Source organism: Rhinopithecus roxellana, chromosome 11 (genome assembly GCF_007565055.1).
Source record: "Rhinopithecus roxellana isolate Shanxi Qingling chromosome 11, ASM756505v1, whole genome shotgun sequence".
Classification (NCBI taxonomy): Eukaryota; Metazoa; Chordata; class Mammalia; order Primates; family Cercopithecidae; genus Rhinopithecus; species Rhinopithecus roxellana.
In genome coordinates, this window is record NC_044559.1 from 42,324,196 (window position 1) to 42,396,284 (window position 72,089).

The window sequence follows — 72,089 nt, forward strand, 5'->3', positions numbered from 1 at the left end:
GAAAAGAGAGGGCCATATCCATGTTACTGATGTGTTTGCAACCCAGTACGAGAGAGACACCTGTAATCAGGCCAGGTGAGGGTGATATAGTCACCTTTGTAGACTATTTAAGGATAATTCTGTGTTGGAGGAGGCAAGGGATACTAGGAGTATTGCCAAAATGTACTAATCCGGAAGAGTGGTATAGAGATAAATGGAGAGCATGCCACATCTTTGAGGGCTTGCAGTGCAAGAATGACTAGAGCACAAAACATGAACCCAAGAGGCCAGCAAGAAGCTGGAGAAGCAGGCAGGGGCAAGCATGGGAGGCCTGGAGCACTGAGCTAAACAAGGTGATGGGGCCAGGGTAGCTGTTTAACTGTAGAGGGACCAGATGGGATTAGTGCTTTAGAAAGACAACTCTGGAAGCTCAAGACGGAGGATTAGATGGGGTGGAGAAAACCACACCAGAGTCCACTGTAATAATCCAAGCCAGGAATGAGAGCCCAAAACAAGGTGGCTACAGTAGGAGGCCAAGAGAGAAGAGATGGCAAAGAGAAGTGGAATTAACACAGGTACTATAACTGATTTCTGACTTGGGCCATTGGATAACTGACAGTTCACTGAGAAAAGAGATTGATGAGAAGGTTATGATTTGAAAGGGGAAATGAGTCCTTCTTGGGCGAGTGCTTGGTATCCTTTTAGGTTGGAAGTGGTCATAGGACATCCAGAGGGAGATGTCAAGAATGAGCACACAAGATGGACAACACAATTTGAAAAAATATATCACTACATTATCATTCATATATAATGATGTTGTTATTACTCAGTAATATATATTATATATACCTGAAACTCAGAGACAGAGTCACCCTGGATGGTAGCAGTCATTCCTATTGTGACAACATGTGGGTGTGGGGGGGGGGGGGCGGCAGGGGCAGTGAGATCAGGCAGGAAAAGAAAGAAAATGAGAAGAGAAGAATATCAAGAATGGAATACCAAAATTAAAGGAAGAAAAGAAGGCAGAATGGAGATGTGAGAGTGATAAAATTGGAAGTTGAAAGAAGTAGAGGTTTTGGTAAAATAAAAGAACAAGAATTATGAGAATAGGACTGTAAGATCTACATAGTTAGGGATGTGATCAGGTCAGATGAATGAGTTTAAGTCAACAGGGTAACCAAGGCATGGAGAGAGGGGCTTTAGCCTTATAATCTCCATTATTCCCCTCACCAAATCAATAATTGGCATACATAAAAATTAACATTTATTGAGATATACAAAAACTATACTTTTGGTTTAAAAAATTATCATATTTGCATTTGCTATGTGAATACTACAGGTTGAATATCCCTTATCTGAAATGCCTGGCACCAAAAGTGTTTGGGGTTTTGGGTTTTTTCAGATTTTAGAATATTGCATTCTGCTTAGCAATTAAGCATCCCAAATCCAAAAACCCCAAATCCGAAATGCTCCAATGAGCATTTATTTTAACCACGATGTTGGCGCTCAAAACGTTTCAGTTCGGAGCATTTTGGATTTTCAGATTCAGGATTCTCGACCTGTATCTTAAAATAAATCCCTTACAACCAGGTAACAGCTTAGGGTTATCTTCTCCTACATATAAAAATGTTGTGGTTCTCCTGAGCTGAACGTTTCCATGGGAGTGGTGGTCAAAGCAAAGATGAGGTCCTTGGCAAAGTGTTCTCGAATTGAAGGAGAGAAAACATCCTTAGAGAGGAGTCAAGAGCCTGTGGACCAAGGGGTCTGATGGCCATTCACTTAGGCATGGAAGGTTCCAGAACCATGGAAGCCCCACTTGGAAGAGGGAGACGAGGAGCTAAAGGTCCAAGAAAGTAAGAAGAGAGCTTGGGAGTTCAAGAAATAGCAGACATCAAAGAAATGCATTCTTTTGCAATTCTATGCAATGACATACTGATGAGGAAGAAAAGGCAAAGAAATCAAGCGAGAGGAAGGAAAGGGAAGAGAAGGAGATGAAAGAAGAAGAGAAAAGGCAGGGGGAGAAGAAGAAGAGAAGGCAATGATAAAAAATGAGACAGAGAAATCAGCACTGAAATCTGCCGACCAGTCCCCAGGGGTCTCAGAGGTTTTGCCTCCAGTTTTCAGGTTCAAGTTTATCCCCAGGGCAGCTGAAGACCCCAAAGACGGGCTATTCCAGCTTCCAGCAAGGAGTCTGCTTCCGTGACCCACAGGCCAAGGAGCTCCAGACCTCAGGCTGTGAACTTCAGTGGTTGACTGCATGGACCACCCATGACTGTGTATCCTGTGGACCACTCCAGCATTGCCCTTCCAGCGACCTGATTGACTGGGAGAAGATCCTCCAAAGCCTGAGCCACCATAGGACTGAACTTCCTGCTTCCTTCTCTACTTCTAACTCTTCAGCTCTAGGGCTACACCTCTGTAGCTTTTCTTCATCTCAAAATCACTCATGATGGGGAAACAGGTCCTGTGTCCACAAGGAGATCACATAAGCACCTTGAGAACAAGACTTAGTCTTAGCCATTCCTGTATCCCATCCCTGTTATCACACCCACAACATAACACAGCATGAAGTTGGCTCCCACTGAAGGCCAAATGGGTTGTTTCAAAGAGGAAAAGGAAGAGGACATCTCTTGGCTAGCATGAAGAGAACATTTAGAGCAATCCTGATAATTCAACGAATCTGTTATAATTTGAAGACATTTGTGAAAATGGCAAAGAAAGGTACTAACTCCAAGGCAGAATTTCCATTCCCACTTTAAGTTCTCTGACTGCTTCCCATTGCACTTAAACAAATCCAGCCCCCACCAAAATAAAATAAATAAAATAACAATAAATCTAGCCCCCTTAACATAAGCTGCCAGGCCCTTGTCCCAACTCTCCATCATCACCTTACCCCACAATCCCCCTAGCTGGCTGAGTTATAGCCATGGGCCTTCTTTCTGTTGCTTGTTTCTGCCTTCAGGACTTGTCCGATTTCTTCTACCTGAAATATTCTTCCCTCGACTTTTGCATGGCAGACTCCTGCTCATCATTCAGATCTCAGCACAAATACCACCTCCACCTGGGGCCTTCCCAGAGCTACCTACCTGGACATACACCTGTCACTCTCTGTCCCATTTCACAGCTGTCACTCTTGCCTCCGTGACCCTGTTGTACAGTCTCCATAGCCCTTATCACTATTCCAAAGGTTTTTTTAAGTTAATGATTTTTATTCTTTTGTTTTGTTTTGTTTTTAGAGACAGGGTCTCACTCCAGCCCAGGCTGGAGTGCAATGCCACAAAGATAGCTCACTGCAGCCTCAAATTCCTGACTCCAAGGGCTCCTCCTGCCTCAGCCTCTTGAATAGCTAAAAGTAGCCGTGCACACCACCACGCCTGGGCAATTGTTTTAAAAAATAGTTTTAGACAGGATCTCCCTAAGTTATCCAGGTTGGTCTCAAACTCCTGGCCTCAAGCAATTCTCCTGCCTCAGCTTTTCAATGCCCTGGGATGAGCTTGGGGAGGCTGCACCAGCAATAGTGATGTATTGTCCAGTCTCTCCCTTGAATAGCCTGGCAGAGATGAAACAGTGATGTATTTTGTGAGTGGATGAATATATGGTTAAATGAACAACGGCTGATACAGTCACACACATAGAAATCTCAAAGCTCAAAGAGAGATGAGAAGTAAAGCTCGGGACCCTTGGCCCCCAGCTAGTGAGGTATCCTTCCCAGCCGGGCCAGGAAGACCCCGAGTTCTCAGATGCCCCCCTGCTTCTGTTCCGTATCTTCAACTCCCCTCAATGCTCGGCTCCTCCCAATCTGACTGCTACCCACCACTCCCCTGAGGGGCTCCAGGGAATTTTTTGTTTATTTTATTTTATTTTATTTTTGAGATGGAGTTTTGCTCTTGTTGCCCAGGCTGGAGTGCAGTGGCACAACCTCAGCTCATTGCAGCCTCCACCTCCTGGGTTCGAGTGATGCTCCTGCCTCTCAGCCTCTCAAGTAGCTGGGATTACAGGCACGCTCAGCTAATTTTTTTTATTTTTAGTAGAGACAGGGTTTCACCATGTTGGTCAGGCTGGTCTCAAACTCCTGACCTCAGATGATCTACCATTCCTTGGCCTCCCGAAGTGCTGCGATTATAGGCGTGAGCCAGGAAATTTCCAGATGGACAATTCCAAGGTCCATTCTCGGGCCTCCTTCTAGTTCATCTTTCTGCCGGACTTTGTGAATGCAAAGTGCCTTTCTGAAACTCTCTTCACACTGCTTTGAGGGCACTGTTCTGCACTAGTTCTTATTCTGCCTCCATCCTGAGTCCTGATTCCTCTTAGTCCTTGCCTGGAAGTCCTCGCCTCGACAGGCCCTGACCTTGATCTTCTCTACATACAACTCTCAAGTGCCCGATAGGTGTCCTTCATCTGTGTCTGAAGCTGCCACCTCCCTACAAAAGATCCTTCAGCTTGGGAAAATTCCCCAGGCTTTAGCCCCCTCCTTGTCTACTTTGAGCTTCCTTGTCCCTGCTTTTGGTCTCAATAGCCTTCAGCGGCCGAAGGAGTAAACTTCAAACTCCTTACCTTGCTGAGGAAACCCTTCTTATTCTGACATCCCCACCTGCATCATACTTGCTCTGGTCAGTTCCCTCAGCTTCACTAAATCCACCCTCTCTTCCAGCCCCTCTGCAATTCTCTCTATTCTCTGAACTTGCCTTGTGCTCTCACAGGGCCACCGCATATAGACTATCATGTGAATCACCTGCCACATACACACACATACCTAAACTTGTGCAGTGCACAACCTACACAGCCATGCATAGCACACCTGCCCTTTAGTGCTGTCTTGCCTTTTGTACATTCCTCCCTTTACCTGAAATGTCTTCAGTTCTCCTCTTTGTCCCATCTCTAAAACCCTCTCCCACTGCCTCCAGATCAAGTTATTTGCTTCCCTTTCCAGGCCCCCTCAGCTATCTGAACAACCTCAATCATCGCACATTCTACTCTAATGATCTACTTATATGTCTGTCCCACCCTTTAATCTGGGAGCAGAGGCACATCCCATTTACTTTGTTTTTAAATTCCAAGTGCCCACCCAGCACAATACCTGACACAGAAACAACACGCATGAAATGTCTGTAGAATAAACAAACCATTTTTCTAAGTAGAGTTTAGAACAAGTTTGGGCAAATGCCCCCTCATTATCATATCCAGAGAATAATTATCCCCAATCAAGTGTTTTTTTAATATAAAGGGTCTTTAAGGCAGATGCTATCACCTATACACTTTGGAAGATTCTAGAAGTTTCTCACACTTAATTATTTTTATTCCACAAATACTTACAGGTCATGTACCGTGCCCCAGGTGCTGTGTTAGAGCTGAGAAACAGCAGAGGACACAGCCACGTCCAGCCTTGTTGAGCTTGTGTTCTGGAGAAGGCTGGCGAAGGAGTTACACATGAAGCAAATAGACCAAAAATCTTCTCAGATGTAAAAGGGGAACAGGTACCAAGGAGGAAAAAAAATTCAGTCAGACAGGGGGACTGGAGCATGCCAAGACACCGGCTAGGGGAGGGAGGGAGTTTGCCATTTGAGACACAATGGCCAGGGAAGGCTTCCAAGACAAGAACACCAATGAGGCAAATACAGGATGAAATGTATCATTTTAAAACTATTTCTGAGCACCGCATGTGTACTCGGCATTGCCACATATTTTCTCTGCTCCCATGAAACAGCTTTTATCTCACCCGTAATGCCACACCCTGAGGTGTCAGACAGGCAACCATCAGGTGACCCCAGAGGATGCTAAGGAAGCCAACCAGGGGGAGGGAGGGCTGTAAGGCAGCCCCAGCTCTAGGCCTCAGTCTCCTGGTTTCTCATGGGAAGAAAGAGGACAGGACCCCCGGGACTGACAGATCCCACTGTTTTATGTTTTGAAACATTTTACTGGGGCAGACGGGGAGAGATGGAGCAGTGATGGCCCTTTAGGCACTCTGAGGTTGCCTCCTTATTTGTGAAATAAAGATTTCAGGCCGGGCACTGGGGCACATGCCTGTAATCCCAGCACTTTGGGAGGCCGAGGCGAGTCACTTGATGTCAGGAGTTCAAGACCAGCCTGACCAACATGGTGAAACCCTGTCTCTACTAAAAATACAAAAATTAGCTGGGCGTGGTAGTACACACCTGTGGTCCCAGCTACTGGGGAGGCTGAGGCAGGAGAATTGCTTGAACCCAGGAAGTGGAGGTTGTAGTGAGCCGAGATCACACCACTGCACTCCAGCCTGGTGACAGAATGAGATTCCATCTCAAAGGAAAAAAAAAAAAAAAATTCAACACCATCCCTGTCCGCCACTTCCACATCTGTCTGCCAAAGATAAAGTATATTTCAAAGGTAGGTTAAAAAAGAAGTCCCAACGTGGTCTCCTCGTTCACAAGACATGGGGGTTTCTTATCCCCCTGCTGGCCTCCACACTTTTTGCCAATTCAGTCCTCACATTTCCATTGCTCTTACACCTTAACTGGTGCCTTCCCTTCTATTGACCCATTTAGTCCTCACAGCACCCCAGGGAAGCAGGCCAATTCTAGAGATTGAAAAAGCTGAGGCCAGACAAGGGGAATATGGAGGTCATCGGTTAACCCGTGACCAAGCAGAAATTCAGTTCCAGCTTTTTCAATTCTTCTTTCCCTCCATAACTGCCTTTTCAGGTTGAATCACCCTGTCCCGTGCAAGCATGAAGATATGCATAGGGTTTCATAGTGCCCCAGAGTTTGGGTCTGTAAATAAAGTGATAAAAGCAACGCTTCCCAATTACCTTTGATAATGCTACTCTCATCAATGAGTTTGATTAAGCTAATCCTAAATTTGGATTCCATCTGACATATCCAGGCTTAATTTATCATTTTGGACAAAGGGCATTTTCAAGGCTTAAAGACTTGTCTAACACAAAGCTTAGCGCTAGTGAGTTCAAAAAATGTTTTCAGAATTCCAACTTTTTTGAATCTGATAAAACTCTAATTGAGGCAGTAATTTAGGCAGATAGGAGGCTGGCTTTTTCCCGTAAGCGATTCTGGGGCTAAGTGCTAGGGAATGATGCAAATGTGGTGAGTGGTTAATAATTAAAGGATTTAATTAACCCTCATCTGGGAACGTGTCTAGTAACTCAGTGTGTGCCCTGGCAGCTCCTAGCAAGCTGGGTGGCTGCAGGGGGAGAGGCAAGCATCAGAGGCAGAGGAACTGGTTCTTTGGGGGAAGATTTCTAGTCCATGTATAAAAAGAGACACATTTTAACTATTAATAATACACATTTGGGGCCAGGGTATCAAAGAAGATGGTAAAGACGGGGGTGTTTAATTGTTTAACATCCAGTTACTCATTGTTAGGAACCCAGCCTCTACCGCCTGTGTTCACAAATAGAGGACAAGAACAACTCTCATTCATCTCTCTGTTTCTAGACCTTAACACAGTGTAGGTGCTCCACGGATGCTCAAGACTGAAGTAGAAAAGGAATAAGTAAACCCTAAAAAGCCATTCAAAAAGCAACTCAATTATCACGTAATGCTGAGCTAAAAAACAAAACTCACTTGGGATACAAAATCTGTACCCAGTGTGATCCAGTTACATAAACAAACACAGTTGACCCCTGAACAACACAGGGGGTTAGAGGTGCCAACCCCCGTACAGTCAAACATCTGTGTATAACTTTTGACTCCCCTGAAACTTAACTACTAATAGCCTACTGTTGATTGGAAGCTTACTGATAACATAGTCAATTAAAGTTTTGTGTATGTATTATATACCGTATTCTTACAACAAATAAGCTACAGAAAATAAAATGTTATTAGAAAATCATAAGGAAGAGAAAATATATTTACTAGTCACTAAGCAAAAGTGGGTCATCATAAAAGTCTTCATCCTTGTGTCTTCACATCATATAGACTGAGAAGGAGGAAGGAGAGGTTGGTCTTTGCTGTCTCAGGGGTGGATGAGGTGGAGGTGGATGGGGGAGGCAGAAAAGGCAGGCATGCTTGGTATAACTTTTATTGAAAAAAAATCCATATGTAAGTGGACCAGCACAGTTCAAATGTGTGTTGTTCAAATTAATCGTATATGGAGAAAGAGCTTGAAAGACATATTAGTGTAGTGGTTATTTCTGGTGGGTGAGATAACTGTGTGTTTTTTTCTTTCCTGCTCCTTAATTTTCTTTACTTTCCAACTTATTAATATTTATGTAGAGGTATAAATATTAAAGAGTAGTATATTTAAAATATATTATATATATACGTATACATGTGCACGCACACACACACACACACTACTCTGAAAACCCATAGAAATAGAGTTGATGCATATCAAAGAGAAAGCAAGTGCTGCTATTTTTGATGAGATATCAGATACAAAGATGGACAAGATCTTAGGGATGATCCACTCATTTCTTTTATTCATTGATTCATTCAGTCAGTCAACAAACAACTGAGCACCTATACCTACTATGCCTGGCACTGTATTAGATGTGATCCCTGCACATATTTTATGCCATACTCTTGAAAACTTCTGCATTCATTTAATTCCTGTAACCATCCCTATGTGGTAGGTACTGTCACCATCCCAATTAACAAATGAGGAGTCTGTCCAAGGTCACGCAACTACAAAGCAGGATCCTAACCAAGGTACCTAACCCTAGAACTGGAGCTCTTAACTGTGCTGCCACCTGAGTCTCCTTGAGGCCAAGGCAGGCAGGCCCCTCCAACTGCAACCACCCTGGGCTCCAACACTCTGTCCCCATTCATCTTTCCCTTCCAGCTTTGTCTTGTCCTCAGAACCACACAAACTTAGGGGACTCATCATCCCTTGGATAACCATGTGTTCTCCTCTGGCCCTGTGTTCCAGACTAAATATTTCTGGGTCCATCAATAATCATTCATAATTTCCCAATATCCTACTCCTCTTCTCTAGGCTGCTCTACTTTATCAATGTCCTTAGAATTGGACTCCATAGCAGAGCCCCTCACTGTGGTTTGTGCATGCAACTGACCACACCCTGTGCTGATGTGTGGTCTGACCAGCACAAAAGGGTCACCTCTCTTGAGCCAGATACTGGATTTCTATGATTGCATCTCAAAAGCATGTTCCTTCTGGCTTTTATACACATTATATTTAAACAGTGCACTTGAATTCTTTAGTACATAGCATACATAGATCAAGTCTTTTGTGATAACAAATGCTAAACTAGAGAAGCAAGAAATGCCCAAATTCCAGAAGCCTGTATTCTAAAAATTCATGTATAGGCCAGTTATTTGAAATCAAAAGTTTAATGGAAACATAACAATAAATGATGATATTCATGGGTCTAATCAAGCCTACTGTAGCCCTCCCATAATTGAAATGCATTTTGTTTGAAATAATGTATAAAACATGAGCAAGGACTCATAGTTTTAAGCAAATAAAAGCCATTTAAATACAAAGAATACTCAACACTGTCTTAGCAAATGTAGAGTCATTTCCTGGCATGGTCTTATACTGTTAATTATCAGAGCAAAAATGCTGAATAAAATATGATTTTAAAAGCAAGTCCTTGAGGTTGGGAGTTCAAGACCAGCTTGACCAACATGGAGAAATCCCATCTCTACTAAAAATACAAAATTAGCCAGGCATGGTGGCGCATGCCTGTAATCCTAGCTACTCAGGAGGCTGAGGCAGGAGAATTGCTTGAACCCAGGAGGAAGAGGTTGTGGTGAGCTGAGATCGTGCCATTGCACTCCAGCCTGGGCAACAAGAGTGAAACTCCATCAAAAATAAAAAAAAGCAAGTCTTATTAACGCAGGAGCAAGAGGTGGTTACAGATTTTAGGTACAGAGGCTGGGAGGATTCTGGGAAGGTTTGATAGCAGGAGAGACCCATGATGCTAGTGAGTTGGATCTAAAGCAACTTCTAGACATGCCCCTGATCTTTTTTCTCATACAGCTGGTGGTTATATTGCTCTTGATCGAAACTCCTCTCTTTTGCTTTCTCAGAATGCCTTGCTTTTGGTTCCAGAATCTCTGTGAGTTGAGAGTCAAGAATGAGAGTTTTAGCTGGGGCATGAATGTCTGGAAACCTTAGATTCCGCCGAATTGAGGGGGTCCAAACAAAATTGTCAGGACTCTTACTCCATTCCTGGACTCTGCTTTCTCTGGATGCTTTCATTTCAGGCAGGCTCTTGACTCTTGGAGACAAAGAGACCTCCAGTATCCCTGGGCTTATATTCCAGCACCTTAATCATCCCAGCCAAAAAAGGACTTCTCTTTCCCGCAGTTCCCATACAACTTCCAGATGTGACTCTCATTGGACAAATCTGAGTCATGTGCTCATCTCTCAGTCAATCCCTAGGACCAGTGCACGGGAAACAAGCCCAGGTCCCTTGACCACCCCTGAAGCAGGTGGAAGGGGTGAGTAGGAAGGGAGCAAAACAGCGGAGAACCCATCCAAACCACCGACAGACGGATATGGAATGGGAGAGGGATGGGCCCCCAAAGTGCAAGGAGCTGCTATGACTTGTAGAGGATGAGTGGATAATGGATGAACAAAAACACCAAACATCTGCCATAGGGATGAAAGGAACTTACCTTTACTGAAGACCTACTATGTGACCAACGTGGTGCTCTACAAGGCATTGGTCATCCTCCAAGAAGAAAAGAATGATCTATGAGACCATACCTGCTGGGTAACACTTAACAAATCAGCCCACAGCTAAGAGATAAGTAAAAACTAAGGCAAGTAGATACAGACCTCCTGGGGGCAGGATTAAGAAGGAAAAGAGGCAAGGAGAATTTTCAGGAGAGACCACAGCGCTGGAGGCAGGAAAGTAAGATGTAAAAGAGATGCTTCTAGACCTGTCAATCAAGCTTGTCTGAACTCCTCACACTAAGAAGAGTAATGGCATAACAAGCCAACCTGCGGACCACCCTGGAGACACTTGAGGGACAACTGTTGAACTGTCTTTTGTCAGCGTGGTATCACTGTCTACACTTTCTTTTGTTGTTGCTGTTGTTTTTGTTGTTGTTGTTTTTTAGATGGAGTCTTGCTCTGTCGCTAGGCTGGAGTACAGTGGCGCAATCTCGGCTCACTGCAACCTCTGCATCCCAGGTTTGAGCAATTCGCCTGCCTCAGCCTCCCGAGTAGCTGAGACTACAGGCGCACGCCACCGCGCAAGGCTAATATTTTGTATTTTAGTAGAAATGGGATTTCACCATATTGGCCAGGATGGTCTCCATCTCCTGGCCTCATGATCCGCCCACCTCGGCCTCCCGAAGTGCTGGGATTGCAGGCGTGAGCCACCACACCAGGTCATCACTCTCTACACTTTCTAAAGTTTGGAAAACTACAATTCCCAGAATATTTTTGCCTGTGTGGTTCCACGTCAGAGTTTACCAATGAGATCTGCACAGTGGGCACATGCAAAGTCCACGGTGGCTTCTCAGCCAGTGCTTGGGGAATCACTCATTTTGCTGCTGCAGACTAAACTGGTTGGAGGGAGTTTCTTCAGAAATTTGTGAGAACTACAGCAGTTTCCTTGGAAGCTTTTGAGAAGTGTGTGGTCTTCAGCGTCCACTTCCATAACCTTCTGGTTGCAGTTTCCTTGTTTTCTGCGGGACTCCCCTGGCCTCGCAACTCCAGCTCCTACAATACTCCCATGAACCTTAAGTCCTAGATTCAACCCCTTCATTTCCAGAATATTTAGAGTAACTCATTTTCTTGACCAAACCCAGACTGATCCAGAATTCCCATGTAAAAAGGATTCTGCCCAGAGATCAGGATCTGAAGTCTGTAAATATCCAGCAAATGTGTGTGGTTGTCCTGGCTAAAATTTAAACTCACAAATGTACTTTTATTTTGCCCACTTTTTCCATTCCATCCCTTTGAACTTGGAGGAGTCATCAATAAATGCCTTCATTTAGAAAGTTGACTTTTAAAATTACAAATGGTGTTTCCATACTCAGGATCAGTAAGAATGGTGTCCGCTCCAAGCACCAACAGTAGTAGGATTTTCCACCATGCACACACGTGGGAAAAGATAAGTCTCCTGCTAAGTTTTTGTCTCTTAAGCTGGATTTATTTAATTCAGCTACCCAAAAGCTAAGATAGCCTATAGAACTCCAAGTGTGGACAGAAATAATTGACAGTATTTAAGATACTTGTCAATGCTTATGTTTATTAATTTTAAACTATGACCCACGCTTAAGTGCCAAGTGAGGATGGATAAAGAAATACATGAAGCAGGGCTCTTCTGGTGGGGCTTCATCATTCAGCTCTTCAGTTAACTGGAGTCTCAGCCATGATGTTCCAGGCCTCTTTGCTAAAATGCTGCAGCCTGAAAATAACTTGGTGCAGAGGCAGGAAATTCTAAAGAAATTAATAAGGTGACAACCCTGCTGTCTTGAAATTCCATCAATATTCATAGTTTGCAACATATGGTGAGAGGAGCTTGGACTTTGCAGTTAGATAGGCCTAGGTTAATATCCTAGCTTTGATATTTACTAGAAGTCTCCCCTGCATTTAAATGCGTAAGCCTCAGTTTTCACCTGTGATGATAGTATTACTAATGAAGTAGGTACAATTATCTTTACCCATAAGGGAACTTCCCACGAGCAGTGATGGCTCCAAAGCATAGAAAGATAGGATGGGACTTTACTGTTCCCTAACAAGCTACACCCTCCCACCCAAAAGCACAATCTAAGTAAAAGCTATGAGCTTGCTGTTGAAGCCAATTCAATGGTACAATTTGATGTTGAAATAAAATTAGAAACTCCTAGCCCCTTCCTAGCAGAATGCTCCCCCTCAGCCCCTCCTTTATAAGCTGCCAGTTCCCAAAAGAAAATCAGTTTGTGACCCAAGTCATCTCTCTAAAATATTTCTTTTCATGACAATGTTTTACCACAACTCTACTCTGATGCTTTCTCAGCAGGCTAATGATTTTAAATATCTAGGTTAATGTTTCCATTTGAACCATTCCAGGAGACAAACATGAGAATGACTAGGTATCAAATGAATATAGGCACTGGGAATAAAAAAAAGGCAAGTGGGCATTTTGCTCAGGATTGGGTGCTACAGTAGCCAACCTATCTATAGCAAATATCTTGTTGTTGTTTTGTTATTTATTTATTTTTCTTCAACTTTTAAGTTCTGGGGTACGTGTGCAGGGCGTGCGGGTTACATAGGTAAACATGTGCCATGGTGGTTTATAGCAAGTTTTTAAAAACCTCCCCAGCTCTGACGATCATTTGCATACTCCACAAACAGAGATTAACTGGTAAATTAGTTACCTGATAAAGAATAATTAATAAAGATTGTTGACTCTTTGCCATAATGTATCTTGGGTCATGCAGGGGACACACCAGTGAACAAGAGACACACAGTCCCCATTCCATGGCACAGTCACACCTAGAGCTGTGTTTTCAACCTCTTCTTTTCATTACTACCCCCAACAAAGAGCTTTTTAAGAATCTTTTTTCTTAACCCATGATGTACTACATACCTGTATATACTGTATATCTGCTTCAGTTTTGAATGTATATCTATGATTTACACATTAAAAGAATAAGACTTTAGGCCAGGCACAGTGGCTCACGCCTGTAAGCCCAGCAGTTTGGGAAGCCAAGGCGGGCAGATCACTTGAGGTCGGGAGTTCAAGACCAGCCTGGCCAACGTGGTGAAACCCCGCCTCTACTAAAAATATAAAAATTAGCCAGGTGTGGTTGCATGCACCTGTAATCCCAGCGACTCGGGAGGCTGAGGCACAAGAATTGCTTGAACCTGGGAGGCGGAGGTTGCAGTGAGCAGAGATCGCACCACTGCACTCCAGCCTGGGCGACAGAGCAAGACTGTCCCCCCAAAAAAAGAATAAGACTTTTTTCATCCTCTAAGAACTAATGTTTGCCCCCTTTGGGGCAATATTGCCCCCAATGCAAATACATGTCCTGCAGCATAAAGATATACCAGAACAGAACAAACCCCAGAAGCTGAAAATCCTATGAAGCCCAGTTGAGATGGATGGAGACAGAGGGAACATCAAACAAAGTTTAAAAATGAAATAATTACAATCAATCAGAAGGTCAAATGCCAACTAGGCATCCCAACTACACTGGGTGTGTGTGAATACTAAAGAAAACATAGACTCTGACCCCAACTTTGGAACAGGCTGCATCAACTCTGTTTGGAGACCTACGCAGAGACCATGTAGGCTGGTTAGGGAACAATGAAGTCCTCCATTAGAAGAAGATTGCAGGTGCAGTAGTCAGAGATGGAGCAATCACTGTGAGCTGGGGAGGGTGGAAAGCAAGGCTTTCTTAAGGAGTTGGAGCCCAAAAGACTTTTGTGAATAGATATTTGGATGCATTCCTTTGGAAAGCAATTATCTAGCAACTTCTGTGTAGGACACTGAGCTAGAACTGGGTTTCCAAAGATGATAAAGATCCTACAAAGTCCTGAGTCTGGTGGAAGAACAGATGGGCACAGGAGTAACTCTCCTCAAGGAACAAGTGCCAAGGGAGGGATGAGCCTGCATGACTGGGTAGAAGAAGCAGTGCTGGGGCCACAAGACCTCTAATACCACGCAGGTTTTCCCTGTGGAGGAAAAATGAAAAAGGAAGGCAGCTTGGATTGCAGGAGACTTAGCCTGATTATCAGTTCTAAGAAAGTATTGGGAAGCCCACAGGGCACCCTGAAGTCAGAGCTGCCCACCAGAGGCATCCCACATTTCTCAGCCTTAACATCCCTGCCAAACTCACTCTCTGGCTGGGAGCAGCCACATCAGTGTGGTGATAGATTCAGAGCACAGCAGCTAAAGCCATCAACAATTACGCCGTTTGCAGGGGGAGAACTTAGGGGTTCACATTCATGGTCAGTGCAGGTGGATTTTATGAGAAAATGTGCAAACTCAGCAGGGTTATATCAAGCACGAGGTCTGACCATTCTTGTCAACGATAAGATGTTTATTATTATTATTATCATTAACAAAATACTAGGGGGAATACCAAACATGGAGTGTGCCCATTAATTTCTCCAAGAACTGTAGAGGGATTCACCAAGGATGCATAGGTGGGATAGGGCCTTGGAGAACAGCTAAGGTTTCTTCAATGGATAAGGAGGCTTCTGGACAGACAGGATGACCTGCCTGGGAGAGGGGGTCAAGGACAGACATGATCCCCATCCGCTCACTGGTGATCCCCTGGCTGGATCAAGCAGACAAAGCCCTCCAGCAGTCTTGATTAGTTGAGGGTTACAAGGTTTCCCCTTCTCCCTGGTGCAGCTTTGCCCATGCCAATATTAAATAGAAAGCCCAGAAACAAGACAGGCATGGGCCACCCCAGCAGGCTCCCTTCAAGGAGACCTCTCCCCAGAGCCATACACATGGATGTCAAAACACCCTCAGCTGGATGTGGCTGTCCCCAGTCTGCCCGAGATTCAGTGACATGGAGCTGCCAGACCCCCACTGCAGGCTGTCCCTATTTGTAGTCATCACACCCACCAGGGTGGCAGGCTCCCCAGGCCTGGGTTTGGCCTGTCCCACCAATCTCCCCCAAGTAATGTCCAAACCCAAACTCTTCCTTAAGTGTCTTGAAATTAAGAAAGACGGAGAGCTGTACATATTTTAACCTCTTCCATGTTATACCCAAGCTTTGGAGAGATTATGAGTAAATCACAGCAGGACTGGGTGCTAGCCTAGCCTCTCCTTTGCAATCAGCTCTAAAACAAAGTCTAATCTCTCGGAAGTGCTATGCAAAGGAGGCACATTTTGCCTGCTGTCGCTGCTTTCAGTAATCATGAATGATGAAATTATAGTAGTTACCCTCCAGCAACTCCAAGCCACACACACTCAGCTTGCTCTTCCTGCCCTTACTTTTTCTCCTTTCTCCTCTGGATGGAATGCCTCCTGGGTCTACTCAACCCACTGACAACTCCTCCTTCCCCTAAAATCATCTGTCACCTTCTCCTGGAAGGCTTCCTGGATGCACAGGCTAGGCTGTGTCCTGGTCTTCTGTGCTCCCATAATTGCCTAGGCATGACTCTATCCTTCTATGCAGAGTATCGAGCAGTGATGTCACACCTTTGCAGCTCCTTGAGGAGAGGGTCTATGTGATCACCATCTGTGTGTGGCTGGCACCTGACAATTGTGGACCTGGCTGATATATACCTAGGTCATAGTTCTTAGAATAATGAAGCACCGTGGTAAGTCATGTGCTGGTGAGAGGAGCAGGGGTGGAAACTGATTACATGACATGATGTCATCTTAAGACATTTCAGGTGGGGCTTCACAATCCCTGGGCTGTGAAAGGAGACAAGAGAAAAGCTAACTTGATACAAGTAATGTCCCTACAGAGCAAAAATACAGAGAATCACCTGGGTGAACATAGACTGATGGTGTCACGGGCTTTCATCAGCCTTAGTCAGTAACTTTTAGTTCTTAGTTCCTCCCTGGGCATCACTAATAAGGCCAAGTCCTGTGCCCAGAATGTCTATGAGTGATTTTTCACCCTAGCACGTCTCTCCAAAACCATGGAGTTTTTCTTTAAGTCCTAGGCTCTAAGGAGAGAAATGAAAAACACTTGTGTGCCAGCTCATAAAAAGTTAGGTCATGAATGCCTAGAGAAAAAGTTTGCACATGGGTCTGAGACCTGGTATTTTGATGGTTTTCAGTGTAAGACTCACTTCACCAGCATTGTCGAGTTTGGAAAGTGAACTGTTGAAAGAACTTGAAATCCATTTTAAAAATTCAAGACCTTCCTGTGTTGATTTTCATCCCTACACCCATAAAGGTGCACTAGGAACGTATCCTTCAACACCACCAAACAGGATCATCCAATCAAAGAGCATGACATCTGAGATCTTCTAAGTCAGTGTTCTCATTCCTTGCATGAGGAAAGTCAGGTCTACAAATTTCATCATCTGCCAATGGCCCACAGACAGTAAGTGATGGGCTGATGCTGAGGATGGACTTGAGACCGGGTTAAATTACATCTCCCAAGAAGATACGTTCAAGTCCTAATTCCCAGTTCCTGTGAATGGGACCTTATTTGAAAGTAGTGTCTTTGCAGATATAATCAATTACAATAAGGTCGTAGTAGAGTAGGGTAGCTCCTAATCCAGTGACTAGTGTCCTCGTAAAAGGGGAGGAATTTGAACACAGAGACATACAGAGAAAATGTCATGTGAAAACAGAGACAGAGACTGGAGTTAGGCCACCAGAGGCCAAGGAGCGCTAAGGCTTGCTGGCAACAAACTGAAGCAAAGAGGTAGGCATGGAACAGACCTCCCTGTGAGCCCTGAAGAAAGAACCAACTCGGCTTACACCTTGATCTTGGTCTTCTACTCTCCTGCACTATGACAGAATACGTTTCCGTTGTTTTAAGCCACCCAGTTTGTGGTACTTCTAATATAAACCCCAAGTCTGGTTTTCTGCCTTCATGAGTTTCCAGAATTAGAACCTAAGTGTAGAAAACATTCTCGTAACCCAGGGCTATTTCTGCCACTTCAGGAAGAAGGCAGAAAATGTGACCACTTTTTACCTCAGTTCTTAGGAGCACACAAATCTAAATCAGAGAAACATCCCTTCATCAGGGTACAAGTTCAAGGGGCTCAGTTAAGATAAATGAGTGTTCAAGACGTGAGTGTTTCCATCGAGGGACTGTTGTGTAGCGGTATACACTCTGGAAGCCAAGTCACAGTGGTCGTCCTCACAAGGAGCCCAGAAAGACATACACTTGTCCAATTTCCCAACATGAATGATAAGTAGTCTCAGTGGACAGTCTAATTCTGTGAATTTCCAGAGTTACTTTGGGGTCACGTGACTTGCTACACACACACTCTTGGAATTGGTGAAAAACACAGAGTGTTCCAGAAATATCAGCATCCAGACTGCCAAGAGGATTCTAAATGGAGCTTGCAATCACTGAGGTTTGAAATAATTGTCTTCCCCCTAATCAGATAATCACTGCCACCCAAGCAGTTCCAACACCCAGGGCAGAAGAGGGGCTGGGAGGGGCATCAGGCTAGTCTCTGTCGCCTCACTCGGGATTTCCACGGATGCGAGGCATCAGAGAGAAATCCTCAGTGGTGTTTCACGTTTCCTAAAGTTTTGGTCTGAGTTCATTTTTCATCTCATAACTGTTCTGGGTGATCCAACATGCGTGAGGGTTTGTTCAGGCTGTTTAGAGTTCTTTTGTGAAACTGTCAAAACAATGACCTCATTTGGAGCCATCTGCTGGCATGCAGGATTGGCACGGAGCTCGCTGCTGACGTGTGTCGCTGGGGCAATCAATTCAAGATGGCCACTCTGGGCACGCCGTTTACGAAGTGATATCAGAGCAGATAACTGATTGCTCCATCGCTTCCTCAAGTTACTAAACATGTCAGTGCTCACACGGCCTCCACCAAAGGCTGCGTGCCAGGCATGGCAAAGGGAAGACATCATCTGCTGACCCAGAAACACAAACCCCTACATTTCCTGGAGTGGAGGGTGCTTCTCCTGCCAGGTCCCGGCCTGAACATTAACTTGCAAAGCAAAAGAAACATGATTTAATCAGAGAAAACGATTGTCTTTGGAGCAGAAAGCATGTGAGTACTATCAACATGTGGATACCAACAACAGAAGATGACCTTTATCTGATGCTGCGTGGCTGGGCCAGGGCTCTGCTAATAACAGCAGAGTCCGTGTGAAAGAATCACTCTGGGCATAATTCAGACTCAGTTTGTGATCCTCTGAAGAGAATGAATCAGGACAGTCTAGAAAGGCATGAAGCCCGTAGGTATTTCTGAATTGTGACCAAGTTTGCCTAGCACAGCGTTTTCACAGCCTGCGCAAGTAGACAGCAGGTGTGTTTTAAACGCTCATGAAAAGAAGAGCCCTTGTTTTCATTGCACGTTTTCCCTCATTTCTCTGAGAAAGAAAACAAAGCAACTCAAGGGATATGCAGGAAAATTGTTTTTGACCCAATTTGTTGTTGTTGTCAATTTGCTTTCCGAAGTGGTTAATTAGGCAAGCTCAGCAGAACTTTCCAGTTTCTGCAGGGGTGCCAGTTTCAGAGCACATCTGTAGATTTCCTCTGCTGAGGGATGAGATGGTGACACTTTTCCCAGATTTCCTTTTATGAAATCAGGGTGTGTGTTGGGGTTGGGGCTGGGGGTGAGCCTTATCTCACATGTGAAAAACAGCCACTAGACATTTCTCATGAATCTGAGCAGTTTCAGACCTCTTGTGCATGTGTTAAGTCTGATGCGAGCTTGTAATCAGAGCCAATTATTCAAAACTCAATTCAAGGGGGTATTGGTAATTTGCAAGGTCACTGTGTCATTATCAACACAGAACAAAGTAAGAGCAGGAATGCATCTCAATACATAGGACACGGTGAAGAGAAAGTTGTTAGGGCTAGAGAAGGAGCCAAATGAGATAGGGAAACCGGAGCGGGGAGCGGGGAATAACAAGTTTGCCATCTACCTGGAGGCATGACTCCTAAATTGGCCAGCATCACACTCATAGCAGGGGTCCAGACACTTTCACTGAGGGATGCATTTTGCAGACTCTCCCTTCAGCATTGACCAAGCACACACATACAAAGCAAACCTTCTAATAACAGTGATGATGATGATGATGATGATGATGATGATGATGATGATGATAATGATAATGATGTACTTGGTGGATGGACTGGGGAGATTATAAAAGGAAGCACACTAGTGAAAAATACTTTTTGACATCCACCTACCCCAACAGTAGAGTTATAAATGTTAAAAGGATCCCATCCAAAATACAACTTCAAGAAAAGTTTATTCCTAAAGAGACATCGTTGATTCAACCCCAGTAAATTGTAATCAAACTGGAAATCTATCTAGACACAAGTACCTCTCTGTCTTCAGAAAATCCAAACTGGACCACATACATTTGACATTTTTTAAAGGCTGTTTTAATTAATACCTACCCAAGAATAATACCAGAAAAGATAAACTGCTTCCTACTAGACACAGTCTTGTATACAGCTTTTAGAGCTTCTTTCTTTCCTTGCACTGCATCAAAAGGCGACTATTCTTTGGGCTATTGTCATCAGCCCAGCATTACTATTTAAAATACCAAATATGATGACTTTCCTGAAACTATCAAAAATAACTATTTTTACATACTGAAATCCATTCAGCTTTATATGTGGATTCTTATAACTTACTTTAAAAATCACATTTTACTCATGCTTTCTTTAGTAAATCTTATAGAAAAAAGCAATAAAGCAATGATCTCACCCAGTAATTAACGATAAGGCACTGAAATTCCTGGTTTGAAACAAGCATCAATACAAATGTTAGTGCATTTAGCTATGTCGCAAGTATAGATGGAAGATCTAAATCATCTTAATATCTCATGTGATGCTTGTTAATATTCACCATTTAGGTGAATATGTCTTATATTTAAATACTCATTATTATTACTCAATTTAAAATCCAGCCAAAGTAGCTTCAGGCAAGGCAATGAATGCAAAGGTTTCTTTCTTCTACAATTCTTCTACAAGACCTAGAGCAAGGTAGAATTCTGGTAGCAGTTTGATTTTTTTGGTTTTGTTTTTGTTTGCTTTTGGTTAAAGGTAAAAACAAGGTTACATCTATCAGCAGCCTAGCTGAGCTTCCTAATCCACTTAGTTTCTGGGACAGGGCTTTCCAAGGATGTGGTTTAAAATCTGAAGTGAGAGTGGGTTCACCCCCTACGTCGGTGCTGGCTGCTATGAGCATCCCACTGGATGCATGTGGTTCCAGGCTGACAATGGCTGTCCTGTTGGAGCTGAGAGCATCATCTCCCAGGGTGCTGGAACTCTCAAATTTAAAGAAAAGAGCAAGTAAACTCAGGTGAGGCAGAAAAATAGTCTGCCTGATACACCCTTCACCTCATACCTGATCCCACCCCCAAATAAAATGCAATCTTCTACTAGGATGCATGGGGTCCCTGGCTTGCAAATTACGCTGGAAAAAAAGGAGAACCCTGGAAAATGTGATTCAAATTTGCGATAAATATTTATGTGGCCAGAGATGTCTCAATTAATTCAGGTCTATGTGTCTGTCCCTCCCAAGGTTGTCACCATCTAGAACAAACTCTTTCAACAGCTTATTGCTCCAGAGAGGGCAGAGTAAAGCAGTCAATTGCACCAGCTCTGGAAACAGAATTTAATTCTTGGTCTCCTGGTAACTGTGACACTGGTAAATTGCTTTTCCTCCCCATGTCTCAGTTTCCTCATCTGCAAAACATAGACAATACAATACCTGTCTCAAACGGCCATGGTAAGGGTCAATGCAACATGCTAAGTTATTTGCAGCCCCCAAAGACTTTTGCACTCACCCTTGCTTCTGGCTAAAAGGTGCTTTGGCTGCCTTCCCCAATAGCTGATTCTTCAACATCCACTCCTTGGATGAGGGATTTCCCATGCACCCTATCTCAATCAAACATGTATACAATTGTCCCTAGGTATACACAAGACAGTGGTTCCAGCATCCCTGAGTACTCCAAAATCCCTGCATACTCAAGTCCCACAGTCAGCCCTGCAGAACCAATGTATATGAAAAATTATCCCTCCTTATACCAAGTTTTGCATCCTGAGATGAGAATACTGTATTTTCAATCGGCATTTGGTTGAAAAAAAAATCTCCATAAAAGTGGACCTCTGCAGCTGAAACCTGCATTGTTCAAAACTGTATGTTTTTCATAGCAATCATCACATGCTAAAGTATCCAGTTTGCTGTTAACTTGCTGTCAATTCCCCCACCCCTCCAACTCTCTCTCTCTCTCTCTCACATACACAGGCACGAGCATGACAGTGACCTCTCTGAAAACAGATCTTGCCTACCTTATCGCCGTATTCTTGGAGCCTCAAGCAAGGCTTGGGACAGAGCAGGAGCTCAATGAATATCTATTGTTCAATGAATACATGTATGTAAAGTGCTTATAAGATACTAGGCCCTCAAAAAATATCAGCCAGATGAATGAATAAAAAGCACTTGAGAGGTTTCTGGTCCAATTACAAATCTGCTGTTTAAAGAATCTTCGAATTCACTCTGTCTCATGCTTTCCATGTTGATTTCCCTAGGATCAGACATAGGCCACAAACACAAGACGCCCTCTTTTTACCTGTGTGTGAGCAGAGGAGGCAGAGCAAAGCCCAGCGGCTCTCAAGCCAGACAGACCTGAGCCCAAATCCTGACTCTGCAATGTCACCTTGGGCTCATTATGCATCCAGGTCCTCCTTCTGGAAAGATGGGGTAATGCCACAATGTCCTTGGGCGGAAAAGAAGATTAACAGAGAGAAATCATACAAACTGTTGAGCAGGACTGGTTACAGGATTTGCAAGGCCCAGTGAAGAATGAAAATGTAGGATCGGATCCTAGTTCAAAAATCACTCAGAATGTCAAGTCGGTGACAGTAAAGCATTAAACTTAGAAGTGCAGGGCCCTTCTAAGCATGGGGCCCTGTGGAACTGCACAGGTCACAGCCATGAAGCCACCCTCCTGCCCAACCTAAAGTCTGGCACACTGTAGAAGTCTAACAAATGCGTGTCTTTTTTCCCTCCTTCCGATCTCATTAACAATCTGATGTAATGAAATGAGACAGACTGTAGCTATTGGCTGAACAAAGGAACCCTGAACAGTGGAATTCTAGTATTGCTAACCATTTGGGCTAATTATCCAGTTTGTGAATTATTCAGATACTTTGCTTGTCTTTCTTTTCATCCTTTGAGTTATGTCACTGCTCACTGATAATTAAAAATAAATCATTCCATCCCCTCTTTGTCTCTTGTACCTTGATAAATGACCATAGAAAGAAAAAGTTGAAACTACAGACTCACATACTTGGGCTGAAAAAACCCATACTATATTTACCCGCAATGTACTCATGCTTTCAACATGCATTCATTGATTCCCTAGCAGTGCACCTTAGTCAGGTAAGTGGGACAGCCCCTGAGACAGGGCCCTGGTATTATTAGTCAGGACTTTTGTGGTTACAAGAGAAAGACACCAAATCAATTAAGCAAATGAGGGACTTATCAGTTCACTTGATTATGAAGTTCTAGGGTTCAGCTCAGGTATAGCTAGATCCAGAAACACAAACATTATGATCAGTCCTGTACAACTACCAATGACAGAGATGGAATTCAAAGATGAGCAAGATCTGGTGGTCATATATTCATATCTGCTACCAGAGGGTGGTCAGGGCATCACAACTGACAACTGCCGGGATCAACAGGGGATAAGAAAGCAATTGCCTGATGGAAAGAGTGGTATTGCACACCGAATTACAATAGGTGGCCAATATCTGAGAATCAGGACCCTATGAAACACATATTCCTGCAGTTCCTCATCCCTTCCCAACAAATATTCCAGTGGGGGAGGGGCAAAGGAAGTCCTGATCTAAGATACTATGAAAATACAAATGATTTTAAAATATTCTTTCTCCAGTTCTCTTCCATGGCCTGTTAGGAACCAGGCCGCATAGCAGGAGGTGAGCAGCGGGCGAGCAAGCAAAGCTGAGCTCTACCTCCTGTCAGATCAGTGGCGGCATTAGATTCTCATGTGGCACAAACCGTATTGTGAACTGTGCGTGTAAGGGATTGAGGTTGTGTGCTCCTTGTGAGAATCTAATGATAAATGCAATGTGCTTCATCCTGAAACCATCCCCCGCTTCACATCCGTGGAAAAGTTGTCTTCCATGAAACAGGTGCCACAAAGGTTGGGGACCACTGATCTAAATATTTCCAAATAACCAGATGTCCGGCATCTGGCATAATTTCAAGCCACGGCATTGCAGGGGCCTCCTTCAGCAGCTGCAATGAAATTGCTCCTTAGAACCAGGTTTAGATTGTAATTTTCTGAGAACAGAAATACCTTATTGTGTGCTATTTCTTGCAGAAACAAGTTAGCCCTATCCCAATTTGAGAGCTAAGTGTAAGAGTGAAAATGAACACAGGAAAAAATGTAATATTTCTGAAGGTAAAACTGACGTTTGGTTTTCCTAGTCTATCTGAGTTTCATTTCAGAAGTAGGTATTTTTTCAACTCCTCGTAGCTCTTCCCAGGATTGGTGATGAAAAATATTGCTTAAATAGTGAATGTTGTAATACAGAGAACACCTGACTAGAGATTAGACCTTGGTTTTGGTCAGTTCTACCACCCTAGAGACTTGGGCACATTACTTAACATGGCTTCTCTTCCCGTGAAACACAGTTGTTAAGTGGGATGAGCCCTAACTCTTATGAGGAATAAGTACTTATAGAAGTCATAAAACTAACACCTCACCTTCTTAGCACATTCTACCATTTGTAAAGCCTTTTCATGCAAGGCTCATTTGATCCCCGCAGTAGCTCTGTGAGTCATATCCTCAGTCAAACTTGTTCCCTGTGTGGAGTTGCCATGTGGCTTGTGTGAGGACACTAGGATAATAGGTGCTAGATATGACCCAAATCAGGTCTTCATGTTCTGTTCCTGTCTTTCTATGCTACAAGCTCTCTCCATCATCTTTGTTGTGAAATGTATCTCCAACCTTTGTAACTCAGTTCGAGTTTTCACATACATTATTAATATCTTTTGAGACAACTTGATAGATTTCAGGTGCCATATGAGACGTCGTCAAGGCTCTAACGGGTTCATCAATTTCTAAATAAACTGTATCTGAAATCTAAGGCTAAAACGATGACTTGGTGCTCCATAGTTAATCCCATTTAAAAGTTACTCAGGGATTCCATGGCTGGGGCAGGGAGAGTACAAGATGAACTGAGAACATCTCTTGGTGCCAGAAAACCAGGGAGTATCCAGAAGATGATAAAGACTTGTTGAAAGAGCATAAGAACCAGGCTGAAAAAGCTCCTAATGGCCCAAGCTGGAACAATCTGAGCCACAAAACAAATAATGATAGCATTGGACTACATCGCATTGACTTAAGTAACTATCCTTCAGTCCATACTGACTTCTTTATACTAATGACAATGGTGAAGAAATGATTGATTTCCTTTGGAGTAGAATTCCAACTAATAAATGGAGAAGGAAAGAGGGAACTAGGAAACTTTGTGGTAATAATAGGCAAACTCTGCAGTAATAACTTTTGCAGGTCTAAGACACCTAAGAATGCAAAGATTAGTGGGTGAAAGATAGAAGAGAAACAGAATTTTCTTAGCACTAAAATATTTCCCCCAAGATATTTATTAACTTAAAGAAAATAATAATAACTTCACAGTCAAGAAAACTGGCAGACACCACCTTAACTACTAGATCAAAGTCAATATCATCAATGTCATCAGTGACATTCAAAACTGTCAAGGTTATGAAGAAAAGACTGAAAAACCATTACAGCTTGGAGGAGACAGAGAAGAAACAACAACTAAATGTAATGTGGGATCTGGGGCATCAGTGGGAAAACTAGCTAAATCAAAATATTTTAGTTTCACTGATAGGCTAGAATCAGTGCTAATTTCCTTGTTCCAATAATTATACTATAGTTATAAAATATGCTATCTTTAGGAGAAACTGGATGAGGGATATACTAAAACTCTGCACTCTCTTTGCAACTTTTATGAAAGTCCTAAATTAGTTCAAAAAAAATTTAAAACCTATCAGAAGCCATTTTGACAGTTTTCTGAGTGCCTCAGAAAGGAAGTTAACTTGCCTGAGCTAGCCAAAGTAACTGTAATTCTCCATCTGGGCTCTTGCTCCAAAGGGTGGCTCTTTAGAGAGTGAGAGTCACGGGACCCCGAAACCACATTTTGACCTTGACAGTTCACTGACAATCCAGCTGTTGGAAACTGTCCTGCATTCTGGACAACCCATCAGTTGCAAATCCTGTATGAATTTAACTCTTCTTTGAGAACAATGTAAGCACTGTCTCACACTGAACACAGAAACAATGAGCCAAACAGTCCCAAAGATGTTTAATAACAAATGTGTCTTAATTTTGATCACATTTATCCTGATTTATTTCACACCACTTCAAGAGCAAAGCAACCAGAATTCTGTGGCAATAAACTCTGTCCTTAGCTCCTGCCTCCAACCGTGTCCTCCCAGAAACTTACTTGCCATCAGTATCTGTTCTCATCTTTAGTGCGTGGAGAGTACGTGTTATTACTTAACATTTTCTGCACCTATTTTGATTGTTGGTGTTTCTTTCTTTTTGTGTTTTGGAGACAATGTCTCATCCTGTCACTTAGGCTGGAGTACAGTGGCATGATCATAGCTCACTGCAGCCTCCAACTCCTGGGCTCAAGGAATCCTCTTGCATCTGCTTCCTGAGTAGCTATGACCATAGGCATGTGCCACCATGCTTGGCTGATTCTTTTTTTATTTATTTTTATGTTTTTGAGGAGATGGGGGGGTCTTACTTTGTTGCCCAGGCTGGTCTCAAACCCCTGGCTTCAAGCAACACTTCCACCTCAACCTCCCAAAATTCTGGGATTGCAGGTGTGAGCTACCACACCCAGCTGGTTTTTCTTAAAAACACGTAAATATAACCCCATTGTGCATTTCCCAAGGATGTAAATTGGCAGCAAACTTCAGTTCCAAGCCACATACACAACAAAACAGACAATTTTATGGCACTACTCAATCACATACAAAGCCACATAGCTGCAAACTGAATGCCACTGCCTATAAATGAATCAACCTCTTGCAGCTAGTAAGTTTTATTTTGGACACTAGACTTATATTTCTCCTCATAAGCCACAGGTGTCTGCTATTCCTGGGGACTTGTTGAGTAAAGGAATGACCCTCCCTGAATATTTGCCTGCCTTACATCTTGATCAATCTGTATCTAATGGACTCCTTTTATCCAAGCGTGGAGGCTGACTTTAAGAGAAGTACAAGATGTAGTCCCTGGCCTCCAGGATCTTATAGTCTGGTATGAATTTAAATAGTCAATTTTAAATAATTAAGTACTAAATAATTTATTACATCATATTTAGGGCAACTGGAATCTGGGGCAAAAAGAGCTAAATAGAAAACCTTTAAGCAGGAAAAGAGAGCAGGCACTGCTCTAAGTGCTCTAAGTGTTAGGAAACAAATAATGAAAACAAAACAAATAATCAAGTTTATTTCAGATAGAAAAAAATTAATAGAAATTGAAGTAAATTTTTAAAAATTAGGATTGGTGATGCGTATTCAGCTGATCTGCAGACTTAAGCATGTCATTCCAGTGAAGCAAATCCAATATTGCTGCAATTTACGTTCAAGCTGTTGGAACTACTTCTTAGCACCTTAAATTTCTAATTGATTTAAAAGTTCTCCATCATTGTAGAAACTGTATTTCACCCTACACAGAAGCAAAACTCACACCCAGTAAGATCCAATCAGGTCTCAGCTCTGCCAGTTTTCTTGTAAAATTTCAGGACTCAAGAGCCAAGGTGATTTTTTCTTATTGTTTCTGGAAAAAAGAAACTGCCAAAGAGGAAAACCAACACTTTTTCGTGGATTGTGAGCCTCTCTTATCAACTTGTTGGCGAAATAAAGTTGAAGCTCATTCACTCAATAGTCAACAATGCTGATTGTGCACTTACTAATCATAATAAACTTTCAGCACCTAGGCCAGTGCCTGACACGCAGTAGGTATTCAATATGTTTGTCAAACCAACTTGTCATATGGAGCTTTGGTCTTAACTGCATTTAAAACAATATAGGGTATGAAAATGTGATGAGGTTGTTTCTTTTAGGTAGCTGTCTTAATCTGTTTTCTGCTGCTATAATGGAACACTACAGAGTAGGTAATTTACAAAGAAAAAAGTTTATTTGGCTCACAATTCTGAAGCATGGGAAGTCCAAGAGCATGGTGCTGGTATCTGGTGGGTGCCTTCTTGCAGCATCTCAATATGGCAGAAGGGCATCATATGGGGAGAATATGTGCAAGTGAGGCAGAATGAAAATGGGGGCCAAATGTCTATTTATCAGGAACCACTTCTAATCCACTCATGTGATAATGACATTAATCCATTCATGAAAGTAGAACCCTCATGACCTAATCACATCCTTAGGGTTCTACCTCAATACACTCACGAGGACAATTAAATTTCAACATGAGTTTTAGAGGGGATCTTCAATAACATGCTACCTGCCCTCACCCCAAAAGTGAATGTCCTTCTTACATACAAAAAATATTCATTGACTCTCAATAGTCCCAAAACTCTTAATTTGTTCCAGCATCAACTCAAAAATCCAAAGTCCAGAGTTTCATTTAAATCAGATATGAGTGAGATTCAAGACATGATTCATCCTGAGACAAATTTACTCCAGCTGTGAATCTGTGAAATTAAATAAGTTATCTACTTCCAAAATACAATGGTGGGCCAGGCATAGGATAGACATTCCCATTCTAAAAGAAAGAAATAGGCAGGAAGAAAAGAATAACTTGTCCCAAGTATGTTGAAGCCCAACAGGGTGGACAACATTAAATCTTAAAGCTGGAGAATAATCTCCTTTGACTCCATGTCCCATATCTTGGGCACACTGGAGTAAGAGTTGGGCTCCCAATGCCTCAGACAGCCCTGACCCCATAACTTGGCTGGGCTCAGCTCATGCAGCAGGTCTCACAGTTTGGAGTCTAGTGCATACAGCTCTCCTAAGTTAAAGTTGCACACTGGTGGCCCTACAGTTCTGTGGACTTGGGGGTGGCCCCACTTCTATGACTCTACTACACATTGACCCAGTGGGGACTCTCTGTGGAGGCTCCACATCTGTGGAAGGTTTCTGCCTGAGCCCCCAAGATGTCTGCAACCTCTCTTGAAATCTAGGTGAAGGAGATCATGCCTCCACAGCTCTTTGATTCTGTGTTCTTGCAAAATTAGCACTACATGGATGTACCAAGGTTTACAACTCATCTTTCTGGAGCCATCGGTGAGCCACACCTAAGCCCACTTGAGCCATGGCTGGGGTAGCCAAGGAGCATTATGCCAGAAGGCAAGGATCAAAGACCTAAAGAGGCTCTGGGCAACAATCCCATGGGGGGTGCCTTAGGGCCATCCCCTAAAACTATTCTTCCCTCCTGGAGTTCTGTATCTGTAATGGGAGGAGCAGCCTCAAGGATCTTTGAAATACCTTTAGGGTCTTTCTCTTACAATCTTTAAGAATAGCTCCTGACTCCCTCCTATCCATGGTCATCTCTTTGGCAAATGGTCACTTGGCCATATCCTTGATTTCCTGTCTTAAAGATATCTTTTTACTCTTTACGTGGCCAGGTTGCAAATTTTCCAAATCTTTTCATTCTTCTCCCCTTTTAATTATAACTTATGTCTTTAAGTCATTTCTTTCTTCTCCCATCTCACTGCATGCAGTTAAAAGTAGCCATGCAGTATCCTGAGTGTTTTGCTGCTAAGTTATTTCTTCTGCCATACATCCTAGCTCATCACACTTAAGTTCTGTGTTCTATAAAGTCTTAACATGTGAACACAATTCAGCCAAGGTCTTTGCTCTTTTATAACAAGGATGGCCTTTACTCCAGTTTACAATACCTTGTTCCTCATTTCCATCTGAGACCTCATCAGTATGGCCTTTACCATTCAGATTTCTAGCAACTTTCTGATTATGACCACTTAAGTACTCTAAGAAACCCCAAACTTTTCCTACTTTTCTTGTCTTCTTTTTATCTCTCACCCAAATTGCCCCCAATGTTCCATTTATGGCAATCTATTCTTTTTCTAGTTTTGCTCCTCTAAATTATTCTAGCCTCTACACATTGCTTAGTTCTAAAGCCACTTCCACATTTTCAGGTATTTGTTACAGCAACAGGCCCGTTTCTCAGTACAAATTTTCTGTCTTAGTCTGTTTTCTGCGACTATGAAAGAATATCACAGACTGGGTAAATGACAAAGAAGAGAAGTTTACTTGGTTCACAGGTTCTGGAGACTGGTCCTAGAGCATGGTCCTGATACCTGATGAGGCCCTTCTTGTTTTTCTTGTTGCATTATAACATGATGGGCAGACATCATGGGGTGAGGAAGTGCATACACAAGACAGAGAAAAAATCCTTTTATCAGGAACCTGATCCCAAGATAACCAACCCACTCACACAATACAGCATTAATCCATTCATGAGAGCCAAAGCCTTAGGACCTAATCACCTCTTAAAGGTCCTATTTCTTAATACCATCACAATGGCAATTACATTTCCACATGAATTTTGAAGGGGACATTCAAACCATAGCAGTAGCCATTATACATTTATGATCAATGCATTCATGTGGCAAAGAGCTTTAAAAAGAGAGAGTATAACCTCTAGGCAAATGTGCATGTCATTATTATTCGTGGAAGTTGTAAGGCAATGCATCTGAATGCCAGAGAGTTAATGAAAGTGTCCACTTCAAATGAAATGGTCCAAAGACATCCACTGTATTCCATGCTACAATTTACAGTGACAATTAGTGTCCCCAACGATTATGAAAGCAAGCCTTACTAGTAAAAAATACTGCTATAGCCTTTGTGATTGAGTTAGGAAGGTCTCCCCCACTAAATGTATTCCCCTAGCCTGCTTGCTATGGTGTTAGACATTTATCACAATGCTTCCATCTTTGAAGCCAAAGTGCTGTATCTTTCAGGGATATGGTGATAATTAGTTAATTAGGCCAGATGAGCCCTGTCCATAGAAATAGCAATATCTTTTATTTCCTCCATGGCACAAAGCTACCTCCCCCACATTTTTCATCTTAAAAAATGATACTTTTACACTGCTATTTTAGTCCATTTTGTGATGCGATAATAGAATACCACACTGGACAATTTATAATAAACAGAAATGCATTGGCTTACAGTTTTGAAGGCTGAGAGGTCCAAAATCAAGGGGCTAACACCTGGCAGGGTCTTTTTGCTGTGTCATCCCATGGAACAGGGCAAAGAGAGGTGAAGAGAGAGAGAGACAGACAGGCAGAGAGAGAAAGAGAAAGTGAGAGAGAGAGGGGGTTGAACTTGTCCTTTTATAAGGAATCTGTTCCTGCAATAATGAACCCACCCCCATGATAAAGGCATTGATCCATTCACAAAGGCAGAGTCTCATGGCCTAAATACCTCCCACTGGAGCCTCCCTCCCAACACTGCCTCATTGGGGATCAAGTTTCCAACCCATGAACTTTGGGGACACATCCAAATTATAACAACTTCTATGTGCTCGTGCCAAAAATCTAAAAGCCAGGCATGGTTCTTTTATTTCTCTTGTTTTCTACAACACATATCTCAAACTCATCTTTTCTTTCCACACTGATACTGTCCTACTCCAGACAGTCCAGCCTGAGCCAATCATGTTGGTCCTTTCCCTTTGCCAGAGATGGATTAGCCATGAGAGTGTGATGCAATTCAGACCAATGATGTATGAGAGGAAACCTGCTGAGAGCTTCTGGGAGAGGCTCCCACACTCCTGAGAAAAGAAGCATGGGGAGAGATGGCCTTTGCTTTCATTGGACTTGGTCGTTTCTGGATGTGACATCTGGAATCATGACAGCCATCTTGTCCCCACAAGAGAAGTTAGTCTGGGGACAAAGCCAGCGCTCTAAGACGGGCAGAACAGGGGCAAAAAAAAAAAAAAAAAAGCTAGGGTCCTAATGATATTGATAAATCAATTAATTAATTACAGTAGTCCACCCTTATCAGTGATTTTGCTTTCTGTAGTTTTGGTTATCCACACACAGCACAATAACATATTTTAAGAGAGAGAGAGAGAGGCCACTTCGTGTGACTTTAATTATAATATACTTATTTAATATTTCTATTATAGTAATTGCTGTTAATCTCTTACTGTGCCTGGCTTATACATTAGACTTTATCGTAAGTATAGATATATAGGAAAAAACATAGTATTTATAAGATTTGGTACTATCCGAGATTTCAGGCATCCACTGGGGACCTTGGAATGTATCCCGCATGCATAAGCAGGGACTACAGTACCCTGAAAGCCACTTTACATGTGAGCTTCTTAAAAGATGAGTTAATAGCCCGGGTGCAGTGGCTCACACCTGTAATCCCAGCACTTTGAGAGGCTGAGGTGGACAGATCATGAGGTCAAGAGATCGAGGCCATCCTGGCCAACAAGGTGAAACCCCGTCTCTACTAAAAATACAAAAATTAGTTGGGCGTGGTGGCAGGTGCCTGTAGTCCCAGCTACTCAGGAGGCTGAGGCAGGAGAATTGCTTGAACCCAGGAGGCGGCGGTTGCAGTGAGCTGAGATCATGCCACTGCACTCCAGCCTGGCGACACAGTGAGACTACATCTCAAAAAAAAAAAAAAAAAAAGAAAGAAAAAAAGAACAAAAAACAAAAGGTGACTTAATGTCAGACACTTGCAGCCAAATGCATTTTGACTGACTCAGCCTCAGAAGTGTTCATCTCTTCTTTCTGCCATCTCCAAACCATTCTTCATGCAGCAACCAGAGTGACTCTTTCAAAGGAGTAAATCTGATAATGTCATTTCTCTGCTCAAAATTCTTTAGTGATTTCCCTCGTCATTTACAAAAGTTGAAGTTCTTCAACACGGCCTCTGTATCAGTTATCTATTGCTGCATCGCAAATTACTTGAAAAACCTAGCAGCTTCCAACAACGATCATTTATTATCTCACAGCTTCTGTGGCTCACGAATTGAGGACTGGATCGCTGGATAGTTTTGGCCCCGGGTCTCTCATGAGACTGCAGTCAGGATGTTCTGAGATATGACATGCTGGGGGCCTGCTTCCAAAAGGCTTGCTCACCTGGCTGTTGGTGGGAAGCCTCAGCCACGTGGCTCCATTCATAGAGCTGCTTGAGTGTCCAGAGCACATGAGCAGAGAGGGGGCAAGGAGGAGGTTGCTGTACATGTCTTGTCCTAATTTCAAACATCACACAGTCACTTCCACCACATACTAGTCATTAAGTGTCAACTACACTTAAGGGGAGGGGAATTAGAGTTTGCCTTTTGAAGCGATGAGTACCAAAGAATTTCTGGACACATATAAAAATTACCACAGAGGCTTTACAGGACCTGACCCCAGGCTACCTTCCTAAGCTCCCTGACACCACTTTTCTCTTGGATAAAAGTAGTGTTGGAGAGCTTAAGATGGTAGGCTGAACAGGAAACCCAGTGGTGCCCCTCCTGTTCAGCCACATCAGGCATCTGTCCACCTTAAGCCTTTTGCATATATTGTTCCCTCTGCAATGTTCTCCCCAATTCCCCACCTGTAGGGATGCTTAATCTCTAGATCTCAGTTTAAATGTCGCATTTTCCCAGTTGCACGTCCAGACCACGCAGTCTGAGGAATGCTTCCTGTCACTTCTTCACAGCTTCCTATATTTTCCTTCATATCATTTGCCATAATTTTAATTACTTATTTATTGGTCTACTTTTTAAAGATGCAAAAGAAAAGATGACCACTCAGGGTCAGGGGTAAAAAAGTACCAGCAGTGGCCTCTGCCACAGGACTGTGAGGTCAAAGGGCAAGGAGGCAGCATTAGGAGGGCCCCGGGCGGGGGGAGCAGCATATTTCAGGGGAAGGGTTGCCTTTCATGAAGTGATTTTGGCAAGAGAAAATCTACAGAATTTTCCCAATGATCAAGGGCTCCATTATCCTCCCCAGTGTCAGAGGAGCTGAGATTTCTCCTGGTTCCCACAGTGCTACCCTAAGAAAATGTCCAGCAGATGCAGAAGTCTGCGGAGGAACAGGGCAGATGAACTTGAACTCTCAGCTTAAAACTGAAGGGAAACCTCTCAGCCCAGCATTCAGGGAGAAGGGACCTCAGGGAGTCCCTGCTCCTGGGCTATCAGCAACCACCAGTCTGGGAGAAATTGCTTCTTATTCCAGGATGGTAAAAAGTCAAGAGTCAACATGTAGCTCAGTAGAGAATTTACACTCATGATATGCAGAGGAATAGCATGCTTTTGAAAAAGATTTATTAAAAAAAAAAAAAAAAAAAAAAGAAGAAGAAAATTGTACTTTCTACATCAATTTGAAGACACCAAATCTCCATGAGTTCTCAGTTAAGACCATGAATCACTAGAGAGGTAAAACAGTCAGGTCTCAGTTGCTGCAGGTAAGGGTGCTATGCACCTACTATGTGCAGACCAAACAGAGGAAGGTCAGGCAAAGATGAGGGTTACAAACGGAATGGTCCCCAACCCAATTTGGACCCAACACTCTGTTTAAAAAATAAATATGATCCCCCCTTATTAATATAAAATGAATTTCATAGCTTGTATAAACAGTCCCCAGTGTTCTGGGCACCAGAGACAGGTTTTGTGGAAGACAATTCTTCCATGGATCAGGTGGGGGGCAGGGGTGCATAGTGGGATGGTTTTTGGATGACACTGTTCCATCTCAGATCATCAGTCATTAGTTAGATTCTTATAAGGATCACACAATCTAGATCCTTTGCACACGCAGTTCACAATAGGGTTTGTGCTTCTATGAGAATCTAATGCCACCGTTGATCAGTTCAGGCAATAATGCTCGCTCGCCCACCCACTTCAGACTACACGGCCCGGTTCCTAACAGGCCATGGACCAGTACTGGTCTGCAACCCAGGGGCTTGGGGTTGGTTTATATAACATAACTACCACATAATTTCAAAAAGCCAAATCACTGTAAAGCTCTAACTACAATATAAAGATAAATTAGAAGTTAAATAATTTACAACAAAATAGTCTCTATTTCAATATGTAAGTGTTGGGTACATCTACTCTCAAGATGTAAGGAGTAACCAGAGGTTGATACATATCCATTATAAATACACTGGGATGTAAGAGAAGTTATTGTAGATACTTTTCCTTTATATTCAACATTTTAAAATAAGAGCTCAAGTGTATTTATAAGTATACATTGAATCACGTGAATGCAACAGCTATAAATGTAAAATTATGCAGGCTGTTATTTTGGAGACTCAAACGCCATACACAGTAGAACCATGGGTGACATGATTTTCAGAGAGGCTGAACAACTCTTGGGAGAATTCTGGACAAAACAAAGTACCACTGTCCCTTATTTTACTTGGTTAGTTCCATTCCTTGAAATTTTGGTATATATTAAAATAATGCACAAAATACTTTGTACCTATATGTAAAATAGAGTGCACTTCAAAGTTTTTCACCTCCGTGGATTTCAACCAGTTGTGGGCCAATTTTCCATGGTTAGATGGCCATCGATATCAGGATCATATAACATCACTAAGGCCCCCAATAACACCTGAAAATGCCAGTGGTGCCCCCACATCACTGAGACAAACAGAACCACCCCCTGATTTGGCAGCACCTCCCCAGATGAAGACCACTGGGAAGGACAGAGTCTAATATTATGAGACTAAGCTCCCAAAGGCTTCATATCACATCCTTAGAAATATGCTGAATACTATCTATGTGTTAGACTCCATGCTGGGCTCTAACTGTGGGTCAAAGGGTAAGTCAATTTAGAAATGTATCTACAAGGAAGAAAATGATAAACATGATTATCAACCAGGCAGCCCAGTACTACACCTTTAAAATGAACAGCCACTCCTTCATCATACAGTTAACACCCAACAAACACATATCCTCTTTATTCCTGTCTTTGCAGCCCACGGTCCAAGCCATTTCACCTCACACTACCCTCCCCCACCTTCCCATGTGCCTAAATTCTGACTACAGCTCCAGCCTTGAGACTCACATTTTCCCCTTTGTCCAATGTCAAATATTGTTCCTCCACCACCATCCCTGGGTCCCCTCCTCAGAGTTAGGGTCCAGTCACGCTTGGTTATGATCTGTCCTGGTCCAGCCTTTTCCCTAGGATACTGGAGCAGCCCCTAGGGCAGAACTCCCCACTAGGCCTTCACCTACCCATATAGGAAAAAATAAGAAGAACCAGACAGAAGTACACTACTAGCCCACATCCACACTCTGCCTCGGAGGGTCTGTCCACAGGGCTCAGTAGTTCAAGCAGGTGTGAAAGCAGGCAGGGAAATTGTTCCTGAGAATATTTCAGTTTAAAGATAGGAGGATCATACCATGAGAACTGGGAACTAATGAGAAAATATCTTCCTGGAGAACTAGATCCCAAGTGAGACAGGAGCATGGGTCTCCTATCTCCACATCTACCCATTCACCAAAACACAGGGCAAGGACTGACTCTGAGGGCTTGGTGTTGAATCTGCTGAATCTGCTGGCAAAGGTCGGTGGCTACCAGCCATGAGGGCTGGACAGTAGCAGGGACACAATGCTCAGAAAGGAAATGGAAATACCTGAGGGACTGCCCCTTAGTTCCTCAGGTCAACCACTTCTATTATGGCACTCCTCTGCTCAGAGCAGCTCAACTGCTGTGCCTTCAGAGAGCCAACTCCAGGCTCCTCAGCATGGCACACAATCTCTAGCCTGAACTAGTCTCTCCCTGGTCCTCTATGCTTCATAAGGGAGGACAAGATCAAAGCCCATTCCAACTGAGGCACGAGGGGGTGATTAGGGAATAGGGAATTCTTTAGATAAAAACCACAATTCATATCAGTCATATGGGCAATTAAGATTGTCTCAAGTGGGAGGATTTTCAAAGCCTGGCAGGATGCTGAACCTGCAGATGGCAGAAGGAAAAGGCATGCAAGGGTGGGAAGCCAGGAATGTGATGAAAACCAAAACACAAGGCCTGGGAGAGGGAAGCTCTCATACTCAGGAGGGGTGGGTAGAAGCGGGGTGCTACAGCAGAGGAACAGGCCAGGACTTGGGTTTGGGCCACCATAGAGCAGTGGGAGGACTGTGGATGTAGGAGGGGGTGGGGGTTGGGGAGAGGGTTGGGGGATGGATTCTGCTTGTGCATTATGCAGCATCAGGAAGAACTGACCAGAGCTTCCCTTGATTCCTACCATACACTTACTCAGAAGACCAGTTTCCAGAACTCAGTTCTCAGGGCATGGGAATCAAAGCATCTCTCCATGATGGAAACATGTGAGCTTCTCCAAAATGATGGCAGAATATTACAACTCTAGATAACATTCTCCATGCACAAGCTTACATCAAACCAGAAAATCCATTGACAGTTAACAACCTAACACTAACAAAGAAAATTATCACTCATTTCTATGACCGAAAATATATTTGCCAACTTCTTTCACTAACTTCAGAAGACATTTTGTATAAATGAATATCCATCTATAACTCTCATTTTTAGCGTCATTTGTGCTTAAGAAATAATTCAACATCTCTAATGAGTTATTAGCTTCCTTCAGTTATTCAAAGTATAAAAGAACATATTTACAGAGTCTTTGAACTTCAGGAAGTTAAACTCCAGGCGGAAATCTACTTCCAAAAAGTAGAAATGAGAAATAGCATCAGAAAGTATTCTGACTTGCTTGCTATTCTTTATAAACTCTTACAAAAAGAAGCAAACATTTCCAAATATCTGTACCTGAGAAAAACTGAGAGTTTTCTTATCTAGTCTTATGCTCAAAATCTATAAATTTTCTGCAAGTGTGTCATACTGCTGTTACTTTCTATTTCAGTTTTTAAAACTTCGGTCTTCAAAGAACTCGTTTTCTTTGGGTTCTTTGTCTGTAATTATAGCAAGTTCCATCAGGTGTCAGTGTGGTGGTCGTAGTTTAGACAGGCTCTGTGGGAGGGACACAGGGTACTTATACACCTTCTTGGAGATTGAAATATTTTATTACTCACATCATCTTTTATGTAAAGATAATCTTATGGCTAAGGGGGAGGTTTTGACAGAATTTGATGCTGTTATGTTTAGGGTTCTGAAAATAACTAGATCCTGCCCTTCCAATAACCCTTCCTCCCCACTTGTCCCCATCTTGTTATCCCTCTTCCCATGGGTCTCTCTCCCCTAGACTCTCTTGTTGGCCCCACTCCTGATTGCTCCACAGTCATCCTCTCCCAAAGGCCCTCCCACCGCACCCACTGCACCCTCTCCCCCATCGGACTCCCTGCCCATTGGCCTCCTCTCCAGTATCCCCCCACCATCTTCCCTATCTTTCTCTACCATCATGAGCCCTCCTCCCTTATTGGGGCCTCCTCTTCATCCATTCCCTTCCTCACCAGCCCCCATCCCAATGCCATCTTGTCCCCCCTTATAATCTTCCCCAACACCATCAGCCCTACTTTCTGTCAGGCTGCCCTTCCTCCATCTCCTTTATGCATCTCCTTCCTCATCAACCTCCCTTTTTGCAGGACCACTGAGCATCCTATATGCAAAAGAAGCAGTATCAGAATGAGGATGCAGAACCTCGTCATCATGCACAGCAAAGTCCCCTTGTAGAATCTGAACAAGAATTGGGGCAGCTGAGGGTGAAGTCCAAATGAGATTCCTATTCCCCAGTCTCTCACCCCCAGGATGGTAGCTTCCTCCAACCACATGGAAGAAAGTAAGGAGGAGAGTAAATCTAGAGATGAGATATTGTTAGAGATTCTCTGCCCAGTTGCCCACATGAAGATAAGTTGAAAGAAAGCAATCTGTGTATCTACTCAGTTACAAGTGGGTAAGCAGAGATAGACAAGGGTGAGAAAGGACACTAAAGTGTCCCTATCCCTGATGATAGCCACAAAGAATCAAGCATGCAACACAGAAGAACGTTTTCAATTTTTAAAGCATATACATATAGGTTAAAGTACTGTATCTCAAGTTTTCAGGGTGGTACCAATTCCAGGGTGCTCCCTGGAGACTGATTCCCTAGGTCTGAAATGGAATCTGAAATTGAAACTATTTTTAGCAAACATGCTAGGTGATTCTGCAAGAATCTTTTTTTTTTTTTATACTTTAAGTTCTAGGGTACATGTGTACAACGTGCAGGTTTGTTACATATGTACACATGTGCCATGTTGGTGTACTGCACCCATTAACTCGTCCTTTACATTAGGTATATCTCCTAATGCTATCCCTCTTTAAAGAAAGACTGATCCTTCAGTACAAGTTGGTAAATATCTCATTAATCCTCAACTGTTGCCCATTATAACTATGAATTTAGTGACTGCTTAATCTGACCCAGATTTTATGCCCAGGCATGATTAGAACTAATCCAAATCACCTGATCCTTCCAAGCCTGTCCTCTGAAGAAAGAAAAACAACTGGAGATGGTTTTGTTAGGAATAAAATCATGCAGAGGTTCTGGGTTGCTTCCATTTTCATCTTCTGTGAAACTCAAGCCAATAAATATTGGGTTCCTACAGCCACCAAGGTTCTGCCCTTCTTGGTCTGTGAGTATTCGCTAGCGGCAGCTCTTTCTCCTGCCAGGTTCACTTTTCCACTATCCCTGTGCAGTAGGAAAAGCAAGAGCCTCACATGGTCAGAACCAGTTTCAATGTTTCCCAGATCCTCTTGTGGCCTGGGAAAAGGCATCATATATTCGTGAAATGGCATAGAACCACCCTCCTGTCTTTCCTCTCTGCATGTCTGTCCTACTCATGGACACCATCTCTGGTGACTTCGAAGCTAAACTTTCAAGGCAAACTTATAAAGTAGCTTGTATTCCTCCCAGGACAGTTCTACAATGATTCAAACAGCAAATGCAAGAGATTCTAAAGGAGATTTGTATGAGAGAAGCGTAAAGCCCAGATGAAAGTAAGAGCTGTGTCTATGAACGGAAATAATTTCATCAAGTCCTTAACAAATAAGTGCACAAGGAAGAAGATATCCTTGGGGTCTCATCCATCCTCTGCTAGTAGGAGTTTGGGGCTGTTGAAGTATAACTCTTCTACTTTCAAATTCATCCAAATCACAGAACAAGAAAAAAAAAAAATTAACCAAAACACTTGAAAGAAAAAAAAAATATTTCCCCAGAGAAGGCAGCTTCTTTTTGGGCCAATGATCACTGACCCTCAGGCAGGGGCTCTCAGGATATAGGGTCTGCTGGCCCCAGCCTCTGACACTCTGCCTAGTGACCCTTGCCCCATGACCAGCTGGCCTATAGAAGGAAGTCACAACCCTGGCAGAGGCTCAAGGTAGCAGCCAGGCTTCTTTGTGGCCGCCTTCTCTCCCAGCTCCACCCCAGCGCCTTCTGACTCACCCCAACTCCCTAGAGCTAAGAGCTCTTCTCCATAACTCAGAACCCCATGATTGGGAGGTGCCTCTGACCTCCTCCTATTCTGCAGCTTATTGGAACCTCTCCCTGCCCAGGAGACCTGACCTCCACTCTTCCCACATCATGGTGGGGTCTGTCATCCTGGATACCCTTCCCTGTAGGTAGACTTCCGCCCATTCGCCCCCAACCACCACTACCCACATGGGAAGTAGAAGGGGATCAGCACCCAGCAACATCCTTGGATTTAGACCTCAATTTTGGAAAGTTCCTTATTGCACCTAAAACCCTCACCTTAATCCCCTCCTGGACCCTGCCCCTCCTGGTACCTGCCACCTGTCAAAAGACAGCATTTATTCTCCTTCTATTTGTCTTTTCACCCTGATTTGGTGTGTGACCTTTTGCTTGTTATTAAATAACCAGGATATGTGTTTGTTTTGCTCTGGCTGAAGAGTATGACACACATAACAAAACAATAAAAGCACCAAAGAGCACCTGTTACCTTTCCTGCCCAACCATGCTTAACTATATTGCCCACACTTTCAAGGAATGATCATCTCGTCCAGATATGACAGCATCTGGCCCTTGGCGCTTATCTGCCTTTATGGATCCTTTTCCGTTGCTTGCCATCTACCAACTTCCTTTATCATTACCATGAAGTTCTCCACACATCCTTCTGTGTTCCCCTTCATTTTTCTCCTTCACCGATGCACTTCATAAGAAAGGTAAATGCCTCAAAAGTCTTGTCGAAAAAGCTGCGTAGGAATCCAAATCTCCATTTTCCAGACAAGAAAAGCACAACTCATTTTAAATTCTAAAGGGCAGAAAAGGATGTCAGGAAGTAGTTGTTATTTTTTTTTTTTTTTTTTTTTTGAGACGGAGTCTCGCTCTGTTGCCAGGCAGGAGTGCAGTGGCATGATCTTGGCTCACTGCAACCTCCACCTCCTGGGTTCAAGCAATTTTCCTGCCTCAGCCTCCTTGGTAGCTGTGACTACAGGTGTGTGCCACCACGCCCAGCTAATTTTTTTTTTTTTTTTTTAGTAGAGACAAGGTTCCACCATGTTGGCCAGGATGGTCTCGATCTCTTCACCTTGTGATCCACCCACCTCAGCCTCCCAAAGTGCTGGAATTATAGGCGTGAGCCACCACGCCCGGCCAGTAATTATTATTCTTTAGACCTTCCCCTTATACCACACTGGCCTAGAGGCCAGACCCATAGGAGGACTTGTGGGTACCCGCCTTGGTTTGAAAGCTATTGGGACAGAAGACCTGCATTCTACCGCAAGGGAACTGTGAATGGGACAATCACACCAGAAACATCTGAAGAAGGAGCAGCAGGCAGGGCTCACCAGGACCTGCATCAAGTCAGATGTGCCAGGACCAGGCAGAATTTTATTTTTAGGTGACACATTCCCAATATGGCCCAGGGATCAGGCTGAGATCTATTCCCAGGTGCATATGGTTACTCCAAAATTGTACTGCAGCCAAGTGAGATAGATAACTTAGACACAGCACTAGCTCCAATGGGGAAAAAAAATGGCCCAGGACTGCCCATCCCCCAAAAAGAGAATTTGCCAGAAAGGAAGCAGGCAAGATGATGCTGAAAGATGATAGTATGGCTGCTAAACTTTCCAATGTGATTTCAATGAACTGCATGCTATGAATGAGTGCACAGCTTCTGGGTTTTTATTTTTCTTTGGAGACAGGGTCTTGCTCTGTCACTCAGGCTGGAGTGCAGTGGCGCGATCACAGCTCTCTGCAGTCTCAACCTCCCAGGCACAAGCGATCCTCCCACCTCAGCCGCCTGAGGAATTGGACCACATCCGTGCGCCACCATACCCAGCTTTTTTTTTTTTTTTTTTTTTTTTTTTTGTAGAGACATGGTCTCTCCATGTTGCCCAGGCTAATCTCGAATTCCTGGCCTCAAGTAATCCTCCCATCTCGGGCACCCAAACAAAGTACTGGGATTACAGGCATGAGCCATCGCGCCCGGCCCAGTTTCTGGGTTTTTATGTTTGTTTGTTTTTGAGACAGAGTCTTGCACTGTAGCCTGGTCTGGAGTGCAATGGCATGATCTCAGCTCACTGCAACCTCTGCCTCCCAGGTTCAAGCAATTCTCCTGCCTCAGCCTCCCAAGTAGCTGGGATTAGAGGCGCCCACCACCATGCCCAGCTAATTTTTTGCATTTTTAGTAAAGGCAAGGTTTCACTATGTTGTTCAGGCTAGTCTCGAACTCCTGACCTTGTGATCAGTCCGCCTCGGCCTCCCAAAGTGCTGGGATTACAGGCATGAGCCACCACACCCAGCCCTGGCTTCTGCTTTAGTGAAAAAAGCAAGTTACACACAGTAGACTTGAGGGTGGCTGGCCGTGAACAAAACTGTTCAGCTTTAAATACCACCCCTCAACTTCCATCACCTTTCCCTGATTATGTAGATAGTACTAAAAGACTGAGGTCTGGAAGTTCTGCAACAGAGTCCTTTATTGGGTTAAAAAATGACCTTTGGCTAGCTCTACCCTGGCTAGCACTCTAAAATGTAACTAAAAAAGAACTTCAAAAAGAGCAAACAGAAGAATCACACAAGGATGACATCCCCACCCCACCCCTCAGGTCATCAAGCCTTTTAGTCAGGAAGGAGGAACCCACTGCAAGGCTTCCTGTGCCTCATCCCAGCGGGCGCAGCAGAACCAAGAAACTCCACTTCCGCTGCTGGAGCAGAAAGGGGTGATTGCCTCCTTCTCCTGGCACTTTGCCGTGTTTCAGGAGATGGAACTGGGAAGTAAGACAAAAGCCGTAGGCCTGGAAAACAGGCTTCTGATGGTTGTGCATGTGCCCTGCACCCTCACCCCAGGAATGAGCCTCTTCAGAGCTGGTCACACTGACTGGTGTCACTGGAGGGAGTCATTGAGAACTCTACACACGGGTCTCTGCACAGGGGGATCCCTGCCTGGTGTTACCCAGGAACACTCACGGACATGTTCCCTTCAGCCAGAGTGATGCCCTTCCAGGCCACAGGCTCCTCTATGGACCTGCGTCGGAACAGCCAGGGCCAGGGTTGATGAGCAGTACATTTCCACGCCCTGCACTGATCTGCTCCCCTTGGGTCACAGAGGCCAAGGTGCTGAGAGCATATGCATGACTGATGACCGGGACACTCAGAGAGTAGCTGTGCGGGGCAGCCCTGCTCAGGTGTGCCTTCCATTCTGTTTGCTTTCAAATAAAATGATGGCCTCAGCACAGGAGTCACCAGAGAATATGTCCGTACACCTCACTACAGTCGCTTTACTCACAGGGTTTTGTACAAGTTCCAGACTGGATTCCCTCTTCATATGACCAAGGATGTTTGGGCAGCAGCAAATAAATGAGGGACAAATTTGCCCACAGTCACCCTGGCAACTTCCCTTTACCACTAAGCCATGACAAAACACTAAGCCATGACAAAACACAACTATCAAAGCTCAAGTGAAAACACTCCAAGGAATAAAGAGCAACAGGCACACCACACCTAATACTCTTCCTATTTCCCCTGTGCTACCTGCCCCCAGCACAGTGCATTCTTGTGCTCTCTCACTATGCATGGTCTCCCCTCTTAAGAACCATCCAGAATATCCTCTTCCAACCCATACACTAGAGCAGGGGTTTACAAAGTTTTTCTATAATGCACTAGACAGAAAGTATTTTCATTTTGGAGGTCGTGCAGTCTGTCTCAACAACTCAGCTCTGCCGTTGTAGTGCAAAAGCAGCCATAGACAATATGTAAACAAATGGGCATGGCTGTGTACCAATAAAACTTTATTTACAAAAACTGGCAGCGGGTCAGATTGGCCCCATAGGCTGTAGTCTGACAACCCCTGCATTAGACTATTACCTCCCTCTGTATCAAAAACCCACCTGCCCATGTCCCAAGCTAATGGGATCTGCTTTCTAAGCCCAGTGATAACATGAGGTCCTTCTTACCTTCCTGAGTGATGATGCCTCAATCTGCTTTCCCTCCCAGGTGCCACAGACACATTTACTGAGTCCTGATGGTCAGTCTGTCCCATAGGAAGGGCTCTGATGTGATTCCAGGCACATCAGAGACCTAGAGGGGCCTGAGAGCAGAGATCATCTAATACATATTAATACATGTTTTCCCATTTGTAGAACTTGGTCTAGTCATCTTCCACATGAGTGCTTTCCATCTTTTCTTTACCCACGCTCCCCTTTGACCAATGAAAACATCACGTTCTCTTTTACTGTTCTTCAAAATAAAAACTACGTCAAAACTCTGACCAACAGGGGTAATCCCTGATTTGTTTTAAACACACACACCCCATTTCCCACCACCACCACCAACACCAACCACCCCACACCCTGATTTGGTCCTCTAGGGACACAGATCCTCCCACCTCTCCCTTGGAATCCCTATTCTAAGTAGTTAAGATATTGGCAGGATCCCAGAGTCTTAAATAATCACTGAATTTTAGAGTGGGAAAGAATCCAGAATACATTAAGAAGTCCAAAGACTGTCTGCTTTAAGAACTCTGAGGGTCAAAGGCACACAGAAGATGGAGCAGCAGTTGTCTCGGGCAGTGGTGTGCCAGCTTGTGTTTGGGGCAACTTGTGGCATGAAAATGATGTGTCTTCGCACAACAAAGCGGAAGATAGCAGTAAGTATTCTGGGTAATTCGAACACCAGCTGTCTGTGGTTTCGGAGCTGTGGTTCGCTTCTTAATCAAAAGGCATTTGGCCTACAGGAAAGGGGTTCTATAAATCACAGGAAGTTTCAAGAAGTCAACAAAAGGATTCCAAGCAGGAGGCAGCCAGAAAGAGGGAAATCTGATCTTTGCCCATATTATTAAGTTAACATTTTTCTACCAACATTTGTCTTCTCCCCTCTAAAATTCCTCAACTGACTTTAAGGATAAAGAAGCAAATCTATCGTTCGCAAACCCTAGAGTGGGTGGGCTGTGAGTCTGCTACTCACTCAAATATCAGCTTCAACACAAAATATAATAACCCCAAATTAGCTCTTCCTCATGAGCAATAAATTATAAGTAAGTTGAAGTTCACAGCCAGGGAATTTGAGACAACCTTGATACTGCCTGAGGAAAAAAAAAAAAAAAAAAAAAAATCACATCTCAGGTTACAATATAAAAGGCCTGTCTGGCTTTTTACTCAATATTATAGTTGTTGTCATGGCGGTACATGTTCAGAAACTACCTCCTAGTGTTTTAGGAAACATTTCACGCTACTCTAATTCAGAGCATGGCCATCTGAAAATGTTCTCCCTGCCCTGGAAAGAGGCAGGCTGATGGGGGCTTTAATGCCAACTATTTGAACTTCTTACACCCATGAAAATATATGAACACCATTACTTCTATGCTACCTTTTGATTATTCCTAGAGTGAGAGAATTCACCCATAATTCTGTGCATGTATACATGCACAAACACGAATTTTTGGCACTACTTAGAAACATGCAAACATCCTCTCCCTTTGAGGCACATACGCAACAGCTACGAAGGGGTTTGAAATGCTCAAAAAATCAGAGGTTCAGTGATTCTCATCATCGACTTGTTTTACTTCAAACTTTCACAGGAACTGGGTTTGAGAAGGTGGAATCCAGTCACTAAGAACTGGAGGGTTGAGCTCTGTGAAGATAGTTGGACTAGTTTCACCACATTTTTTCCCTTGCTCTGCGTTTCTGGCTTGTTACCTGGCTGGCTGAAGGCTAGAACTAGTGATGGTCTGGCACACACAGGTACAAACATGGGTGAGGCCCTTTACAATTATTCTTGGTAAACAGAGCTGACATGTGGGTAAATAATGTCACAGTTGCACTTGCTCAGGGCCAGGTGATGGTTTCCCTGGGGCTTTACAGCCTGGGAGATGGCCTGTCTGACCCTACCAAGACAGCCACAGGCTTGCAACCATCCTCTGTTCTCCAGGCTGGCTGGCAACTGCTGCCAGTGAGCCTGTTTGGACCTATTACCTATAAAGGACTCATTTGGAGAGAATACTGCAATTGATTTCTCAATTACCTAATTCTAAAAAAGGTTTTGAAACCTATACGCATCAAATTGTATACACTAAAACAGGAGTTGACACACTGTGGCTGTGGACCAAATTCTGTCGGAGTAAATAAAGTTTTACTGAAACCCATTTATGTCCATTCATCTACATATTGTCTACAGCTGTTTTGACCCTGCAAGGGAACAGGTGAGTAGTTGTAAGAGACCATGAGGCCTGAAATAGTTACTACCTGGACCTTTTACCAAAATGTTTGTGGGCTCCTGCACTAGGGAAAGATAAAGAGATAAAATGCTGACAATCATTTAGTCATTACATATTTACTCACGAACTGAAGTAAAAATTGGGTTCATCCTAAACAGCCAACAGCAGGGGAATGGTTAGGGAAATGTGGTTAACAGATGATAGAAGAGTATGCAGCCGCCGAAAGTCACATTCATGAATGATTTTAATAGCATAGCGAAGGACAAAATTTTGTTAGGAGAAAAATGAAGAATACAAAATACATTACCAATTAATTTCAACTGAACAAAATTTTTTTTCCGAAGGAAAAAGTACCAAATGGAAATGGTATACCATTTAGCTTTAGCAATTGAGAAGAGGGAATTTGGGTGATATTTATTTTTCTCATTATGCCATTTTAGCCATTTCTACAACAAATGTTACTTTTATGAGAAGAAAATGATTATTTTGAGAATAAGAATTTTAAAAAAGAATTCAACTTTGGGAGGCCGAGGTGGGCAGATCACTTCTGGTCAGAGATTGAGACCATCCTGGCCAACATGGTGAAACCCTGTCTCTACATAAAATACAAAACTTAGCCAGGCATGGTGGCAGTTGCCTGTGGTTCCAGCTACTTGGGAGGCTGAGGCAGCAGAATCACTTGAACCCAGTAGGCAGAGGTTGCATGAGCCAAGATCACACCACTGCACTCCAGCCTGGGCAACAGAGTGAGACTCTGCCTCAAAAAATTAAAAAAAAAAAAAAAAAAAAAAAAAAAAAAAAGTTTATAAACTATATATTAGGGTTGGAGAAATTGTTCTTGGGAAAGATGATCTTTCTGCCATGCTCCTGGTGCCAAATGAAAGAAAGGAAGAAAGAAAAAGTGAGTGGCAGAGAGTAGGCAAAGGTGACATGATTCTCTATTTAAAAAAAAAAAAAAAAAAAAGAGTTTCCAGTAAAAAGAAATGTTTTCCTAGGCAAAAAGTTGTAAGGAGGAATAGCTTCCATGTACGCGAGCAAGGCCTTCAATGATGAAAGCAAAGCTTTCTGAGCTGATTACTAACTGCTTCTCTGGCTGGAGATATTCGCAGACTGAGATGACCGTGAATACTTCTGGAAAGGGTTCAGAGTGGTCCCTCTCTGGGTTTTCAAACAAACAAACAAAAACAGCAACAGCAACAACAACAACAACAACAACAGACATTGCCAAAACTCCTTAGAAATATTAACCAAACACTCATGAAAAAAAACCATGACCTGGAATGTTTAGTATCACAATACCAAAAACAATGCTAGTGTCTTAATTTGAATTAACTGCATACTTTTTGCTGTATTCATAATTGTGCTGAGCCACCTAATAACAAATTGCAGCTAAAAGAACTGAAAGACTGAAGTGTTCAAATGATAGATTTTGCTGGGGGTTTTTTTCCAGAGGAAACATGGAAATGCTCTACAGCAAAGTAATAGAAGGTTGAAGAATATGTGGTTAAACAGACCCTTCCATGAGTCCTTTACCTTCCATTTATTCCTACACAAAGCTTTTGACCAAAGATGCAGAAAAGAAAGCAGATATTAAATTGTACAAAATAACCTCAAATATAAAGAAAACAAAAGCAAAAGACAAAGAAAACAATCTATTCTATAAAAGCCTGTCGACTTTCTTTCTTCCCTCTATTGTGGAGGCAAAGAAACGCAGCCTTACAGTTCCCTGACATCACAAGAAATCGCTTAGAGTGGGAATCCAAGCCCTCTTTAGCCAAATTAATCAAGGAATGAGGTTTGATTACTATTAAAAGCAGAAAGTAAGACAAACTTAGAGACAGTCATATATCGCCCAGTTTCTACAGCCCTGAAAGAGAGTCTTTGAGCTCTGAAAGGAACTACCCAGAATGAAAAACAGAAGGAAAATGTGTCGAAAGCAGTCAAATCCCAGGCACAATGACCGCGCTGCTCACATCTAGAGATCTAACTAGGAGAATGGGGTCTCCCTACCTCTAGACCAAGCGCAGAATACTCCCGTGCCAGTAAGTCAGTAAGCCTGCTTGTCCTGATTTAGATGAAAAGCATAGCTAGAAACTCACATCCAGTAAGTCTGTGAGTTAGCAAGTGACAAAATGTCAACCTTGATCGAAAATGACAATATTACTCGCATCTAGCCTTTTTCATACGTTGCAAGGAAACGTGCTGATGGTGAAAAGGGAATTTAGAGACTGTTTGATTCAAAACTGCAAAGATATACTCAAACTAAAATTGCGTCTCCCTTGGAGTGGCACCAATATAGGAGAATCATAGGGTCAGCAGCCTGTCTTAAATGGGGACAGAAACTTTTCTTAAAGTTGCATCTGCACAGCAAACATACTGTTCTTTTTAAGTTAGAGATTTTGTTACTAGTAAGTAAATAAAGATGGCTTTATTCATGTTTTACATAAAATAGAGAAAATATCAGTTTTCCATGTTAAGGAATACTCTTATTTTTACTTGGGGATAGCTTTGGGAAGGGGTAATAGAGACTATGGCCATCAACTCCCCTGCAAAGCTATCCCAAGTTACCACCTTAAGAGCAGAAGTTTATTTTAAATTACCATATTTCATCAAATGTAAAATGCTATTAATTCAAAGATGTATTTTTATGTTAAAGAGAAGAAAAAAGAAAGGGAAGGAAAGAAGCAGAAAGAGAGAGAGAGGAAGGAAAGAAGGAAGGAAGGAAGGAAGGAAGGAAAGAAGGAAGGAAGGAAGGAAGGAAGGAAGGAAGGAAGGAAGGAAGGAAGGAAGGAAGGAAGGAAGGAAGGGACAGACGGATGGGGACGGGAGAGAGGAAGGATATGAATGGTTAAGACACCACTGATGATAAGCATCATGATTTCAAGAATATTGAGGTGGAAAAAATATATATATTTTAAAATTGGTGAAATACATTAGGTTTTCAAATGACTGATGCTCAGAGTCACTCACACTTCACCAGTCCTTCCAGAAGATACCTGGGTTGAAAATGTTGTATTTCAGATCTTTCAGAGCAAGAGAAGGCTTATTTACTTACTTACTAGTAACTCCTTTCTACAGCCATGCAAAAAGAAAGTGGCAATCTGTGACCTGAGTTGGTTGGCGACTAAATGAATACTTGGTAATTAAACATTTTGGTTTAATATCAACATGATATTAAACACTATTGACTCTTTAATGATATATTTAGTATCTCAGGGTTGCAATTGTAAACATTATTGTCCACTGTGCAATGGTAATGAGAAAGTCTCAAATAACAAATAATCCCAATAGCTAATAATTTAGGGCCTTCTCTACTTCTAAAAGGTTGTTATCCGAAAATAGAAATTGCCAAAATTGGTTGACCCAGGACCTGCCCGGCTCTACATTCTGTTACCATGGTAGGCCTGAGATATTCATGGTGGGAGGACACAGTTGTGCCCTTGTATCAACCTCTTTCATTTCATAGAAGCATGCCTTAGATACTCTCAGGAACTATTTGTGTTTTTGTAACCCACATAATTCTCCAGACTCCTATGAATTCACTTTTATCTCCCACATGTACCATCACATCATAAATGAAAGGAAGGCCTTTGATGATAACCCAGCCCCAGTTGCTACAGTATTCCTGATAAACTGTTGCCCAGTCTCATAGCTGGCACAAAGTAAGCCCCCAATAAACAGCTGTTGAAAGATGGAACATGCCATTTCTAGATCAACATTCAAGGTAGGCTCTGATAAGCCCAAAGAAAAAAAATGGAAGATCATTGATTTTAAACTCTTTATTTCTATTAACACCGCTTCAGATCATGTTACCCTTAATTCAGCTGCAATGCACCCCTGACTCATACTGAGTTCACTGAGACCCCAAACAAGACGGCCCTCATCCTGAATTTGTAGATTCGGTTCTGAACCTAAGAGCCGAATTTTATCTCTATCTCCAAAGGCAAAATGTATTTCTCTCTTAGGGGTCCAGCCTGAGCTGCGATGACTAGTTGTCTCCAGAGTACACAGCAACATAAGATCCTAGGAGCAGGACCTTGGCAAGATGGTTTACTACTGTGTTGCCAGCACTGAAGAACAGGGCATGTCACACAGCAGATGCTCAATGAATATTTTCTAAATGAATGAGTGAGTCCCATCACACTTTATTAGATTTGCTCCATTATTTAAGTTGCTTAGAGTTCTTGGGGATCTTGAGCCTATCATCAACTGTAACAGGAATCTTGCAACTCATCCTACTGTCTACACCAGGGGTCTGCAGACCAACCCTGCAGGCCAAGTCTGCACTATTGCCTTCTTTTGTACAGCCTGAAAGCTAAGAATAACTTTTCCATTTTTATTTCTAATTGATTGATTGAGACAGTCTTGCTCTGTCACCCAGGCTGAAGTGCAGTGATGCAATCTTTGCACACTGCAACTTCCGCTTCCTGGGCTCAAGCAATCCTCCCACTTCAGTGTCCTGAGTAACTAGGACGACAGGCATATGCCACCACACCCCACTAAGGTTTGTATTTTTTTGTAGAGGCAGGATCTCACTATGTTGCCCAGCCTGGCTCAAACTCTTGGGCTCAAGCGATCCACCCATCTCAGCCTCCCAAAGTGGTGAGATTACCGGTGTGAATCACTGGACACAGCAGACTTTAACAGTTTTAAATCATAGGGGGAGAAACTCCAATGAAGAACCACTTTTCATGATCAGTAAAAATGAGATAGTCAAATTTTAGTTTTCAAAAATAAAGTTATACTGGAATACAACCACCCTTGTTTATATATAACCAATGGCTCTTCCAAACTACAGTAGCAGAGTAGAGCAGTTGTAACAGAGATCATACAGCTTGCAAAACCTAAAATATTTACTATGTGGCCCTTCAGAGAATGAGCCGGCACACAAAATGAGTAGATAATGGCCTCTTCTAACAATCAGTTAAAATGTTGAATAGAGTGAAGGCAAGGGCTGAAGTCGGAGGTGTGTGCACACTCTGGAGACCTCTTCCAGTTGGATTCAACTCACCAAGACTAACTCTTGGGGTAGTCCCCAACTCTCAGCTCCCACTTCTCCATCATGTCCCCCAAGACTTCTTGAGAGGTTGCTGAAACCCAGGAGGTAGAGATGATGTTGGGTTTGAGAATTTCCTGAGTATTGCAGCCATCATTCTATCTGCTCTCCAATGCAGGGAATAGGTCCAGGAGACATTCACTCTCAGGCAGGTGAAGTACTTAAGCAACAGTACAGAACCATTAAGTGCAAGAATGCAACCCAGTTCCTGTAGTCAGTTCAGTGGAATAACATGAGCACTTGCTGTGTACTCAGTAATAGGCTAGACCTTGGAGAATGGACTCTACAATAAGCAGTCCTTCCATGAAGAATGAAGTCCCACAATTCTACCTCCCTCATGCCCAGCTTGTCACTGTCCCATGAAACACAGGCTGTCTCCTTGCTGGAGCCTTAACCTATTAGACGAACTATTTCTGAGGCTAAATGGCTTGAAAAAAATAGCATCAGCCTTAAATAACAAACCCCTTTTGGCTCCCAAGGGCAAGAGGAGGAAACCTTTCTACTAAACCATAGAGAGGAGATGAATTCATATTCTGAATCCATTATCTTTTATTTCTCTCATGTAACAGATCATTTGGTTTCCATAAAGTCTTAGCCATTGCCTTCTGGAAAAATTCATGGAGCCAACAAGAAAAAGGGAGGAAATGATTATAAAGAAATCTCTCTCAACAACACTAATTTATTGAAATCCCTTCAAATCTCCAAGCAATGGCGCCTGAACAGCTTGGAACTCTATTCTCTCTCCAATTGTCCCTGCCCTTCATTCATCTTCTGGTAATTGCTGACTCCCATGGAGGAGGGAGGTGCGATACAGGGACATATGTGCAGGTGAGTACTCATTCTGTAGAGAAAAAGATACTTGATCTAAGGAAAAAGAAAGCTTGGGAGACATCCCACAACACTCATTGGCAGTGAAGATGGAATTGCCTAGGAATAAACCACAGAATGCTAAAGTGGCACTTGCTGTCAAATGTTCAGACCACAGAATCAAAGGAGGAAGTAAGTCGATGGAAAATATGAAGCAGAAGGAGGCCCTGTTTCAACTCTGGAAGCAGTGGCTGTGAGTGCTGAGCGCTGGCATCAGTACAAGACCGGCTTCCCCCAGGAAGTCCTCTCAGATTCCTCCACATCTCAAGAACAAGACAGACACACCTCCTACCCTTCTGGCTTTTAGTTGACTGCTTTTAAAATGCCATCAATTTTAAATGGAGCTTTTCTTTCTGATGACTACAGAAGTGACTTTCAGCTATGAACCTCCTGAGCCACTGAGATATTCTGTTGCAGAAAGAAGGATGATGCTGGCCGAGCACAGTGGCTCAGGCCTGTAATCCCAGCACTTTGGGAGGCCGAGGCAGGTGGATCACAAGGTCAAGAGATCAAGACCATCCTGGCCAACATGGTGAAACCCTGTCTCTACTAAAAATACAAAAATTAGCTGGGCGTGGTGGCGTGCACCTGTAATCCCAGCTATTCGGGAGGCTGAGGCAGGAGAATTGCTTGAACTCAGGAGGCGGAGATTGCAGTGAGCCAAGATTGTGCCACTGCTCTCCAGCTTGGCAACAGAGCAAGACTCTGTCTCAAAAAATAAAGAAAGGAAAGAAAGGAAAGAAAGGAAAGAAAGGAAAGAAAGGAAGGAAGGAAGGAAGGAAGGAAGGAAGGAAGGAAGGAAGGAAGGAAGGAAGGAAGGAAGGGATGATGCAAATTCCAAGCAATGGAGCCAGTCTCAGCCTACAAATTCTATCAGTGCCTATACCACAGCACACTTGCATATGGCAAAACTACAATGTGAGATGGAGATGAATTCTTCAGCCACAGTGCCATCCCTTCCTGCAACTGGTGACCTCATTGTAATAATATCAGCATTTCCAGATCCCAAGGGGTTTTGATCCAAACAAATAGTTTAGTAATATTTTAATCTTTTTTCTCTCTTAACATAAGCAAGACCTGAACTATAGGTGGTTTTATATTAGGATTTTCCAGAAGCTATTATGCACCCCAACAGATAGAGGAAAAAAAACATAAAAGTAGCCATATATTGTTCTATTTTATTCAGTGTTGCTTTCTTTTACTTTGGGTTGGTTGCAGACTTTGATATGTGTTTATTAAAGTATAATAACGGCAAAAGCTTCTGGTTGTGACAGAATCACCTGTAGTAGATCTTAGCAGGAGTGCTCCCTAGAAGGTTAGATAAAATACAAAAAAAAAAAAAAAGAAGAAAGAAAAGACCATATGTTTAAAGGAATCAGAGAACTGCCAAAATCAGGATCTGAAAAGGTATGCACCAGAGAAAAGGGATGTGCACTAAGGTGACCCAAATTTCTTCCCACCTCCTTTCTCCTTGGAGCACTGGCCAATTTTTGGCATGGGACAAGAAGCTGAGAAGCAAAGGCGAAACAGGCTACTGAGAGGTACGGAAGACTGCGGAGTGGAGGCAATCTCACACTGAGAAGACAGAACTTGGAGTTAAGGGTTGTCAAGGCAACCAGTTTGGGAAGCCAGATCCCAGGGAAAAGCAAGGTATAGAAAAGTAATCCCCAAACTTGGTGATTTCTCCTAGAGTCACCTTCTGGCTAAGTTGTACCTAAAAAGACGCTAGGAAGCCAGGCAGAGAGGAGCTTAAGAACAGAGTAGAATTTTGAACTGTATCAAAGTGATACTGAATTTTAGACCCACAAAGAGTAGGGGCTCTAGGAAACACCTGAGGCATTCATTTGAGAACTCCAGAGGCTGGTAATCTAGAAATGGGAAAAGCCAGGGGAGGATTAGTCCCCAAATCAACAAGTAATCTGCCCCTCTGCTGCTTGCACAAGAACGGGGTGTACTCTCCCTGGAGGAATATAACATTATGCAAAGTTTCAGCAGAATTCATACAGAAATATTATTGCTGGCATATAATTAAACATTACCTAACTATACCAAGAAACAATCAAGACAGAAAATTCACAATAAAAGCAGAACTATAGCTTACCCGGATATAAGACTTACCAGTCACAGACTGTAAAATAGTTGTAATTAACACATCTAAGAGAACAAAATATGTTTTAAAAGTAGGAATTCTATAACAGAAATAAATAGAAATTCTAGAAAAATAAAATAACTGAAACTAGGAACTCAAAAGAGAGCTCTAACGGAAGAGTAGACACAGCTGATGAGAGAAGTAGAGTACTTGGATATACAAATGAAAACAGTCAAAACTAAAGAATGTGGGGAAAGGTGTTGGAAAGTACAGAAAATACGGTGAAAGGTTCACACCTGTAATCCCAGCACTTTGGGAGGCCAAGGGGGGTGGATCACTTGAGGTCAGAAGTTCAAGACCAGCCTGGCAAACATGGTGAAACCCTGTCTCTACTAAAAATACAAAAATTAGCTGGGTATGGTGGTGTGCACCTGTAGTGCCAGCTACTTGGGAGGCTGAGGTGGGAGAATTGCTTGAACCTAGGAGGCAAAGGTTGCAGTGAGCTGACATCACACCACTGCACTTCAGCCTGGGCAACAGAGCAAGACTCCATCTCAAAAAAAAAAAAAGGAAGAAGAAAGAAAGAAAAGAATGTGAAGGGCATATAGAACATGATGAAAAGGACTAAAATATATGCAATACATGTTCCAGCAGGGGAGAAGGGAAATGGGTCAGAAGTAATACGTAAAGAGATAACAGCTGAGATTTTTCTAAACAAAAATAACATCAAGCCATAAATTTAGAAGTGCTTGAAGGAGGATAGATGCAAAGAAGAAAAAAGTCACATCTGGGTCCATGACAGTAAATAAGTTGAAACAAATGACAAATCAAAAATATTAATGGAGATGTGGCAGGGAGACACATTATCTTTGAAAGAATAAAAAGAAAAACCAATTAAGACAGCTGACCTTCTAGGATAAATAAAGGAAGCCAGATGAAATGGAATGAAATCTTCCACATGTTGGAAAAAATATTGTCAAACTAGAATTTCTTATGCAGCACAAAAAAAGAAAAAAAGAAAAATAATCCTTCAAAAGTAAAGGCTAAACAATTAGAAAATAAAAATTAAAGTATTTTTATACCATTTCAACAGCATCTAAAAACAGCAAACACTTAGGTCTAAATCAAGTAGATGTCCAAGCACTCTATGGTGAAAACTACGAAATATTGCTAAGGAAAATTAAAGAAAACCTCACTAAATAGACTGCATGTTCTTAAATTAGAAAACTTTTATATAGTTAAGATGTAAGTTCTCTCCAAGATAATGGATAGATTTAATGCAATCCTAAATAAATCCCAGTCAGTATTTTTGTGGAAGTTAATAAACTGATTCTAAATTTATATTGAAATGAAAATCAACATAAATGGAGGCCCTAGAGACAATCTTGATGAATAGAATTGAAGAACTTACATTGGAAGACATCAAGGTTTATTATAAAGCTACTGTATTTAAGATAGAATGTATTGGTGCAAGAGTAGCCAAATAAAACAACAGAATCGAACAAGGCACCATACTCACACATACGATCACTTGATTTATGGGAGTGCTACTGAAGTACAATGGAAAAAGGATGCTGCTTTCAGTAAACTGTTCTAAGTAATTTGCATATTCAATTGGAAAAATTAACGTCATATCCTATATAAAAATTAATTTAGGATAGGCCCTATATCTAATATGAAATATAAAACAGCAAAGCTTCTGGAAGAAAACATAGTATAATATCTTATGATTTGGGGGTAAGCAAACATTTCTTAAACAGGATACAAAAAGCACTACCATAGAAGGAAACATTAACTGAACTTCATTAAAATAAATAGCCTTCTTTCATCAAAATAAAACATTAAGTCTGGGTGTGGTGGCTCACACCTGTAAACCTAGGTACTGAGGAGGCTGAGGCAGGAGGATAGCTTACGGCCAGGAGTGCAAGACTAGCCTGGACAATAGAGCAAGAACTTGTCTCGAAAAACAAAAACAAAATAACATATGAAAAGAGTAAAAAGGCAACATATTGGAAGCAGATATCTGCAATATAAACATCTGACAAAGGACCTGTATCCAGAATATATAAAGAACTTCTAGAAAGCAACAAGAAGACAGACTTACAAAGCAATTTCTTAAACAGGCAAAAGATACAACAGGTACTCACAAAAGACAAGCACATGCAAACTTGCTTAAGATTATTGGTCATAATTTGAAGAAACCCAAGTTAAAACCACAATGAAATAAAGTATGCACCCAACAGAATGGCAAAATGTAATGGACTAACAATTCCAAATGCTTATGAAGATACGGGGCACTGCTGGTGAGTATAAAATGGTATTATCATACAGGAAACTCTCCCACAGTATCTACTAAAGCTAAAGATATATTTACTTGATGACCTAGCAATTTTATTTACAGGCATATACACAAAAGAATTACACTATGTTGGCCAGATGCAGTGGCACATGCCTGTAATCCCAGCACTTAGGGAGGCCCAGGCGGGTGGATCACGAGGTCAGGAGATTGAGACTATCCTGGCTAACCCGGTGAAATCCTGTCCCTACTAAAAAATACAACAAAAACAAACAAACAAAAAAAAAAACTAGCTGGGCGTGGTGGCGGGCGCCTGTAGTCCCAGCTACTTGGGAGGCTGAGGCAGGAGAATGGTGTAAACCCAGGAGGCGGAGCTTGCAGTGAGCTGAGATCCGGCCACTTCACTCCAGCCTGGGCAACAGAGTGAGACTCTGTCTCAAAAAAAAAAAAAAAAAAAGAATTACACTATGTCCTCCAAAAATGTAAGTGAGAATATTGACAGACAGAAATACCATTTACAATACCCCAAAACTGTAAACAACCCAAGTGACTATCCACAGTGGAACAGATGTATTATTGTAGTATCAGACCATGGAATACTATAAAGCAATAAAGACAGAAAGTACTGCTATATACAACAACTTAGATGAAGCTTACAGACCAAATGCTAAGCAAAAGAAGAGTCAAACAAGAGTACCTAATGTGTGACTCTATTTGTATGACAAAATTTTAAATAGGTCAAACTAGTCTCACCTACCAATCTAGAGGTCAGGTTGCCTGGTTACCTCTGGGGAAGTAGTTACTGACTTGGAGGAGCACGAGAAAAGTCTGCTGGGAGGCTAGAAATGTTCTATATTTTGATCTGAGTGGTGATTAAACAGGTGTGTGCATATATGAATAAATGAATAAAGCTATAAACTTAAGATGTGTGCCCTTTATTGTATGTAATCTATACCTCAATAAAAAAGATTAAGAATGAAAAAACTGAAGGTGAAACAGACATTTCTAAGATATTAAGAGACTATCAAATTCATATTCATAGTAGACTGTAATAGAAACTATAATTGAGATGTTATTACACTTTTCTCAGTAATAGAACAACCAGACCCCCCACCAAAAAAAAAGGGTAAGGGCATAGATGTTAACAAAATAATTAACTAACTTGACTATAATTAGATATAGAGATCTGGAGAATCTCTATGTATCAATTGAAATATATAGAACACTAAATCCCAAAATGCAACACGATAAACTACAGTGAAAAGTTACTGCCACACACAACACAATTGCATGAATGAATTTCACCACCAGAATGAGGCATACAACAAAGAATACATCCTGTATGAATCCAATTATAAAAGTTCAAAAGTAAGCAAATTAATTGATGGCAATACCAGTCAGGGTAACTGACCTTTGGAGAGTTGACCTGGGAAAAGGGGGTTATCCAAAGGGCCGTTAATATTCTTTCTTGATCTAGGTGCTGGTTACAGGTTCTTCTGGTTACATGAGTGTCCTCATTTTGTAAAAGTTGATCAAATTATGCACTTATGGTTTGTCCACTTTTCTATATATATATTCCACTTCAATTAAAGTTCACACTCAAAGAGATATAAAGAAGGTAACCATCATTCTATGAATTTACAAAACTTGTCATCTGTAATGACAACTGCCATGCATCATAATAATGCTGGACAAGTGAGCTCTAAAACTGGGGCTTAGCCTGGGAGGGTTTTTAACTTTGCCCAGGAAAGAATTCAAAGGCAAGCTGATGGTGTTAGACAGCACTTTTATTGAAGCAGCAGTGTTATAGCAACAGAGGTATTGCTTCTTGTGGAGCAAGGCTGCCCCGTAGACAGCGTGCCCAGAATAGCAGCTCAGGGGCAGTTCTGCAGTCATACTTATATTCATTTTTAATTACATGTAAATTAAGGGACAGAGTACGTAAAAATCTTCAGACAAAGGACAGTAACTTCCAGGTCGTCAGGTCATTGTCTTGGAAAGGGTAAGTGACTTCCAAGTGTTGCCATGGCAATGATAAAATGACATGGCACAATAGTAGGCATGTCTTATGGCAAGGTGCTTTCACCTCTTCCCTGCCTTCTACCTCAATAATTTCTCACACATTTGCAAACCAGGCTTCCCAAAATCTTTAATAATTAATAGTGGATTTCCAGCCAGAAGATAAGAAATATAATCTTACCCATTTGAGAAGGTGAACGTCTGGCCCATACAAACATATACACACACATATATATACATCATGTAAAAATAGACAACACACATCATTATCACATTTTGCTAACTCATTTTTTATCCAATTCCTTTGCATATATACCCACCACAAAAATCGCCACCCAAACCAAAAGTCAGTGTAGTGTAGTGGTTTAAAGATGGGAATTCTGGAGCCAGATTGCCCGGGTTCAAATCCACAGCACCACCAGTTACAAAGATTGTCATTGTGCAAGTTACTTCTCCACTCTGAGTCTTGTTACTTCATGTGTATATTGAGACTAATACTAGTTCTTACCTCACTAAGCATTAACCATTCTTTTTTTTTCTTTTTAATACTTTAAGTTCTAGGGTACACGTGCACAACATGCAGGTTTGTTATATATGTATACGTGTGCCATGTTGGTGAGCTGCACCCATTAACTCGTCATTTACACTAGGTATATCTCCTAATGCTATCCCTCCCCCCTCCCCCCTCCCCACAATAGGACCCGGTGTGTGATGTTCCCCTTCCTGTGTCCAAGTGATCTCATTGTTCAATTCCCACCTATGAGTGAGAACATGGGTATTTGGTTTTCTGTTCTTGCAATAGTTTGTTGAGAATGATGGTTTCCATCTGCATCCATGTCCCTACAAAAGACACGAACTCATCCTTTTTTATGGCTGCATAGTATTCCAGGGTGTATATGTGCCACATTTTCTTAATCCAGTCTGTCACTGATGGATATTTGGGTTGATTCCAAGTCTTTGCTATTGTGAATAGTGCCACAATAAACATACATGTACACGTGTCTTTATAGCAGCATGACTTATAATCCTTTGGGTACATCCCCAGTAATGGGACAGCTGGGTCAAATGGTATTTCTAGTTCTAGATCCTTGAGGAATCGCCACACTGTTTTCCACAATGGTTGAACTAGTTTACAGTCCCACCAACAGTGTAAAAGTGTACCTATTTCTCCACAACCTCTCCAGCACCTGTTGTTTCCTGATTTTTTAATGATTGCCATTCTAACTGGTGTGAGATGGTGTCTCATTGTGGTTTTGATTTGCATTTCTCATTAACTATTCTATCACTGTTTACCCTATATCAAATCTCAGCAACAATAGGTTTGTCAACATTTCAAGTCAAAATATCTACTAACCAGTTCCACATCATCAGAATGATTGCTTGTACTCACAATGATGAATGTAAGAAATTACAAGCACCTCAAACAATTCCTGAGTTAAGAATGGAATTCTGATCAGCAGAACATTAATGTTCCATGAATTTTACTAGGTGCAGACCCTGCATATTCAGAATCTCTACAGGGCACATGTGGAAACTCGGTTAACTGGACTCTTTAATTCAACAGAACACCAACTGCCAACCACGTTGGCTACCTGAGGTTAATGGCAGAGAGAGAAAGCTAGAGTCTCCATGATCTGATATTGTCTTGATATATGCATCATTAGAGTCACAACACAGATTACTATAGGTGTTTACATTAAGGAACAAAGGAAGTTCTAGATTGCTTGTGAAAGTACTAGAAATATGTCATGTCATTCCCATGACCACAGCCACCATATGATCACATGCTAACCACATCAATTCTCAGTTCTTAACTAAATGAACACTTTTCACAAGATTTGCTTTTCAAAACTATTCTACACATATACCTTCTCTTGTAAAACAATTATCTATTGCCTACAACTTTTTACACTTCTCTTGCAATGCTCCCTAATTTGTTTAAATTACTGACTTGTTTTAAGCTACTCATCATATTACCCATTACAGTTTGTAATAATGAGAGTAAGATATGGCTTGTTAGTGTAGTTAACACCTGTTATGTTTTGAAAGTGTTAACTACCCTGTCTCTTCTCATTATCTTAAACTACTGAATTATTAAATCCTAGAAAATGACCGATTTTCCCTGGATTAAGCTGAACCATTTGAATTCAGATGTTTTGTGCATCTGTACCCATGGGCCAAGCATAACCTCAGGCTGTGCTTAGTGAGCTGGGAAAGTAACTGTCTTTTCCCAATTCTTGGACTATTTTTACATATTTTACAGGCAAGCAAAATCTCCTCAAGTGGAGCAATTTACAACAATTTTATAGTGGCAAAATTTACAACAATTTTATAGTTGTAAATTGCTCCACCTGATAAAGATAGTTATTTTAATAATCGTAGTTTAAGAATACAAGTTTTTGAGATTGTCTTGTGAATTACTTTCTGTCTCTTCATAGATAAATTAATGTTGTGGTAAGCAGATAATCTAGATTATAAGACAGAAACTAATAGACTTAAGTGACATGAAAAGGAAACTATTGTTATCAATACTATTTTACAAATTAGGAAATGAGGCATTGAGGTTCTTAACGACAGACACAGAGCCAGGAAATTGCAGTCAAGATTTGAGTCAAGGCAATCGGACCCCTCAACTCGCACTCTTAGCCAATATGCTTTACTGGGCAAAGAAACAAAATAATTGAAAATTATGAGAAGGGATATAAAGGAAAAAATAGCGTAAGTAGGGTTAGGATAGTAATAATTACTATTACTATTATTGTCTCTGGGACCCCTGGGCGGGGAATCTACCCTAGCAGGGGTATTTCAGGGAAGGCACTTGTGTCCTGAAAGATGGGATGCATGTGGCTGTGGGAAGAGCAAGTACATTCCAAGTAGAGAGGCAGCACATGCAAAGGCCCCGAGACCAGTGTGACTGCAGTACGAAAGGCATCAGGCGGCACAAGATCTGGCTGAAGAGCTAGGTCAAGGCCAGGTCATGTGTGTGGCCTTAAAGACCTTGCTATGGAGAGCATCTCATGCATACCCCAAATGTCTCATGCATGGTGTCTGACACATAGTAGGTGCTCAGTAAAAGATTAGTGAATCCTCAAGCTGAATTACAATTAAGCTTGTTTAAAGGCTGAGTCGTTATTGGTAAGGGGTGGGGATTAGACAAGAGGACCAGGTCTATATAAAAACAGACAGCCAGTTGGCTCTGATTAGCCCACGCATCTGCAAGGAACCATCTCATGTGAACCAGGATCAACACTGACAGCCAGTCGCATTCTCAACATCTGGTTTACTTCCAGCTCAAAACAGGAACTTTCCATTGGCTCTGGTCACTTGAATCCTCTAGTCCCCAAAGAACTCAACTAACCAGGCATGCTAACTGGATCAAGTCAGGAATCAGGGTTTCAATTAGATCAGGGAGCTCCTCTTCATGACAGCCTGAAACGGGCATTCCCATGGGGTGAATTTAGTCTTAGGCCAGGCATCCAGGGGAAAAAAAAGTCCTTAATTTGCCAAAGGCAGTCCAGGTTCCAGTTGGATATTCATTCAGACACATGCCTGGATTGCTATACCGAACACTCCCTGGCCTAATGGACATAATTCATGGTCTACACCCCTCCCAGTCAGTGCAGAAACAAGACAATGTTGTCCTCACCTGGTTGTCTGGGCCCTTCATCTATTTCTCTGCTGACAATAATCACAAGTCAGCCTTTGACCAGGCCACACTTCACATCCTTGACCTAGAACTTGCACACTACTCTTGCTCCTGAAACCTTCAATCATGGTTTTGTGACTCTCTTTTGGGTCCTTTTTACCCCCTGGGCTCCCTCAAAATGCCTGAAACATTCCAGATCTGGGCAAACAGGGGTTTAGGTCTCCCGAGGTGGGCATCCTGTGACCACAACACAGAAGGCCCCTGATTCTTTCTGACCACACACCCCATCACCTCCTGTGAACATTTCACTGTAACGTGTCGATGGCAACTTTGGGGTTCCCCACACAGCTCCATGAGAGGCACTCGACCCTTTCTTATGGTGTGCTATTCCCTCCTGGTTACCAGAACAGTGGGAGTGGGGAGTTTAAAGGCCATTGTCTTGATTTATAAGACTTGTCTCTGAGTCTGATCATTAACTGCTGTAGTACTTAAATAGTAAAACCAAGCTTAAATAAACGATCACAGAGCACGTGGAAGGTCTTCACACACACCTTCCCCTGGTGCTCCCAGAGGGGCTGTTGAAAGCTTAAAGAGAGCCCAGGCCCGCTCAAGGTGCTGGGTGGGAAGGTCTGCAGGATGACAGCAGGCCAGCTCCCTAGGGTAGATACATATCCTTGACACGGGTTTGTTTTGAACACAGACCTTGCACATGGCCTAGCCTCAGGAAAGTAGGTTCAGAACGTCTTCTGAGCCATTCAATCTACTTAAATGCCTTCTGGTGCCACTGTACTGTCCTACATTTTTGTCTCAGCAAATTGGTTGCTCCTAGATTCTCTTTCAGCCCCAGCCTTCCTCCATTGCCTCATATTTTACTCACAGGACTGAGCTGTTGAAAGATTTGTGGAGCAATATCTATATGTTACTTTAAAAGCCATTTGGGTGGGAAAAAAAAATCCTTGATTGAGCCTTTGTTGTTCTCAGGAATTAGGTAAATTGAGCTCAGAAACAGATTTCAGCACCAAAAAAGATTGTTTAGAACATCTTTTTAAAATCCAATTCTGACAGAGACAATTTATTGCTCTGGTTAAGCAAGCACAGTCTTGTTGACTCTGCCGCAGTCTTACCTTCTATCAAGAAAGGGCAAAGAAAGCACCGTGGACCTGGCAGTCTTTTTTATTGATTTCCATAATTGATGTCAGAATTGCATTCGACGCCGAGGACGTTAACTCTTTTTAAAAAGCAGCTCCTTGGTTTCTTTGTGTTATGAGAATGGTGCCCTCTTTACTGTGACGAAGGAACATTCCTGGTTCCTGAAAAGTCCTTAATGACTTAATAGCGTTAAAAACACACCCTACTGAGTCTTTAATTATATCAAGCTACTGTAGTAGTGAAATTAGCTAAATTGCAACTTTTGCAGGAGTGACCCAGGCGACAAGAGGGGTGAGCTGCAAACATCTGGCCAGCTTTCCCAGCAACTTATGATAGATAGAGGTTTATTAATATAACACAGCTGAATGGAAAGGGGGCCCTGCCTTTTATATTTATTTTGTGTCCTGCATGTACAACACCACCTGATCTCTTCTCCGCACAATTACAGAAGGATTTATTTATTTATTTATTTTTGGTAAACCTCAAATTTGCACATGAAATTCGTTTGGCCTTCTTTAAAGATTCACCTACAGAGGGCTTTAACCTGCTAATAAGCCTCATGCTGGTACAATTATTGACCAATTCTAAGGCTCTTTTCTAACAAAATGTGAGAAGACAATTTCTAATTCAGGTTTCCCTCCCTGGTGTGTTTCGATAAACGACAGCAGTACAAAAATAGAAACAAATGTATTTAAAAGAAAAAAATTACGTTGAGCTCGTGAGTATGAAAGGATAATAACTAGGCAGAAGAAGGTTTTCACATGAACTAAGACCAAGCATAGGAAGCTGTAGCATATGCTGCTTGGAATATAATACATTCAACAAGCATGGAATAGATGGATCGAAGAACTTACGAAGCACAGGCTTTTGGGATTTAAAAGAAAATCAAAGACAGCTGGGCACGGTGGCTCACGCCTATAATCCTAGAACTTTAGGAGGCCGACACAGATGGATCACGAGGTCAGGAGATCGAGACCATCCTGGCTAACATAGTGAAACCACATCTGTACTAAAAATACAAAAAATTAGCCAGGCATGGTGGTGGACACCTGTAGTCCCAGCTACTCGGGAGACTGAGACCGGAGAATTAGTGTGAACCCGGGAGACAGAGCTTGCAGTGAGCCGAGATTGCACCACTGCATTCCAGCCTGGGCAACAGAGCAAGACTCCGTCAAGAAAGAAAGAAAGAGAGAGAGAGGAGAGAGAGAGAGAGAGAGAGAGTGAGAGAGGGAGGGAGGGAGGGAGAGAGAGAAAGAAAGAGAAAGAAAGAAAGAAAGAAAGAAAGAAAGAAAGAAAGAAAGAAGAAAGAAAGAAAGAAAGAAAGAAGAAAGAAAAGAAAGAAGGAAGGAAGGAAGGAAGGAAGGAAGGAAGGAAGGAAGGAGGAGGAAGAGAAGAAGGAAGAAGGAAGAAGGAAGGAAGAAGGAAGGAAGAAGAAAGAAGAAAGAAAGAAAGAAAGAAAGAAAGAAGAAAGAAAGAAAGAAAGAAAGAAAGAAGAAGAAAGAAAGAAAAAAGAAAGACAAGAAAGAAGAAGAAAGACCGAAGCAAGAAAGAAAGAAAGAAAGAAGAAAAAGAAAGCAAGAAAGAAAGAAAGAAAGAAGAAAGAAAGAAAGAAAGAACGAAGCAAGAAATACAGAACGAAAGAACAAAGGAAGATAAAGGACGGAGGAAGGAATGAAGTGATAGGAATGAGGCAGGAAGGAAGGAAGGAAGGAAGAAATGAAAGAAAAAGCCTTCCTTCCCTCTAGACCTACTGAAAGATCCCTCCCTCAGACCGACGCAAGAAAGACGACAGAACTCGAAAGAAAGAAAGAAAAAGAAAAGAAAAAAGAAAAGGAAATCAAAGATGATAAATATAGTGATATTTGGGAGTTCTTTTTCTCTAAATCCTGTCAGAGAGAAAGCCGTTCTCATTTACTCAAATACACTTCAAGCTGAATTACTCATGAAATGTCATTTTATTTAAAATATGTCAACGATACTTAAATAAACACATCTACAACCACCAAATTCATTAAATGAAAACAATGGACTGGGAAAGTTGATTTCTATCATAGGAAAACTTCCAGCAGTTATGAAGTCCAGATATTTCAGTGATCTTGGGATGATTGTAGTTAAATTTCTTTGTGTAATTGCACCTAAACACAGACGGGAGAAACAAGTGCAAACTGGTCGAGTTCATTGCTGTCCATATAAGGTGTAGTCCAAACACGTCTACCTATGCCAACACGTCGGCAGAACATTAAATCTTTGTATGCAAAACAAAGAGGGCCATTAAAGTAATTAATTAAATTACGTAGATTATATAATTTTAAAAAATCTCATTTGCCCCAATTATTGGCTCAAATGAGAAAATTTAGGTGGGACTGCTGAGAAAATTATTTCTATATTTTATCCCCTTTGTACCCTGAAGACTGTTTGCAAGGGCTTGAAGAACTGAGAACACACAGACCCCAGGAATGTCCATGCCTCTCTTATCTTGGATTTATTTTCTTAAGTGCTCTAACAAGAGTAGCAAGTGTGAACATCTGTCTCAACATGTAGTCGCAGACTTTATTTTCACTAGGAAACGTTTGCCTTCCAAATACTAATGGGTTGAATACATTTTTATTTATTTTCTGTCGGCCCATCACATTGCACCACAAAGAGACAGAACTTTTTCTGAGCTTGGGGACATGAAGGAACCAGTTCGCTTATTTTGATTATGTGACTGTGAGTGATGCAGTGCAGGACAGCCCCAGGCAGTGGACCCTGAGGTAGGAGCCAGACGTCCATACTAAAGGATGGTTCCGCTCAGTCACTCAAGAATGGGAGGCAGCCACTCACCTGCTCCTTCAGGATAATGATATTGCACAGGACAACTAGGGAGAATGGCCTTGTGTGCATTTTCTCTGCAGGAGGCTCAGCAGCATCGTGCCTGGATTGGTGGCAAATTTTGCTAAGTCCACGTACAACATTACAGGCTGAAATCCTAACTCCAGAACAATGCCAGTGTTCTGTTGTTTCTATTCAGAATTGAAATACTATCGATGAATAGACACTTTCTGCCCATTCATTGATTCAAACATGTATCAGGGCTGACCACACACCAGACAACATGGTAGGTGCCGAAGTCAGCAATGCTCAGACTTTAGCACGAAGAATCACGTGTAAGATTTGTTAAAAGGACAGATTCTCCAGGCTCAGAAATCAGAGTTGGCTGGGTGAGGTTCCAGGTGGTTCTCACATAGGTGGTCGCTAGACCACACGTTGATATATGTGAGGCTTCAGAGATGAAAGATGAATTTGGTTTTATTTGTTTATGTCTGCCTTCCTTCACTAGACTGTAAGATCCTCTAGACCAGGGGTTGGCAAATATTTTCTATAAGGAGCCAGATAGTAAACATATTAGGCTTTGTGGGCCAAGAGACCACATACTCTGCTACCGTAGCGTGGAAGCAACCACACACAGCACGCAAAGGAATGAACGTGGCAGTGTCCGTGGCCAGCACAAAACAAGCAGTGGACTGGATCTGGGCAAGGGTCATAAGTTGCCAACCCCTGCTATAGATCAGGGACGTGATCGTATTTGTCTTGGAACCTCAAACCTAGCACAGCACTTGGCAGATGGCACCTGATTGAAAATGTCAAGCGAGTGAGTGAGTGGGCATAGTTCTCACCTCAGGAATATGAATTCTGGCAGGAAAGACAGCTGACAAAATAATAAATCACCGCAATGGAATAGAAGCTATGGGGAGTTTGTGTACCCTGTGTCCTAGGAACATTGAGGCAGAAGGAATGTCAGAAGTAAAAGTGTCAGAGCAAATAAAAACACAGGACTCCCAGTTAATTCTGAACTTTGGATAAACAATGAATAACTTATTTGGGACATATACTAAATAAAATATTTGTTGTTTATCTGAAACTGGAATTTAACTGGGCATCCTTACATATTCTGTCAAGCTCACAAAGGACTGATATTTGAGCTGAACAAGAAGAGGGTGTGTATTGGTGGAAAAGGAGGGCAAAGTGTTTAAAGGAAACCACGCAACGTGCCACACCACAAAATCCAAAGAGCAGGTGTTGCTGCAGGGGCTGGAATAGATAGAGGTCAGGCTGGAGAATGGGGCAAGGTCCAGTGTTAGAGGCATTGACCCCAGGACAAAGGATCAGACTCATTCCTATAGACAACAAAGAGAGAACCAAGGTTTTTAAGTAGAGGAGTGACTCTTTCCAGTGGTTCCTATTTAGAAGTACTGTATTCTCTTTTAGGTTTTTCCAGTGGATTAAAACTTGGTTTCATTTTGACCTAGTCTCTTCCAGGCCATGGAGGTTGGGTTTTCCTCATTCTGAATTTGCTGATTAAAACACGTGCTCTCACACTCACATGCATACAACACTCTCACACACACTCAGATGCACACACACAGGCTCACATACGCACACATTCATACACACTACTTTATACACAAATGCACACAGTGGCAATATAGTTCCTCTAATCAAGAAAAAAAATGTTCCATCTGGAAGACCATTTGCACCAGTCAGTAATGAGTCGGGTCGAGGAAGCAGGTTGCAAGCCCCCCTGAGCATCCTGCTCTGTCTTCACTGCTTGTCAGATGCTGACCTGAGGACCACACCATGGAAGGGAGGTGAGAGATCAGCCCAGGGATGCCAACCTGTTTCTGTGTCTTCCTTTTATGGTGTCTGCCCTACCTGAAGCCTGTCCCAGGCCATTTCCTCATTGGTTACTAACAAGTCTAGAGGAGATACAAAGTCAACCATTGGCTGCCTTGAGTCAGGAGAAGTCTGAGACTGGCAACTGCTATTGGCCCATGCACTGTCACATGATCCTCTTTTCTGGCAGCCAGTGGGGGATGAACTTGATGGAAAAGAGAATTGAGACAGATGAACCAGTTTAAGCAGCCACTCTAGAAGCAGGATGATGAAGGGTTGGCTTTGTTGGACATTTCTGAAATTGAATCAATAAGAGTTTGTGACTAACAAGATGGTAATGGGAGAGTAGAGAAAGAAAGAAAGGCATTCTACCCAATTATGAAGTTTTTAGATTAGGAGATTTACTGATGCCACTGGCCAAGCTAGAAAACACAAAAGGTAGCTCCAGTTTGGGGTGAGAGAGAAATGCTAAGTTTGGTTTTGCAAACATTTTTTTTCAGGGCTTTGCAATTAGAAGATAGTCAGTAGCTGAAAATGCTTTTCTGAAACTTGCAAGAGAGATGGAAGGGAACCATCACCCTAGGTGTAGTCCCAAAAGTCATGTAAGTGGATGAGACCCCGTCGTGGGGACAGAACATACAAGATAAAGGGGCCAGGAGAAGAGCTAGTAAGAGACCCACTATTTATGGGTTAATCAGAGGAGGAGAAGAGCAAAAGAGATTGAGGGATGAGAAAGGGTGGTTTGAAAAAACAAAAGGTGACGATGTTGTCCTGGAAGTTAACCAAGGAGGAAGTATGGAAGTAAAGAGAAAGAGAGACAAGAAGATTGAACAAGGATACTGGCTTGGGTCCAGCAGCCACTGGTGACTGTCTTAGGCTACTGTCTGGGCGGTGATAGAGACCAAAGACATTGAGCTGCGTATTCTCAGCCCTGTCCTGTTCAACATTTTGATTAATGTTACAAATGAGGACATTGCTTCATTTATTCCACAAATGTTCATTAAGCATATATTCTGTGCCAGACACAACCTGGAAAAAAGCTTAGCAAACCAATGGAAGAGATAAAGCTGGAAGGGCTGGAGATTAATCCTGAGGCAGGGGAGCTAAACCCATCAGAATTTTTGTAAGTAGAGCTAGGACCAACTTAGCATATTGTCAAGCCAAAGTGATTGTTCTGTGGCCCAATGAATTAGCAAATGATAGTAAGTGCTAACTCCAAGTACTTCCAGGAAACTGCCAGTCTGAATTAGAAGAAAGTCTGAATAAGTAATTATTTTTAACGTCAAGTAGTTTAATAACTCTCAAGTACTAAAATAATTCATACTTTGCTAACATCACTGCCACATAGAGTTCCTTTAGTAAATGCTTTATGGAAAAATGTAATCTGATTTGTGACTAATATATCAATTGGCTAGCAATAAATTTGGTTTCTATGCTGCGGGAAGCATTTGCTTTCTTTAGCAGATGAAGCAATCTCTTTGCAATATTATTTACAGTATTAATTTGTTTTCAGTCAAGTATCCAGAAAAAAGCAAGAGCTGTAAAGTCAGACTGACACAGGTTCAAATCCTAGCCTAGCTGCTCACCAGGGATATGACTCAGGGAGGATGGCTCAATTTTTGAGTCATCAGAAATATCTTACATGATAAAATGGGTATAATCCGATCTGTCCCAAAAGATTATTGAAAATAAATTAAATAATATAGCAATGGGTGCCTAGCTCAGGCTGAATGTTTTCCTTATGATGAATGTGAGCTATTATTAGTCTCAGATGCTAAGATAAGCATCCTCAGTCTAGTCCCTGGGTGCTGGTGATGTTTTCCTGAAGTTCCAAAGACAGTATTCAGTATAGGGCTCTGAGACAATAAAAGAAAAATGAGATGGACCAGGAGGGACATTCTATTGCCATAAAACCTGACAGGGGATAGCAGCTAAAGAAAACCTGCATGAGTTACCAGAGCCCTGGCTGGATCCCCGCCCCCCCCATCTCCGTCTCTCACACCTGGGAAGCCACCTGGAGCATGGATGGGTCATGGAAAGCACAGGTGTAAGATGTCTTGCCAGGTGTCACAGTCAAGGTCACAGGTTGGCCTCTCCACAGGGATGTGCTGAGTACTGCTGTAGGAAGTGAGGTCAACCCGGCTTCCTTCTGCAGCCAAAGCTCTTCTCCCAGATGGACCTGAGGAAGCTATAGTGTCCACATCCCAGGGAGGATGCTGCTCCCTTGAAGGAGCTGGGGAGGCTTCCAGCAGCCAACCCCCCCAAGACCAATGAAACAGCCCTGGCTCCAGTTTCACAATCACAGCAGCAAGAGAGCAGACACCCACGGGCATCACAGGGCCAAACCTGTCTCATCAAAGACATTGTGCACCCTTTCCTAGTTAAGAAAATGGGAATATCAGGGGGAAAAATAAACAGTATGCTTTCTGTTTTTGTTTCAAAGGGAGGATCTTTGAGGCATTTTAACATCAAATTTTTAAAGTGTTTATTTTCCTAATCATCATGGCATATGGATTGGGCATCTAGTAAGTGCACGGTATGGTGCTAGGCTCCATGGAAAAGAAAGAGAAAAAAAGGGCATTCTCTGTACTCAAGAGACTTCTCATCTCGGAAACACACGAAAAGAGCTTAACAAAGACCCAAAAATAGTGAGTGGATAGACATGGTGTAGGTATTCCAAGTATTTGATATCAATCCAATATCTATCTGGGCAGAAAAAGAAAATGAGGCCGGGCGCAGTGGCTCAAACCTGTAATCCCAGCACTTTGGGAGGCCAAGACAGGCGGATCATGAGGTCAGGAGATCGAGACCATCCTGGCTAACACGGTGAAACCCCGTCTCTACTAAAAACATACAAAAAACTAGCCGGGCGAGGTGGCGGGCGCCTGTAGTCCCAGCTACTCAGGAGGCTGAGGCAGGAGAATGGCATAAACCTGGGAGGCGGAGCTTGCAGTGAGCTGAGATCCAGCCACTGCACTCCAGCCTGGGCGACAGGGCGAGACTCCGTCTCAAAAAAAAAAGAAAAAGAAAAAAAAATGAAGTGGGCTTCATTTTCTCAGGTAGGCTAGAAAATGAAGTGGTCCTTACTCGGCCACTAACCAGTGCCTGCCATGTGCTGGGTCACCTTGGCCCTGACATTTCCCAGTTAGTTCTAGATGTTTTGGAGAAGATGAAACAAATTCAGGTTGCCACACTCTGAAGGCTCTCACATTTGGAAGAGTCTGTGGAGGTCACAGGGGGAACAGACAGCAACTCATAAGCTGGAAACACAACCTAAAATTATCATTGCTTTGCTTTTAGTCACAATAGTTTTTTGCCTTTTTTTTTTTTTTTTTTTTTTTTGACCAATGATAAAAGAGGACATGCATTTCTACTGCATGAAGGAGGCATGGATTTTAAAAGGCAGCGGAATTATTGCACTCAGGAACTCTTTGAGGCAGAAAGAAAGTCATTATTGTGCCTGCAGGAAGAGCTAGCCATTCAGTACACAGTGAGTGAATGAATGAATGAACAAAGGGATAAGTAAATGCTGTGCTCAGAGCGCTGATGTCCTGTGTGCTCAGGTATCCAGGCAGAGAGAAAGGGGCACCTGGAGGATGGGATTCTATGGCCGAGTTTGCCTCTGACCATGCAACAGGTAAGAAGATGGGAGAGGAGGTGTCACCTCTGACAAGACAGTCACAGCTTGCTTCATAGACTGCCCGAAAATCAGGTAGAGAGACAGTGCACTCCCCAGCAGCAGATGGTTTCTTCGAGCTGTACCATGGAGCCCATGTCTTGACAAATGACAACAGAGGCAGAAGAATGGGCTGTGGGAAGCAGCAAGGAACCAGAGCCTCCCCTACATCCTCGGGGGGCAGAGAGATCACCAGGGGCAGCAACCCTCACAGGCAGAGATGAGTCCAGAGCGTGAGGAGTACGAAACAGGACCTAACAGAGGGGAATTCTGCCCCTTGGAGATCCTGAGCCTAGGAACACAACACTCCTCAATTTTGGAGTAAAATAATTTAAAACTAACTTTTATTCCCCCTTAGAGTTGGGACCTGAGCAAAAACAACATAGAAAGTCATCAACGCCAATGTCTAAACACCACTTGGGAAAGAGTTCTCGGCACAAGCATTCCCAGGTCCTGCAGAGCTCCCAGACATCATTTATTCTCACCAGGGAGGCAGCCCCCACATCCCCTCACAAG